This window comes from Gossypium raimondii, chromosome 2 (genome assembly GCF_025698545.1).
Source record: "Gossypium raimondii isolate GPD5lz chromosome 2, ASM2569854v1, whole genome shotgun sequence".
Taxonomy (NCBI): Eukaryota; Viridiplantae; Streptophyta; class Magnoliopsida; order Malvales; family Malvaceae; genus Gossypium; species Gossypium raimondii.
In genome coordinates, this window is record NC_068566.1 from 43,604,471 (window position 1) to 43,665,418 (window position 60,948).

The following is a 60,948-nucleotide window of genomic DNA, read 5'->3' on the forward strand; positions in this document are numbered from 1 at the left end:
TTAGAGAGTAATCCTCTATTTGTGCCTAAGTCAACTAAGAAAGACTCAAAACTCTTTTTATCGAATACCTCTTTTATTTAAGAGACATCGAGTTGTTTACTATTAGACCTAATAAATGTTGGTTAAAAATGGGGTTGTAATTATAAGTTAAAAATAATATTGATTTTTTTAATGAAGTACCGAGACGTGATTGAGTGTCAACGCAGATTCATATATGAAAATGCATAAAAACAAATTTTTATAAGAAAAATTGCTTTTAAATTATTTCAATCACATTGGTTGAAGCAATTTATTGTTTTATCATGTCCTATTTCTTGGGCTTGGGCTGTATTTGGGGTTTCACAGAAGTATTTTGAGCCCATCATATTTTATTAAATGGCCGAAAACTCCGGACCAAGAAATAAGAGAAAACTGAACTAATCTGTCCCACAATGTTAAAATATAGGGTTTAATCCCTCTATTTTAATAATATAAAATTGTTCTCTATAATTTATGAGTAGGTTTAAATAAAAAATCAACCTTAAGGATTCGATTGATATGTAACTTTATTAATATTTAAACATGATTAACTAGATTTCTACATGACTAGACTGTGAGCCAAATAGCAGTAAAAATATTTGGTGCCATCACTTTAATCATATAAAATAGAGGAATTAAATTTTATCAAATTAAAATAGATGGATTGCATCTTAAATTTTTGCACAATAGAGGACTAAAATCAAAATTAGACTTTTGTATATATATTTTAAGAAGGAAAATAGTTTTATCTTCGTAACATTTTAAAGTAGTCTTAATATACAATTTGATACCCGAGTTTGACTCTCTTTTTTAAAGTGGCACTTGTGTTATTTTTGGTTTAATCTGGACCTTGTATTTGATAAAATTATATATATTGGTACCCAAAGATAATAATGTTAACTTTTAGCGTTTAATTCGGATTTTAATGTTGATTTGACGAAAGATAATCGCTAATATTATGTTTGAATTTTTTATAATTTTGTTAATAGAATAAAGTTAATGCTAAATTGTTAGTTTATTTAATTTTGCATTTGATTTGTCAAATATAAATCAATGGGTGTTATTTAATTTGGGTTTTAAGGTATATTTGATCAATTTAATTTCTAATAATATTAGCTAATCATGAATTTTTATTAAATCAACTCTAAAACTCGAATTAAACAGTGTTACTTTAAGTACTAAAAATGCATGACTTTTGTCAAATACAATTACCACATTGGAACAAAAATAACATATGTATTAGAAAAATGTCAAACTCAAATACTAAATTATGCATTAAACCTTTAAAGTAAATTTAAAATTCACTTATCAAACTAAAAGTTACAATAACAATGTACAAAAAGCAAAAAACAAATGGACAAAGGGGAAAGAAAAAAAAAACTTAACTCTTTATTTAGCCCTTGAAAGTTTTTTTTTTTTTTTTAACTTTGGTATCTAAACCTTTTTGTTTCATTTTGTTACATGAACTATCATTTTCATCTCAATTTACTTCAAAATAAAAAAGGTCGCCAATAAGAATGCAACAAGTGGCACATTCTTTTTGGACACTAATAACATTAGGGTAAAATGGGGCGAAAATGATAGTTCAAGTATCAAAAAAAAAAAATTGTTTAAGTGCTGAAATAAGAAAAATAATATAATTCAAGGCTAACTCATTATTTAAGCAAAAGAAAAACATCGAAGACATTCTAACTTGTAAGCTTTTAGCTTTACACATTTCATATACATGAGAAGAATGATCCACTTATATTAGTATAAACGTAATATGATTTTACGCACTTTCATAATTATTTTTATGATTAATATATTAACAATTCAACTGCCGTATTTCACGTTCTGTTTATATAGATCATGTCCTATGCGAATAAATATTAGTAAAACACAGACTTACTTCGAGTGTGGGCTCGAACAATCACGAATCAAACATAGAATCAGAAACGATTTATTACTTTCAGTAGAAAAATAATTCTCCCTTACTAGAAATCAGAAAAACTATTATTCCTAGAAAATAGAATTTATACTTAAAAAATAAATTCTCTCTACTTTCTGGCAGAATAACAATATCTCAAAATTATGTAAAATTTATGTGTTGTAAATAGCTCTACCAGTACAATTTATTTAGTATATGTTCCATGGTGAATAAGAAGCTTGAAGCCTTAACCTATACCAAGAAAGCTCGGAGAGGGAAGGCCTTCGCTCCATCCAAAGTCTCTTAGAAAAGGAAAATAGTTAAGAGAGTTCCATGTGAAGAATCATTTATCTCATCTATAGGGTCAAAAACTGAGTTGAACCCTAGTTTTGTGTAGGACATAACTCTAAAGGACATTGTTCAAATGGATGTTAATGTGGGTCGTTAAGTCACTATTATTCAAATATATCTGGGTAAGCTATAGTGGCTACACCATTAGTCACCCAATTATTGGTAAGTTTTTATTTTGGTTACCCAACTATGAAAAGTAATAAAATGTTCACTAACGTTATGAAACCTTAAATCATAGGTTTAATAACAAATTTGGTCCCTAAACTATAACTAAAATATAATTTGGTACTTCAAAAGAAATTAGTGATAAATCCAAGAAAAATCTTAAAAAGTATGGAAATTCATAATTTATTTTTGAAATTATAAATAAATTAAAATTCATAAATTTTAAAAAGTTTTGACTTTTTAAAAAAATTCCTAAAACCTATTGTCCAGCTTCATGACTTTCTGTATGGTCTTTTCCTTCTCTTCACTTAATGATGAAAATGTAAATTCAAGTTCTTTTTTTGCTCAATTTTTTTGATGATTCTCATTTTGTGTGTAAGTTGAAGATGATCTACATGAGAAGAGCACTATTTATATTTTTGTGTTTAATAGAAACAAAGATAATTTGTGGAGTAAATTGTAACAATTAATAGAAATATATAAACTTTTCTAGTTTTTTTAATCTTTGGAAATTTTTTATATTTTAAAATTTTATGAATATTTTAAATTTAAATAATTTTTCGTATAATTATAAATTTAATTTTTATAATTTTAGAAAATAAAGTATGATTTTTCAAATTATTTAGGATTTTTATTATTTTTGTTTGTTTTAGATTTAAAAATCAATGAGATTTTAATTACAGTTCATGAACCAAATTAAGTCTATGAGCTAACATGCCATGACATTAGTGTATTACTAATTTAACAATGAGTGACTAAAGTGTAAATTTACTAATAGTTAAGTGACTATAAATGAAATTTACCCATTAATCTATAGAGAGCGTTTTAAGAGTTTACGAAAAAAAAGAGTTAATTATTTATTTAATTACCATTTCCCTTTTTTTGTTTTCCCCTCACTCTCCTTATATTATCATGGCAGATTCTCGTGGTTGATTCCCCTGCCACTAGCTAAGTCTCTTATTTTTGGGTTCTTCTCCAACAGTTTCTTATTTTTTCCCTGTATTTTCTTCTAGAAAATTTTTTCCCTTTTTCACGGTAAGCCACACTAACGTGCTTATTTCTTGAAATCCCATCCTGTTATTTTTAGCATAATTTTATTTGGTTATATATATATATATATATATATATATATATATTTCAGTGAATTCTGGGGGTTTAAATTGTTGGGTATTTTTCTGTTCTGCTAAGTTTTTCATGTGCTGGGTCAGATTTAACCTGGGTTTACTTTAGTTCTGCAGGTAAGCTTCAAAGCTTGGCGACATTGAAAAAATTATTCAACTATTTTAGTGTAAAGTTTGGGTATTTGTTATTGAAAAGGTGGGGAGTTTTGGTGATTCAGGTCTGTCTCCCTTTTTATTATTATTATTTAACAAATTAATTTCTTTGGCTTTAATGTTGCTATTAGTGCTTCTTGTATTTTCTGAATTTTAGGTTGTCTACTGGTTTTCCAATGCTTTTGTTGGGCTGAATTATTTTTGCTTCGAATAAGATATGGAGATTGTTAGAAGCTTTGCATTGTATGCTTTGAAGAAATTGATGTTTTCATCAGTCTTGTTATAAAGATTGGATATTATAGTGAACTGGAGAGTTGGCGGTGTTATTTATTAGAGAATGGTCTAAACGTGTAAAATTAGATTCATGAGTTTCTTAAGATTGATGCTTCATAGAATCGTAGATTTTCCTGAACATCATAATATGCAAATGAATAGGAAAAGTTCAATAGAATATATGAGTAGAACTATATATGTCCCACTTTGTGTGGTTTTGTTTGTTGATGCAATAGCTCCAACTGATGTTTTTGGTAAAAGAAATCTAACCTAAGTATAAAAAAGTACAGTTGAATTTTCTAACCATCCGAAATCTGTCAATGTCAATGTGATTATCACTCAATGCCAAGAGATATCTCTCTGGTTGCATAGAAATAAAAGTTTTTACAGAAGACCTAACTTATTGCTTGTGTATAACTCCTTCAAATAATTATGGAACTTTTCGTGCCACGTTTTGGACGATTCCAAGTTAGAAGTAATAATGGCTTACTTTTTTCCTGGAGAAAGGCTGGACTTCAATGAACCGACAGGCCTGTAAGATGCATTTGAATATCATCTATATGGGCATTTACTAAATATGCAATCCTTGTTATGTAAATGTTACCAATGGGCAAGAAAAATATGTTTCTCTAATACTCTCTAAAAGACTCTTCTTTGTATTTCTCAGACAACTTAAGATACTTTGGTGATTCTTGATGCTTAAGCTGAATGGCCTTTGCTAATGATAGTATTGAAGGCCTTATGGTTCTGTCCTACCCCTACTTGTTAGGTAGTTGAGACATACTGACATAGTCTAAGCTTTTTAGCATTTCTGCTGGTCTTAATGAACAACGCCTTCTTGTTTTCTCAAACATTTTCTTTGCATTCTGGTTTTGCAACTTTAGCCCATAGTCTCTGCATTCAACACACTAGACACTTTTACAAGGTTGCGGCATTGCGCTGCTGCATTTGCAGTCTTCTGGACTTGCCATTCATCATAGGACATTGTTTAATGTTTTGTTAATATGTAGTTAAAACGTGATCTTCATTTTCTGGCCGGCTTAACTACTAGTACTATTTATTCTTCTTGAAAAGTTAAACCCAGGTTGACTGGTCCTCAAAGAATATTGGTTCTCAGATTTAGATGTGATGACTCTTGTTTAGGAATCTATCTGTGAGTATTTGTAGTTGTCAGATTATGCACCATTAATGTGCTCTTCTTGGAAGACTTCGGGACACTACTATTTTGGATCTGAGTGTGTGGGAAACACAAATTTGTTAGATGTTACTCAGCTCCATAATTAACAACCATGCTAGTTTCGACTCAAAATAGCCCTGTTGGAGGTGTGATGTGTTTTCAAGTCTTCCCGAAAACAACTCAAAAGAGCTGATGAGCTTAGTGCCTCATCTTTTATGATGTGGATCTCTGTTGAACTCTCATTCAAAAAATAATGTTTTAGTACTGGTCATTCTAGTTCGAATGAGGCCTTATTGAATTCTATTTTTATTAAATTATATATTTCTCTTGTTGTTAAGTTTACATGTTGCTTAGTTACACTTTGAAATGCTCACATAGACATAATTGTTTTATTTCAGGCTCAGTTGGTGTTATAATATTGCTTTGTTTATAATTTAGCTGCTTTAGCATCTCGTGTCACCACTCAGTATGAACAACCAATATGGTGAAGATCAAGTAAGTCGTGGAATCTTAGTGATTATTTGCAGTGTTAAAAATTTGGGGGTTTAACCATGCAGTGTTTTGTTCAGGATGAAGCAACCGTCATTGGATTTGAAGTGCCAAGATCACCTGATTCAAGTTATAATAATGCCTACCCTGGGAATGAAGATGATGCACGTGACCCTCCAGTTGTCCCTCCACACCTGCACCATTCGTTGTTCAGTTACCCCACGAGTATGAATACTTCTGGGAATCTTCCTTTGCCAGAAAACGTGATTCTAAATCATCTTTACATTGAAAACCGAGAGGCACCAAGATCTGTAGTGGCACTAGGGTTTACTCACCGTTTCCGTTCAAAGTATGTTACTGTTGTGCTATACAAACCAGTTCCAAGAAGGGGTAGTTCTCATACTTAAAGTTATGAACATCGAATAGGCCTTCAGTTTGTTGGTTAGCCCTAGTGATCCAATTAGTTTCGATAGACTTGAATAGGGAATTAGCTGAAAGAATATTCATTGGTTTTGCTCGATGACTATAGGGGTCGTCCATTGAACCTCAAAATTTAACATTTTAACATGAAAATATCATCAGTTTATGTTGTGATACATATAAAGCTTTCTTGTAGCTCGGTATTTGCGGTCCTGTGAGCTTGTTTGCTGCGTAGGATGGCACTAAACTTAAAAGAACCTGTATTTGTGGGAATTGAATTGAATGGATTGGTTCATTTTGTTGGATATGTTAGCCATTTTGATAGCTTTTTGTTATATATTTAAACAGGTGCTTTATCTTCAATCTTCATTTGTCCCTTTTTATGGTGAGAGGTCAAAATATGTGAAACATGTTTGTTTATTTGGTGATGGGGAATTTAATTGCATAATGAATTTCTCTAAGAAATATTTAAACCTTTGTACCTGTGTACAATGTACTGGTGTACGGTTCCTACAGCGAAGGAAAGCTTTCGAACATTGATGTACATGCATAAGTCAATGCATATATTATATATATTCTTTCATTCTGGCCCCTGGAGAGTATCATGAGGTGTGCTTTATATAATCTTTCATTCTGGCCCCTGGAGATAATTTTTTTTTCTGGTCAAATATGATTTTGACCTTACATTTAGCTTTTAAGCTATTGTATAAATTATCGAATTGTATTTTTTAGATCAATGATAGATATGCTTGCTATCCTCACCACCCAAAAAAGCTCTCTCAGAGCCTAAGAAAGGGTAAGAATTATGACCAATATTATATATTTTAAAAAAGAAAAAGAAAATAATTGTACCACTTGACTTAGGTGGAAATATGAGGTTGAGGCCATTTTATAATGAAGAAAATTGAACGTTACAATTTTTTTTTAATATTTCAAGTTGGAAGTGACATGTAAGATTGAAAGAAAATTAACTATCCCCTTACCAATTGCAATGATTTTTTAAAAGTTTGCTGAAGCTAACCAGCGTTTGTGTTGCTAAGCAACCACAATTACTGCTTCACATTTCCTTTTTAACATTTGTGCTAACTTCAGTATTATTATTTATAACAACCATATTTAATAATACAAAAACATTACACATAATATAAACAATAAATAAATTAATGTACAAGTAATTTAAAAACAAAAATAAAGAGAGTAATTGCAACACTAGAATCATTTAGAAATAAACTAGGAATACATCAACTTGATCAAATTGTTGGAATTTGCATCCTAACCTCGCCATAATCAGATCAACCTGACAATGAACATCGATTAACCAAGAAAAGATGGTTAAAAACTTCAAGAGACTCACCGCATTAGTGATGTATAAAATGTTAAGTCTTAAATGGCATATCTTTCTCTCCATCATCTTAAATCTATCACCATCACTATGATTTAACCACATCTGCTTTCAAAGAAAATAGATTGCGCAAAACAAAAACCATGAAAAATGTGGAGAAAACTATGATAATGTGGACTGAAATTAAAAACAAAATAAAACTACAAAAAAAATGTTGGAGAAACCGCGACCAACAACCAACTCAAAGGCTAGCTCCACCACCGACAAAGCAAAGGTTTAGCCATTCACATGACTTGTTTGTGACAAAGAGAAAAAATTTTTTACAAGAGTTTTTATTCATCCTTCTAATTTCAAGTTTTAATTTGTACTAATTAATCTTTAATTTATATTTAGTTACTTTAAAACATGTGCTAAGTAAATATTTTCCTCATGATATTACACTAATAACCAAACGTAGCATTAGTTACAGATATATTAAGTTGAATGATAAAAATTTAATGTCTCATTAATAAAATTTAAAATTCAAATAATATATCTAAAAATAATAACACTTGAAGAACCTACGGCTATTTAGGGTCTACTCTGACTTGACTATATATTTAATTGAAATTTAATTTAGATGTCGAAGGTTAGAAGATCTAAAAAAGCATTTGGTTGCGTAATTTATTATTATTGCTTTTTTAAAAAATTAAGTAATTTATTTATCAACTAAATATTAGCTTGATGACATACATGTAATTTAAACTTTGCGAGCATTTTTCTAGTCATCTCTTTATATATATATATATATATATATATATATATAATTTTATACATTACTACAAAATCAAATAATGTTATTTTCGGTTTTTTAAAGAAAATATTGAAAGGAAGTTAAGTAAATTTAGTTTTTTTTAAAGATTTATTGACGTTATAAAAATTATTTATTATTAGTATTAATTCATTTATATAATACTATATACCTCAATAAGTGACTTATATGACATAGGTTAGAGGTTGAACTCTTTAAAGGTGAGGACACTCATGTCGCTTCTTAGGGCTTCTCGGGTGGCCGTACGTCCACATAAGGTTGAAATACTCTCGACTCTATGAACAAGGCCCTTAGGGCAATTACTCATGAAACACTGGTTGTCGATAAAGTATAGAAGACAAAATCTTTCCAGAAAAACAATACATTTAATTGTTGGGGGTTCAATCAACTATCCAACGGATAATACCTTAAAGACTTCTCTCAACAGGATCTCTTTCAACAAAAACTAAACTAACTTTATTTCTTATGTAATTTAGTGATAGTATATAAAATTATTAACCTACGTATATACGCACAAATTCAAGTAAAAACTTGTTAAAATCGTTTGAAGGATGCCAGGTAAAGACAGTGTACTTAATTTCTTTGTCGCCTTCTTTTCTTTACTGTTTTAGGGCTCTTATAGTAAGTTAGTCCCTTTGGGCCAAAAAGTCATCAATGTTTTAGTGTTGAAGTTTATCGTTTAAAATTTTACTTCTTCATTCCAAGATTAAAATTGTCACTAACGATTGGAAAATTTTTATTTAATGTATTCAATTGTTAAATTTTTATTTAAAATTCAATCAGTAAGCTTCAAGCAACGACTCAATGATTGGTACGATGGATCAATACTCATCGATGAGCAGAAGAAAATACCTTAGATATAAGTTAATCTGATGGTTAGTGTCAAAGATCGAGAAAAAAACTGTTTGGATTTTGGTTTGTAGATTCGTGACATTCAAAGCTATTTCACAGAAAAAACTGAAATATAGATGAGAAAGGGAAAAGAGCTTTTGATTGGTGCAGACGGTGAGAACAAAAAAGACCATACAATATTGATTTTAACAGCCTAGTGACTTATATTTCAAATAGTTCAATGGCCATTTTGTAACTTTTTAAAGTTGAGTGGCCAAAATATAAACTTATTAATAGTTTAGTGACCTTTTACTATTTTATTTAATTATAAATTAATATGATAATAAAATGACATTTTCACTCTTTAAAATTTATAATTCATTTATAACTTTGTAAATCAATTTTCTAACTTCGTATGTGAAATATTTAAAGCTGAGAGTTGAAAAAGTGCCAACTACCCTTTTAAAATGTAACCAAAAAAAAAAAAAAAGTAAAATTTCCATGCTTCATATACCGAAATTGAACCCATTTTTATTACTTGTGTTCTTCCAAACTTTATATATATATATATTAGTGATACCCTTTGAAGCCCTAAAAGTGAAGTGTTAACTTAGAAAATAGTAATAATCATTGATTATCGCAGTGACTGAAGTTAAAAAATGTTTTGGAGGTCAAAATTATACGGTGTATGTATATATTTTGAAAGGTAAATTTATTAATTTATTCAATGAATGGAATTATACAATTTAGAAAAAAAATAGTAAACACTCGTTGTAGATAGTGAAAGACAAGTTCCATTAACATAATAAAGGTTTTAGCTTCAGCATCAATAGAACATTATGACATGTTGACAATTGGTTTTGTCACAACTCAAGCACAACGTATATATCTGGAGTAATTGTAAGCACTTAATACGATAAGGAAATCAACCCCAGATGGTCCAAAGTGGCGAGCAAAAATCGACAAAAGAATCAAGCATTCACCAAACTAGAGAGGACGACAACAAAATCATCTTTAAAATCACTTGTAAAACTAAGATTACATTCATAAGCAAGACTAAAAAACGTGCTATAAGAGCAAACAAAAACTTCTAAAACTGAAGACTTATTAAACAATAGAAAAATAAACAAAAAAACATATAAAACTTAAGACAATACGGGTCCAAATCAACACGTGAAATCATCTATTATTCTAAAATACTCTCAAAACATGTACAAATTAAGAAGTTGACGAAGAGCCACCCACTTTCCAAGAAAAGCTACTGGTGGCCGGTAGAGTTTTAATGAATGATAAGCACCGTCATCTGTCTATCACAACTTGTGAAGACAACAAAGATACCCATAAAGTAGATATGCAAATTAAAAAGAGAGAAAATATGTGTAGTGAATGAGAAGAAAAAAGAAATAAAAGGTTAATGGGAGAGAAAAAAGGTAAGCGATAGCCAACCCGATGGTTGGCACCGCCGCTGAACAAAACAAAAGATAAAAAACAAATGGTATTTTTTAAAATCGTAAAAATGTAATTTTACTATTTTAAGAATTATACATTTATAATTTTTAAAAAAATTAAATTAAATTATTATTATTTTAAGTACATCAAAGTACAATTTTATTATCTCTAATTAAAAAAAGAGAGGGCCACCTGCGAAATCCCCTTACTCCGCCACTCATTATCGTTTCGAGGTTAGTGAGGTAATTAAGCAGCAGGTAGGGCATCGAAACAAAGTCTATTTGATCCTTTGGGATATATGGCGAGACATTTCCAGCTAGATGCGGCAAAGTGGATTCCTTTCTAGGTCTAAATTTGAGTTTAGTCCCTCTACTCTTTAGAATTTTAAAATTAATCCTTTGCTTTTAATTTCTAGATTGTTGTCTCTCTTATTTAAAAATTAAACTTCAATCGAAAAAAAGAACTGTTAATTCACTTCCTTTAAATTTGAACATATTTTTAAATCAAACATCTAAATACTAAAATGTCACATTTAAATTTGATCAAATTCTACTATTAGTCCTTGTACTATGTGTAATTTATAAATTTTGTCCTTATATTTTAATTTGATCAATTTCAGTTCAAATATTTTTAAATTTTAAAATTTCAATCTTGACCCAAATGGTAATACTCACTAATTTAACATATATAATGTCATATCAATTTCTCGCTTTTACGTAATATTTATAAAAAGCCACGGCATTTTAGTTAATGTAGATTTAACTACTACTGTTTGAGACAAAAATGAAATTCAAAATCCGAATAGTATAATGACTAAAATTGATCAAACTGTAGAATAGTGATTAAATTCATAATTTATGCATAGTATGAGACTGATAATAGATTTGACCTAACAAATTGAATTGCTATCGTTTTAGTTAGGATTGAAAAGTACATAGAGTAAACATAAGAAATCAAACAAACAAAAAGATTAAATTCCTGATCAATATAAAAATAGATGGACTTAATTCCAAAAATCCTAAAAATATAAAGACTAGAGACACAATTAAAGATTCTTCTCCATAAATTTTCCTTTAAAATAATCCTTGACCATTGGGAATCCGATTAGCTCTTTAAAAGCCTCCTGAAATGTCAACGACAATCACTACAAATACCAAACAACTCACCTCTACTCTAAAAACAACAATCGAAGTATTTCTTTGGTAATATTTTTGTGTGACTATGAGTGACATTGAGGGATCCCCAGGAAGCTCCATGCATGGAGTCACAGGCAGGGAACCGGCTTTCGCCTCATCAGTTGCTTCGCCGATGGTCCCGACCGACACAACGGCCAACTTCGACTTGCCGGTGGATTCCGAGCACAAAGCCAAAGTGTTCAAGCTTTTCTCCTTCGCCAATCCCCACATGCGAACGTTCCACTTATCGTGGATATCGTTCTTCACTTGCTTCGTCTCCACCTTCGCCGCCGCACCCCTCGTCCCCATCATCCGCGACAACCTCAACTTGAAGAAACAAGACGTCGGCAACGCCGGGGTCGCTTCCGTCTCGGGGAGTATATTCTCCAGGCTCGTGATGGGCGCGGTTTGCGACCTCTTGGGCCCCCGCTACGGGTGCGCATTCTTGATCATGTTGTCGGCACCGACCGTCTTCTGCATGTCGTTTGTTGCCGACGCGGGGGGTTACATTGCGGTCCGGTTCATGATCGGGTTCTCGCTCGCGACGTTTGTCTCGTGCCAGTATTGGATGAGTACGATGTTCAATAGTAAGATCATAGGGCTGGTTAACGGGACTGCAGCCGGGTGGGGTAACATGGGAGGTGGTGCAACCCAGCTTTTAATGCCATTAGTTTATGACATTATACGACGAGCTGGTGCTACTCCATTTACCGCATGGAGAATTGCTTTCTTCATTCCTGGATGGCTTCATGTCATTATGGGGATCTTGGTGTTAACCCTTGGTCAAGATTTGCCTGATGGGAACCTTAGCAGTTTGCAAAAGAAGGGTAATGTTGCTAAGGATAAATTCGGAAAGGTCAGTATCCAGATACGAATATAAAATTTTTCCTATTTCATCCAACGTAATCTAAATTTGTAATCACCTGATTGTCGACTCCGAAATGCGAATGCTACTACCATTTCAGGTGCTATGGTATGCTGTCACAAATTACAGGACCTGGATTTTCTTCCTTCTCTATGGCTACTCTATGGGAGTTGAATTGTCGACTGATAATGTCATTGCTGAATATTTCTACGACAGGTAAGTTTCCCTGATTTTAGTCCCTGCATTATATTCTTTGAGTATTTAATTTTTATATTTTAATTTGATATAATTTTATTTTCTTACTCCTTATCCGATTAATATGAGAACTAAAAAAATTTGAGTCTAAAATATTTTTCTAACGAATGAGATATGAGTGAAAATTAAATATTTTACTAATCATAATAAAATTGTTAATAGTTTGGATTATTCATTTAAGTTCGAAGGTCTTCCAAAATATGTGAGGGTTCGGATAAAAGCATGTGATTTAAGAAGTAGGTTTCGACAAAAAAAAAAAGGCAAATTTAAAATGTGGATCGGGTTTGGGCTTCAACATTGAAGGCCCGAGCTTGACCCATTTTATACTTTTGTAATATATTTTTATTTTATTTTATATATTATATAATTTATATCACATAAAATAAAATATATAATAAAATAAATACTGTGTAAATATTAAAAATATATTAAGTTGTTAATTTTAATGTTTTAATAAAAAAAATCATCTAAAAAAATCAAATATTAAATTAAAAATAATATAGACAAGTCTAAAACGAGTAAGTTAAGCCTTTACAAATATCATAGGACAGACTCGAACTCAATCCAGCCCATAAACACGTCTAAATCATAATAATTGAATGACATAAAAAATTGACGGATAATTTACATTTAGATCATTTAGTTTAACATTAATTTTCATGTAAGTCACAACCCTTATTATTATTTATCAAATTACCTCACTGAACTTCTATTATTACAAATTAATACATTTATATTAACTCAGTTAAGTGATTATTACGAAAAAATAGTTCTCTCAAAATGCCTACATGTCTCAACACGAAAATCTTGAAGTTGATTTTATTTAAAATAAATGTTTTACTTTAAAATTAATAACTAATCTATTTTGTTAATAATAGAAGTTAAATGATATAATTTGATCAAATAAAAGTTTGTGACTTCAACAAAAGTTAACGTTAAGTTCGGTGACTTAAAATGTAAATTACTCAAATTTGGCTAAACTATATATTTTTATATGGCATATAAGCGGAAAATAACTATTGTAATAATCTTAATTTAAAGGGATAAAAGAATATTTATCCCTAAACTTGACAGTATTTCTCAATTTGGTCCCTAGACCTTTTGATCTACATTAGTTCTAGAACTTGTCAAAATTTTCAATTTGATCTCTAAACTTAGGTTTCATTAATGTGTGGTGATGTATGTTAACACATGAAATTAAAAAATTACTTTTAAGAAAATTGCAAGTGATGATGTGACATAATATTTTAGTGCCACATCATCACTTAATCAAAATTTAAGTTTAAGAACCAAGTTGAAACATGGTTATCAAATTTCGAGATTAATATGGACTAGAAAAAAATTAGAGACCAAGTAAAAAAGTTGTCAAATTTAAACGTTAAATATTACTTTATCTCTAATTTAAATGACAAAAAAATTTGGGTTTAGAATTTTAACCGCATCAATGGACTAAATCCTCTGATTGAGTATGATGCAGGGACGAAAACCAGAATTTAACCTTGAAAATATGTTCATTTTTTTATTATTAAAAGAAAATAAAGAACAATAAAATATATTTCAATCAACAGGTTCAATCTCAAGCTCCACACAGCAGGTATCATTGCAGCCACCTTTGGTATGGCAAACCTCGTGGCTCGTCCCTTTGGTGGCTACGCATCCGACAAAGCTGCTCAGCTATTCGGCATGAGAGGCCGGCTATGGGTCCTATGGATCCTCCAAACATTCGGAGGTGCCTTTTGTATCTGGCTAGGCCGTGCTAATACACTCCCCATTGCTATCTTGGCAATGATCCTCTTCTCCATCGGAGCCCAAGCCGCATGCGGTGCCACATTCGGCATCATCCCCTTCGTCTCACGACGGTCCCTGGGGATCATCTCCGGCCTAACCGGCGCAGGTGGCAACTTCGGGTCCGGTTTGACGCAGTTGATTTTCTTCTCAACGTCGAGGTTCTCGACCGCCGCAGGTCTCACGTGGATGGGCGTCATGATCGTGGCTTGCACCTTGCCCGTCAGCTTGGTCCATTTCCCGCAATGGGGAAGCATGTTCCTTCCGCCGTCGAAAGACGTAGCGAGATCAACCGAGGAACATTATTACTCGTCGGAGTGGAACGAGGACGAAAAGAAAAAAGGCATGCACTCAGCGAGCCTGAAGTTCGCCGAGAATAGCCGGTCGGAGCGCGGGAAGCGCGTGGCTTCCGCACCGACACCGCCTAATACAACCCCGTCCTATGTTTAGTCTCCAACCCAAGATGAAATATTGCAAGTAAATATTCATCTTTCTTGTTCACTAATGAGAAACGTTGTATCTGTTTTCTTCCTATACATCTTTTGTTGGTTAAACCTAGTTGTTTATGTGCAACTACGTGCACCTAAACCATTGTATAATATATATATTAATAAATAAAATTAAGTGAATTTAATTTTAATATTTCTTTTGTAATGCATAAATTTATTTATTGAAATGCATCAAATAAAAAAATTATTTGAAAAAGTGATAGTGGAAAAGCCATAAAAGTTTTGTTTCATATCTTTTGTTTTGTCCAACGGTGTGCCAACCTCCAGGTTGGTTATTGCCCGCCTTTTTTCCCTCCCATCAACCATTTCTTTATTTATTACACATGTCTTTTCTTTTTTCAGTTTACAAATCTATTTTATAGGTATCTTTGTTGTCTTCACAAGTTGTGATGGACAAATGATGATGTTTATTGTTTGCTAAAACTTCACCGGTCACCACTAATTTTTCTTGGAAAGTGAGTGAGTTTTCGTAAACTTCTTAATATGTTTGAGAGTATTTTAAAATAATAAATGATTTCACAAATTGATTTGGACTCGTGTTGTCTTAAGTTTTTTGTTTATTTTTTCATTGTTTAATAAGTCTTCAGTTTTAGAAGTTTTTATCTGCCCTTGTAGCATGTTTTTTAGTCTTATTTATGCATGTAATCTTAGTTTTACAAGTGCTTTTCGGGATGATTTTGTTGTCATCCTCTCTATTTTGGTGAATGCTCGATTCTTTTGTCAATTTTTGCTTGCCGATTTGGACCATCCGAGGCTGATTTTCTTATCGTATTAGATGCTTGCAATCACTCCAGATATGTCATACTTGAGTTGTAGCAAAACCAATTGTCAACGTATCATTCACCATCTACGACGACTGTTTGTTTGTTTTTTTCCTTAAATTATATAGTTTCATTCATGGAATGAATCAATGAATTTATGTTTTAAAAAAACAAATCATTTGAATTGGATGACATCAAATTACCTTACTCATATGGGAAGCCCAAAGCTCATGGGATAGCCTGAGATCCAACTTCTTCCTCAAGGAGGCCCAATAGCTTAAGATTGCTAATCATTCAATTGCTTTTGCTTTTGCAGTATATTTCTAAATTATGATGAGATAAATTGAAAAATTAACTACTGAAAATTTTAATTTTTAATATTGAATTTTATCAGCACTGAATTTAAATTATAATATTTACTAAATAATTTTATTAATATTTATTATTTATTTTATTTTGATTAGTTTTGGATAAAATTAAAATAAAATTTGAATATTTGAATATTTTAATAAAATGATGAAATAATTTATTTCAAAAATAAGATTTTGAAAAATAAAATCAATTTAATATTTTCCACATTAGGTGATATGGTTATCAAACACAATTTAGAAAAATTAAATGATTGAAAATAAAATTTTCAATGATTTATCAAACATGCCCTAAGTTTTAAGGTGTTGTTTAAAATTTTCAAAATTTCAGAAAATGTCATTAAAATTTTCAAAATGTTAGGAACTTAATAAGATTTTTTAAGCGAAGAGTTTAATTAAAGTTTTCAAAAATTAGGAGGAATTGATGAGACCTTCAAAAAAAATTAGGGTCTAATTAAAAATTCTAAAACTTTTAGGGACTTAATTAATATTTTGAAAGATTCTAATTAAAATTTTCATAAAAAAATTAAAACACATAATGAAAAGTTTTCAAAATTTGAAGATGACCATTGGACGTAGGGGTGTGCATAATTAGGGTAAAACCGAAAAAATTCGGTTAACCGACCGAATTCGGTTAATCGGTCGGTTAACCGAATTTTTTCGGTCGGGGGTCGGTTAATTTTTTTATGATTTTTCGGTTAACGGTTAATTCGGTTCGAAACCGGTCGGTTAACCGAAAATTTTCGGTTAACCGAAAAAATTAATAAATAAAATTATCCAACCTAACCCAAACTCAATTACCCAACCCAATAAAACTAAAACTAAAGTTTACCCAATTACCCAATCCAATAAAACTAAAACTAAAAGACAACCCAATTTACTAAAGTCTAAAACCCAATTTACTTTAATAATTTATAATTTTTTAAATTTTAAAATAAAAATAAAAAATTCGGTAATTCGGGTATTTTTCGGTAATTCGGTTAATTCGGTTAATTCGGTAATTCGGTTAATTCGGTAATTCGGTAATTCGGGTAATTTTTAACCAAAAATAAAAAATACATAATTTTCGGTTAATTCGGTTAACCGACCTTATTAACCGAAAAATTTCGGTTCGGTTAAATTTTTTTTAAAAAAAATCGGTTCGGTTAACGGTTAAAATTTTTGGAAGGTCGGTTAATTCGGTTATAGTAATTTCGGGTCGGTTAACCGAATGAACACCCCTAATTGGACGTTGGTTTTATCTATAGCCGCTTTAAATTATATATTTATAAGGTTTAATTACATTGGATGTCCTTGAACTATGACCCATATTCTAAATTAGCCTACAAACTTCAAAACATTCAAATTGAATTCTCAAATTATCAATAGCATATCAATCTATTCCTCCCGTCAACCTAGTTGTTGGCTTGGGTATTAAGTAAATCAAATTTAAAACACAATCGCATGAGCAATTTGGATCTAACATGTTAAAAAAATCTCTTAAATTTTAATGATATTGTAATTTTTGAACACGTTAGATCTACACAGTCTATGCAAGAAGCATACACATGTATAAAAATTGAACCGCGTTATTTTAAATATGCTCCATATCATATCTAAGTTATCATTTAACACTCAAGTTAACGTTAGACTGGTGGAATAACCCGATTAACACAATAATGATATTTTAATAACTCAATTAAAATGTTTTGAAGTTTATACCAAGTTAAAATCTAAGTCCTAATTTAAAAACATTTAATACAATTAACCCTATTTAAATACAACATTGATAGAACAATTTAAAAATTCAGATCAAATTAAACCCAACTCACCCAAAATGTGATTAGAAGGAATCTATTTAAAATATGATGTAAAAGTCTAGAAAATATTTGTTTAATTTGGGTTCATTAATCCATGTTTGAGTGAGGAATTAAGGGATAGGATGCCATGTAGTTATCAACTTAGTCTGACTTCTAGAAAGTTGACCCCAAAACAAATGTTTTATAAGACAAAACATCAAAATTAATTAGCAATTGCATTAGGTTAGAGCATTACAATCTCTAATTTACTTAAATAAGGAAATAATAGATTGGAATGAGAAAATAATCGACAATAGTTTCTAAACAAATTTAACAACTATTAAACTGTTAGAGTTGTGTGATTCAAATTCCTGTTAAAATAAAATACAAGTGGCAAGATAGGGAATCCACTAGGGCAAGTGGAATCCGTATCGAAGTTTACTTCCTCTATTTGATATTTAATTAGAATAAGGTATTTTAACCTTACTGCATCACTTCTATTAGACTTTGATTAGAATATGGTTTTATAAAACTATAAATAGACATAGTCTATACTTCTCTTGTATCATTCGAATTCGACATAGTGAATTTTCTTTTACTGTTTTTTCCCGAAAGGGTTTTCATATAAAATTTTGTGTCTTCTCCTTCTATTTCTTTGTGATTCATTGTAATTATCGACGCTCAAATTTTACATAAACAAACTTAATAACTTCTACAATTAATTATTTTATTCATGGGAGATTTTTTCTTCTTCTTTTATGTTAAACATATTCACTGAAAATAACCATAGCAACTTGGCACATGAAAATATAGAGAGAAAGAAAAAAGTAAAATAATTCAACTTGGCCATGTTAAATTAATGATCTGCAAAATACATTATTAATTAAGTTGTTATTCTCATAAATTAGCAATTATCAGAAGGGTGATATGCTCCAAGTTTTGATGTTCCTTTGTAATTTTAAATTTAGTTTTCTTATTTTTATTGTAATTTGAATTTAAAATTCAAATTTAGTTGTTAATATAATTATCATAAAAGTTTATTTCTTTTATTACATGAATACTAAATATCACATTAATAAATTTAATAAAATAATTTAAATAATTAAATATGAGATTTTAAATTAAAAAGAAGAAGACAAAACACATAAATTGTCGAAAACTTAAATCACCTTTTCATATATATATATATATATATAGCATCAAATCACGTACCATAACATCAAAATTGACGTATGACAAAAGAAAAATCACGACAAATGTAGACAGCAACATGAGCAATATATATACCAAAAGCCATCAAACCACTGAGATTTTATTTATATATCCGTAGATTTGGGATATACCACAATCGATTTTATCATTAAAAACATAATCATAATTTATTTTAAAACTTTCACCATCTTTACTTTTTTACCGACAAACAGAGACAATAAATCATCAAATAATTTTAATATTAAATTATAATTTTGATATCTCTAATATGCTTAAATTTTAGAGTAGATCCCTATATTTTAATTTATCATAATTTGATGTTTCATTTTTAAAACAAATCAGAAACAATGTCAAACCCTAGGTGCGCCGCACCTAGGGGTTCCTAGCTCTGTCCCCGCACCTAGCCTCTGCCGACGTCGCCGACTTGCACCGCCACGGTCACATCCGTCCTCACCTGCCCACCTGCAAGAAATTAAGGCAGAAATGACAAGCATAAAATAGATTAAAAAAAATCATGTAAAAATGGCTATAAAGCCATAGCCAATCACTTGTACCGGGGTTCTTCCCCCTCTTTCACGATTTAAAGAAATAAAAGCAAAGAAAACAGATTCAAAAAAACCTCTTTTTTTTTGTATAAGCTCTATTTTCCCTTTTACTTCTTTTATTTTTCCCTTTATTTTTCTTCCTTTCAAAACTGTTTGTTTTCTTTATTTTTATTTTTCTTTTATTTTTAAAATATATGTATATATATAACGTATAAACTATAAACGTAAGAAAAAAAGCAAAAAATACCTCTTTTGGATTTTTTCGGCCACCGTGTACGGTGTACGGTGGCCGGTACGGCGGCGCGGCGGCGGGGCAGCTCGCCGGGTCTCTGGCCGGCTTCTAGAAAATGGGGAGAGGGTGTGAGAGAATTTCTGGTTTTTTTTTTTGGAAGAAGAGGAGAAATGAAAATTTGAGAAAAAAATTTCTTTTTATAGAGGGTTGAAACGGCGCCGTTTTGAGCCTTAACCCCAGTGGCCAAAACGACGCCGTTTTGGCCTTAATGCCCTTTTACCCGCGTGTCGACCCGGAGGATCCGCGTGTTTTTGAGCTTCGGGTTATTTATCCCTTTAGCCCCTCCTCTTTTAAATAGTTTTACAATCAATTGCCTTCTATTTTTTTAATTCGCCCAGTAATTTGTTTCGATTTGCAATTTGGTCCTCCGAAGCTACGTCGTTTTAAAGGCCTGGATAAATTTACTGTTTTGGTCCCTCCTTTGTTGCGCGTGTCGCAATTTGATCCTTGTCGCCTTTTTATTTTCGAATCAGCCCTGTTTTTTTTATTTTATTTCGATTTAGTCAGTATTTTTAGCATTTTTATTATTTAACCTTATTATTATTATTATTATTATTATTATTTCTATTATTTCCTCTTTTAGTCTTATTTAATATATAAATACCTTTTTTATATGTATATCTATATAACTTTTTCTTTCTGTTTCTCACGAATATATGTGTACATATTTATATATTTTTTTATATGGTTTCTTTTATATCTATATCTATATCTATATTTATCTTATTTTATTTTATTTTTACATCTCACGTATACATATTTTATTTTTATAAGTATATATATTTATATGTATGTATTTATATATTTTTGTATATCTTAATTTGCATAGACATATACATACATATTTTCAATATATTTTAAATATATATATAAATTAACGTATTTATTTGTATACATATGTATTTATTTGTATACATATTTTCTTTACAATGTATATTTGCACCTACTTTTTGTATGTATTTCATTATTTTCATATTCCATAATTTTATACACCTATATATATATACATATTTATTTATTTTTTCTTTATATTTTAAAATATACTTTATATATCCCTTTACATTTTAATTGTATTCACTATTTATTTATTTCATTTTCATTATTATTTTGAGCGAATGTTTCAATCTATTCGCTTATATATTGTTATTTTATATGATTGTTGGTTTGACTTTTATTTATTTTATATTGTTGCTATTGCTCGTATCATTTTATACTTTTGTATTCATTATAATTTTGCCATGTATAACAATAATGCAATTTGTTTTCACATTTTTACAACGATTACATGTTTTATTTTACTCGATATAACAATATTTGTTTTGAATAAATAATATTTCGTGTTTAGATTAGAGAGGATCATACCCTAACTTACTGGGTCTCGATTTTCACTATAAATCTAAATGCACGAATATTTTTAAATTCAAATTTTAAATGATCGCGGGATTTGAAAAAATCGCGTCCTAACTTACTGGTCGTGATTTCATTTTTAAATCCGAGATGGCTAAAATATCTTATAAATAAGTATTTTTTTATTCGCGTATCGGGAATTTGAGACATTATATTATAACTTACTGGATATGATTCTTTTTCTCGAATAACGTGAAATATGCTTCTTTTCCTGAAAATTTCTCAACGTTTTAATACAATGATCGTATTTTTAAAATTCTTCAAAGGTCTCAGTTTTTGACATTAAGACATTAAGTAATCAACTAGGTACCAATTTTGGGCGTATCGAGGGTGCTAATCTTTCCTCGTGCGTAACCGACTCCCGAACCCGTTTTTTTGAATTTCGTGGACCAAACTTGTTGTTTTAATAAAATTAAACTATTTATTTAAAACAACCACTTTTCGAGGTGATCCAATCACACCTCATTAAAAAGGATTGGTGGCGACTCTCATTTCTTTCAAAACACAAGTCGACCCCGTTTTCATCCAAAAAATGGTGTCAACAGATGTCATTAAAATTTCTTCTCAATATGTCTTCTTTAGATTATATGAGTCCACTAAATATGATATTTAGACGAACGCGTGAGGCGGAATTCTTTTAACGAAATACTAATAAAGTTTTGTCGTTAGGCCTCAAGGGTGATGAATTGTCCTATCAAAGGGACTGCAAGAATTCAAGTATATATAATTAAATAATCCCAAAATTTTTCAAGTCAAGAAAATTAAGTCCTATCAAAGGGTGATGAATATGCATGGAAGCTAAGAGTAATCTTGATAAAACAGAGAACTAATGTGCTCAAAGTAGCTGACACTTTACCTTAATTTGAAGAGACGTCCGGTTATAACTTATAATATAAGGGTAGAAAAGAGTTAGTTTTATTTCAATAAGTGAAGGAATTAGAAAGGGCCAAATTGTAATAAATGATTAAATCCATAAAAAAAACGTATAGTATAGGGACTGTATGTAAAATTTGGCCAATATTAAAAGTTTTCAATTGTCAAAGTCATTGGCACGTAGGCTTGCTTGCTTTTGCTTTATAAGGAAGACAATGGACCGCCATTATTAGAAAAGGAAAATATTAAAAATACATAAAAGTCGTGATTAGTACGGTTTGTTACATAAATAAATGTACGGTCCATATAATGATAATTTGTTATCATTTTCATATTATTTTATATATTAATTGATAAAAAGGTTTTAAAATAGACAACTTATTAGACCACGGCGGGTGTCCGCGATGCTAGGCGTTATCCAGGGCTAAGTCAGCTGGTAGTACGGCCGCCACCATCACCGTGAGATGCGCCATAACTGTAAGCAGTAACCACCATGGTTTTATATTATTTTGAGTTTGATTTAATTTTAAATTTAAATATTTTAATTAATTGTTTAAGATTGGATTATTCAAATTTAACAATCATATTATTTATTTCTGAAGTTAGGATTAGGATCATATTATTATATTAATTCAACTTAAATCGGCCGATTTTCCTATTGTTAAAAATGGTTTTACCTTAATCTTTCCGCGTAAAATGCGTGTACTAGAAGTTATATTATATATATTTACAGCAAGGAAAGATCTAGGAAATTTGCTTGAGTTGGTGAGATGATTAAATCTTATAGATAGTCCCTGCATTATGTGTTTTTGACTAATCTAGTCCTTTTATTATAGTTTCATCATTTCTTAGTCTTTTACTTCTCGAGATGTATATTTTCAATCACGATGTCAACTTTTACGTACTATAAAAAATATTAAAATGCATACGTCATATTACCATATTAAGATGTATTTTCTCAAGAATTAGGACAAATTTGAGAAATTTAGGATGGAGATTAAGGAACGGGGTTCCATGGCCAACCTTCTTTAGGGTGTTAGTATGGCGAATATGGAAGAATAGAAATCTCTTTATTTTTCAGGGACTTTCTTGAACTTTTTAGAAACCATTAAAATCTCTTTATGCTGGGTAGCACAATATAGCTTAGCACAAAGTTGGGATTATAGGAAATTATAGGAATAGTAGGATTGATGAATGATTGTATTAGGAAGTTAGATCAGTTAGGTTTTTTTCACAAAAAGGAAATTAAATGTGAAACTACCAATTATATGAAGGAAGGAAGATAAAACAAAAAATTTGAGAGGTGAAAGTTAAACATTTTGTATTAAAAATAATTTAAATCAAAATTTTAACTTTTGGAAGGACCAAAATTGTAATGTTTTCATCTAAAAATAGACAAATGATTAAATTAAACTATTTATATCATAGACTCACCAAAGTGAAATTATACCATTCAACCAAGGATTCTGTCCTGATTTTCAGGGATGAAGCTAGAAATTTTCTTTAGGGGCGAAATTAAATTAAAATTTTATCATTTTTAAGGGGTTAAAGTATAATTTTATCTTTATTAATTTAAAATTTTAAAAGATCAAAATAAAAAAATTTTATTTTAGGAGGGCCGGCCACTGCTAGTCCCCTAAATTCGCGTCTGCTAATTATGCCCTTACATACATATACAAAGGTAGTGTAACCTCTCTAAAACATTTAAATTTTGATAAATTTTATGTTAATATATTAGTAAAATTGCGTTTAGACCCTTGTAATAGAATTATGCCAAAATGGAGGAAGGGTGGCACATCATGACACCAACTGCTGATGTAAATTGGAGTCTGTACAAAAATGATTGCATGATCAAAGATGTTTGGAAGAAACACGATGAAGCCTCCCCGAAGTTGATGATGAAATCAAAGGGTACACATGAAAGTACACATTCAACACTTGCAGATGTATTCAAAGCCGTACATATCTCTTTAATTATTACCCACCATTTTAAAAATTAATAGAAAGAAAAGCAGTGTAAGAGAGTCCATGGTAGTTGGGAATAATCCAAGTTTTTCAAAAGTCTAACCTCACAGTTGTTTTTACATTAATATTTTTGTTGCAATATTATTAGAAAATGCTTTATTGTTTGACTTTTCAATTATCTCACATGTCTGCTTAGTTTCTTCATTTTCATCACATTTTATTTTATTACTTCACATTTATCTCGCAATTTTTCTTTTAACTTATTGTTTTGTTTTTATCTGACCATTGACTTGTTTTTTTATGACTATATAATGACGTGTACTATCATTTTCTTTTTGGTATAATATATATGCACATTTTTTGTGCAAGAAAAATAGACAACGATGACAACCTCAAAAGATTTCGAATCGAGTTCATGTTTCGTTTTTTTAGAAAAATTAGGTTGATGAATTGAGTTTTAATTCGATTGGCATGGATATTGTTGTTAATGCAGGAAGATGTGGGTTCGCGTGTGCTAAAACGCATTATCCTCCTATGCATGAGTAGTTCTAGGTATTGTGTCAAAAAGAATAGATATGATCATAACCTATAATAGATTATAAAAAAAAATAATTTTGAGACCAAAATTGAAAGATAAATATTTTCAAAAGCCTAATATTTTTATAAAACAACAAATAAATTTGAGGATATTTTTATCCTTTTACATACAATTTAAAAATACATACACGTTATAGAATTTAAACTTAAGACCTCAAAATTTTCTTTCGATTTTATGATTTCAATCAAAGTCACATTTAAGTTTTAAAATCATTTTTTAGAACTTTGTTACATAATATTTTCACTCCGGTTATAAATGTGTTGATAGCAGTTATTAATACTCTCGTTGTGGGTGCTGTCCAAAGAGGTAAACAACTGGCACTTGAAATATGCTTTATTCTCATGGGTAGACTAGAGACCGAACCCCTAATCTCATAGTTAAGGGATGAAGTAAACAACTATCACTGTACCACACCACATCTCACGGCTATTTAATTTTATTGTGTTTGTGAAAATTATGGCCGTGTATGAAGAAATTAAAATAAACACAAGAAAAAAACAAAAAAAAATTATTTATAAATTAAAAAAAGTATTAACAAAATATTAAGCAAGTTTTACTAGTTTGTGAAAATAAAATTACATAACTAATTAACTATGAATGGTAAAAAAAAACTTACAATTAATAAACATAGTAACCCTATAAAATGAAAATGGTAGTTTGATATTAGTAACCAAAACTAATATATATATATATATATATATATATATATATAGTTAGAGTAATAAAATTTTATTCTCTTATTTTGACAAAATAATGGGATAAATTTAAAATATATATATAATCCTATCGTATAAAATAATAATATTTTATTCTAATAATGGGTAACATAATAAACAAGGTCGGTAGTCTTTATTAAAATAATTAAATATATAAAATATTATAAAATAAAATAATTTCAATTTTGTTATCTCGATTATTACAATAATTAAGAGAACATAGATTCGATCACGCTTAAACCCTTACTTTCCTCTAATTTAAAGACAAAAAGATTTTAGATAAAAGTAAGCTTTATATAAAAAATATAAAATTTAAAATCATAATTAAACTAATTGTACAATATTAAATTTTTTGTTTGTACAATGTTTAAAAGATAGACATGTTGAAGATCCATACTTTCTACTCTTCGATCTTAATTGTTTTGATTTTTCAAAATTGATGTAAATAAATTAAATATATTATCAATGCATTAAATATTAATACTATTTTTAGTTTAATATGCACTATGATTGAAAAATCGAACCGAAAATTAGATCGGTTTCTTATAACTAATAATAATTTAAGGAAATTTCAAAAAAATGAAAAGTAAATATAAATTTAAAATATAGATATTATAATAGTATCTCATCATCTATTAAATAATTTTTACTTTTTTTCGGTGAATTATAATAACAGGGCAAAGCCCGAACAACAAACACGACTAGTGCGACTCAAACTTAGGCCACACATGGGGTGGTGAACACCCTTAACCATCAAAGCCATCACATGAGGTTCAAATAATTTTCACTTTCTCACTTAGTCCCTTATCAATGTTAATAATCTATATTTAATCTATAATCATTAGTTGATAGACATAACATTTCAAAACATCGTGAGAAAAAAATATTCACAATTGCGTAAATATTATTAAATATCAAATAATAATAAAAGTATCACCACAATTTGGAGAAATTCTTTATCAGATAATTAGGTTCACTTGCATATTAATAGGATAGTTAATTTGAATCTAGGTTTTGCGTTCGGAGAGAGAGTGGTGAGAAATCATCTAGGGGAATGGATTATGGATTTTAATCATTCATTGGGGAAATGTTCAATCTTTGGCGCTGAGTTATAGGGTATCTTGGATGACCTGACACTTTTACAAGAACGAGGTGTTGCAGATCGGATTGCCAAGATGGTTGCTACTGATATGGAGGAGGTAAACGTGTTGGCGGCAGCTCCTATAGAAATAATTGAAACTCTTGATAGTGACAGGTTTGGATTTGCACCCCCTTTGCACGCAAAGAAGCGCATTAGTTTAGTTATTCCATAACCACCAAGTTGGTTTATATATATAAACATATTCCACAATTGATATCTAACCAATGTGGGACTAAGCTTTCCATTTTCCTCAGCATAATTCATAAGTGGCTTACTTTGAGCATCAATTTCTCATTCATCACTCAACCATTTTGAGCATATGATGTACCATTGTAAAGGTCTCATAGGGTGGAATATAAAACCATAATTTTATGATTCAAATCTCCACCTTTACTAATCGAGAATATGCCTCAAAGCTTCCAAAAATCTATTTTTTTTCCAACAGCTGCCACTATCTCGACGAAATCAAGTAGCTCTTCAATCCAAAACTTGTTCTCATTAAATTGAAACCCTCTTGTAGCTAGTTGATGGGTAACTTAGTATTACTTAAACATTAGGTATTCAGTAAGTCAATATTTGTTTACATTTTATTTTGCATGCAAAAACTGTTGAAGATAAATACAAACGATATTAATGTGAATAATGAAATTTTATTTAAACCAATTTGTTCGAAAAATCACAAGTACAAATGAAAAATAAACTAATTAAACTTAGGGTGCTAGATCCTAATAGTTCCACTATTATAGGTGAAGCTATGTCATTCGTAAGTATTATACCCAATGTACCGGCTTTCAGCTCTATTATCAATTAAACTCAAGATTTTAATACATTAAAGTATGCGAGTCACACACACATAGTCTGTCACTTACTCAGGATTGAGGTAAGCCACACCATGAACATTACAAGTGAATAAATCTATAAACGGATTTAGGATTTATTTTACTTAGATTATGTCTGATATACTGTCAGTTCACATCTATGTCTCTATGTAAGTCATCTACTTTGATACTCAAGACAAAGTATCTCCCGAACTAGACTTGATAGACAATATAATATTTTTTTAATTGATTTGCTCAATTTTGATTAGACTCAGGATCATTTAAATTATCTAGTAATATAAGTTGTCTTCTTGCATTATTATCCAACCATACAATGCAACTTAATATTAGTTAAATGTTAGATAATCGAAGCTAATATTTAATTCACATTTTGTTTTGCGTGGAAAAATCATTGAGAAAATTATACAAATTAATTTAATGTAAATGAAAATTTTATTTACGCCAATTTGTTCGAAAAATTACAAGTACATTTGACGATATTACTACGCTAAGGGCACTAGATCCCAACAACACCATATTCCAGAAAATGACCAATGAAATTGCCAAATTGTGTGGCCATCACTTCCGACATCAGAGCATTTGATAAATCATGAATTTGATTCCAAAAATTCACATAAAATAAGGGTACTTGTAATGGATCTTTGTTGTCCAATAACTGATCTGGAAAGCAAACTAATGATTGTTAAAAGCCCATGGCCAAGCTATTAGCTAGGTGGATAGAAAGACATGATTGATACAATATTGATACTTTGATAACTTGTAGATACTTAATTTTGGTTACTATTTCAGGAAATTATACTACCAAGCTTAAAGTAAGTAGCATCGTTGCTTCACTTAATATCAATTCCAAAATAACAACTATTGTTAAAAATAGATTTTGTTCAGAACAACTGTTATTTGAGAATAGCTATGCCAGAAATAACTATGCTCAATCCAAGGCTTCAGTTTAGAACAACTATCATTTAGTGTTGTTGTCATTTGAGAATAGCTTATGTTGAGACTAAGATTTAGAATAGCTCTTGTTTAAAACAATTATGTTTCAAGAATAACCATGTTCAAAACAATTATTGTTTGGAACAACTTCTATTTTTTTTGAAAAAAATGTGTTTTAAAGAAGAACCATTATTTCAAAACAAGCTCTTCAAAAAAGCATTATCATAGAACAACTCGTGTTCAGAATAACTCACATTTGGAATAAATTAGAATAACCCTTATTCAGAAACAATCTTCACCTTGCATTTCAAGAGATGTTTTGTGGAAGATGTTTTATAAGGTATCATTTCACCAAAGTAGAGGCAGAAATAGCCCTAGAATATGGCCAGGTTCTTGGATTGTCTTCACTCTTGAGACGTTCTAGAGAGCTCAGCTTAGTGGATTAGATATAAAGGTAGTTAAGAAGTTTCCTATTAACTTTTTCCGGTAACATTGAGTGATTCTCCCTTTTTCTTTCAGAAAAATAGTGAACTTTTACTCACTATTCATCATTCCCATTATCATTATAACTTAAACTCTTTATGATAAAAAAATATCAATGCCTTTGTAATTGAAATCTCACTCTTTATTCCTATTTAATGTTAACTTTGTTACTCTCATTCTTTAGACGCTATAAATAAGAGTCTTTCACAATTAGTGAAAGGATTTTTGGCACTCTTGGCATTTGGATTCTCCAAATTCTCTCTAACGTCTCTCAATTTATTTCATTGCTCAACCTTTTCTTCAACCACACATAGCTTTCTTCCACCTTACAAATCACCACTTGTTGTGTTCAGTGATACATGGTCTGTTTCAATCTTCCTCTCTGCCTTCTCTCGGTACATTCTGTTCACTCATCTATAACACTTATTCTTTATACAAAAAGAACTCTTCACATGATTAAAACACTTTGTAATTTGAAAACTAATTTAGAATATGAATAGTAGTTTGAATACATCGTAATTAACCCATAAAATCACTTAAATAACACAAACCCAAAAGGAATATCTTAAGAAATTAATAATATAAAATCAGCTGAAAAAAATAAGAGAAAGCAAAACACCTCCACATAATATGAATAAATGATCCTAAGTCTGACTCTAAAAACTTTAACTTATTTAAGTTTTGATTTGATAAAAATTAAAAGGTTTAATCCTAAACTTGATAAAACTTAAATTCAAAAATTAGAATCGAGATTGACTTTAACTCAAATTTAATAATAAAAATAATTAAATATTTATAAAAGTTTTACCAACAATTGTTTGATGCAGTAGTAAGGTACATGTATATAGAAGATACAAAATAATTTATAAAAGCCTTAATTGTAAACTTTATTATATAATTTTAGTAATTTAATTATGTATTTTGTGTATTATAAAATAGTAATTTTTGAATAAATGAGATTTACCATGATCACATTTAAATACAAAAGTCTTAGTACCTAATTTTGTGTTCTTTTTATCTTTACCATTTTCTCATTGTCTTCAATTTTTGAAAAAATTATGTTAAATTATTCGATTGAAATCGAAAAAATCCTTTTAACTTTCATTACTTTTAAACCCTAAATTAATTAAATTAAAAAATATTATATATTTATGTGCGCTGGAATTTATAACTTCTAAATTATTATAATCCTATCATCCAGCTAATATTTACGTAGCGATGTTGCAAGGTCACCTATAATTATCTGATTTTAATAGCTAAAAGAATCAGAATTAAACTCGATATTTGACTTTTCATAGCAAAAATGGATGCTCAAGTAAGCCATTCGCAAGTTGATTTGAAAGTCGATCAACGACAAAATAATTGAAAGAACCAATATTTTTAAGAATTAATGTATGATGCATTCACGGTTTATAGGTTTCCTTCATCCTCAGTTATATTATTAATAATGTAGAATAAAAAAATTTATTAAAGGATTTACAAATAAATATTTTTAAATATCTTTTTAATCTCAGTTTCAAATTTCGAATTTTTTAAGTTTAAGAATTTAATGTTTTCATATTTATTTATGTTTAATAATTGTAATTAATTTTATTTTAAATTATCTAATATTTTTTATTTTGTATATTATCTTATTATTAAATATTTTTAATATATTTTAATATCTAAATTAAAAATAAATTCAGTCCATTCAATCTTAAAAAAATTTGTCCAAACTTGAGTTTTTAATTTTACTCCTCGAGCAACCAATTACTTCAAGGTAAAAACTTGGATGGTTGGTCATGGTTACGAGTACGAAGGAGACCAATAATTCTCCTCTAATACCTTATAATATTTCAATTTTCAAGCATTATTTATTTTCTATAGAAAAAAAAAATATGATTTATATAGTCACTTTTATTCAAAAGTTTTTTTTTTTAAATTTATTTAATTGTTTTTTTCTTTCAAGTGCATTTTTATAATCAACCAATACCATACCCTGTGCAAGTTCCTTGCCTTAGCTCAATTATAAATACCCATATCTTCTCCTCCCCCGAGACATTAAACCAAGCAACTTTCTTGTTTTCTTTACATAACAGAGAATCAAGAAAAAAAATGGCTGAAAATGAAGGTTCCATGGGGACTTCAATGCATGGAGTAACGGGTAGAGAGCAAACATTTGCCTTCTCAGTTGCAGCATCACCAAGTGCCCCAACTGATAGCACCATGGCGAAATTTGCTTTGCCCGTTGATTCAGAGCATAGAGCCACAACTTTCAAAGTCTTTTCATTTGCTAAGCCTCACATGAGAACGTTTCACCTTGCTTGGATCTCTTTTTTCACTTGTTTCATCTCCACTTTCGCTGCAGCACCCTTGGTTCCCATCATCCGAGATAACCTGGATTTGAAACAAGCAGATATTGGGAATGCTGGGGTTGCTTCAGTTTCTGGGAGCATACTTTCTAGGCTGGTTATGGGTGCTGTTTGTGACCTAATTGGTGCAAGATACGGTACTGCCTTTCTCCTATTGTTATCGGCCCCCACCGTTTTCTGCATGTCCTTCGTTGCCGATGCGCAGGGGTACTTGGCGGTCCGATTCATGATCGGTTTCGCCCTCGCCACGTTCGTGTCGTGTCAGTACTGGACCACCATAATGTTCAATGGGAAGATCATAGGGCTTGTGAATGGGTGTGCTGGTGGATGGGGTGACATGGGCGGTGGTGTGACTCAACTGTTGATGCCCTTAGCTTTTCAATTAATCCAGCTAGCTGGTGCAACCCCTTTCACTGCCTGGAGGATTGCCTTTTTCATTCCTGGCTGGTTCCATGTCATTATGGGCATCTTGGTTCTAACCCTTGGCCAAGACTTGCCTGATGGTAACCTTGCTGCCCTTCAAAAGAGTGGTGAAGTTTCCAAAGACAAGTTCTCCAAGGTAAAGTCCTTGATCCAACAAAATTTAAACCCGTACTCGTTATTCTTACATATGGTGCTGACCTGTTTTTCGTTTTTTCTTTTTAGGTTTTTCGACATGCCGTCACCAACTATAGAACATGGATCTTTTTCCTCCTTTATGGCTTCTCAATGGGCATTGAATTGACTATTAATAATGTCATCTCAGGATATTTTTACGACAGATTTAACCTTAAAATCCACACGGCCGGGACTATAGCAGCAAGCTTCGGCATGGCCAACTTCTTTGCTCGTCCCTTCGGTGGCTACGCCTCCGATAAAGCCGCAAGATTGTTCGGTATGAGAGGCAGGCTATGGACCCTCTGGTTCTTCCAAACCCTAGGAGCTGCCTTCTGTATCTGGCTCGGCCGAGCCGACTCACTCCCCATTGCCATCTTAGCAATGATCCTTTTCTCGCTCGGGACCCAAGCCGCATGCGGTGCGACCTTCGGTGTCGTCCCATTCGTCTCGCGGCGGTCCTTGGGACTCATATCGGGCCTCACCGGCGCCGGCGGGAACTTTGGTTCGGGTTTGACGCAGCTAGTGTTTTTCTCCAGCTCCAGATTCTCCACGGCCACCGGCCTTTCGTTGATGGGTGCAACGGCTGTCATTTGCACCATACCCGTAGCGTTCTTGCATTTCCCACAATGGGGAAGCATGTTCCTTCCGCCATCAAAAGACCCTGTAAAATCAACCGAAGAATATTACTACATGAAAGAATGGAGTGAAGATGAGAAAACGAAGGGTTTGCATGAAGGAAGCGTAAAGTTTGCTGAAAATAGCAGATCCGAACGTGGAAAACGGGTCGGTAATGTGGTTTTATCGGCACCGACTCCGCCGAATTCTACGCCGGTCCATGTTTAATATGCATATGATCAGTTTAAATCGAAGTATAATTAGCTACTAAAAACTGAGGTTATTTCAGAGCTGCTGTCTTAATTTCCTCTCCTATTAGTTTTTTCACCTTGTAAAATTATCCATAGCATGAGATGATTTATTAGGTATGAAAATTGGCTTTTTCAGTTTTTTTTTTCATTTATTTGTGCTTTAATTGCTAAAGAAGGATGTAGAGGTTAGAGTGGTTCTACCTGGATTCAAACCTGATTTATTCATAAATAGTCTGTGTGGGATTGGTAGTGTTAAAAATAACGGTGGTAGTGAGATTAAATACTATAACGTAAGACAAAAAGTAAACTAAATTCACCGCATTTGTCCATTTAAATCTAAATATGAATTTAAACCGAAAATAAACTCGATCCATACCATACAAGTTAATTAGCTTGTAAGCTATGCAAAGCATGAGATGACTTACTAGGTGTGGAAATTTGGCTTTTTCAAGTTTTTTTCTTAATTTGTACTTTGATTTCTAATGAAGAATATAGATTCATATCTGCGTTGAAAATCTGGTTCCTTTGCGTTATCATTCATGCAATAGTTAGACTGATGGGATACGGTCTAATTATGATTTTAGTCGCTTTATTTTTATAATACTTTTAAAGGTCTTTTTTTTTTTAAAGTTATTCGATATGTTGTTGAAGGATTGTTAGGAGAAGATTGTGACATATCATTTGTCACTCTCTCAAAAGTTCAAAACTTGAAGAGACAGTAGGTTAACAAAGTAAGAGTGCCTCATGAGGGTGCTTGAGAACAAAAAAACCATGCAAAATTGGACTCAAACCCTTGCCTTATAGCTTGTAGGGCATTTTTGGAGAGAATGCTTCTTAGACTTTTTCTAATGAACCCTTCCCTTATTACAAGTAAATTTATTATTGGTTGAACATAGTTGACTAAATTACCACGTGGCATTAATTATGTGTCCGAATAACAATAGAAAAAAAATCTATTTCATCACTTTAACAACAAGAATTAATAGTGTCATCAATTTAAACCTATTAGAAAAAATAAAAGGACTTGATTATGCTAAATTAAAGTTTGCTTAAAAATAAAAATAAATTAAATTCTCAAAATTTTGCATGACTAAAGCCAGAATTAGGCCCATGAAAAAGGAAAGATAACTTGAGAAACGAAAACCACTATTTTTAATTGTATTATTATATTAGGTATTGAAATTAATTGATCTTCCCAAAATTGCAGGAGAAGTTGACCAAAACATATGATAAGCTATAACAGTTTGTTTAAATGAAAGGTACACTTTCTTTTTTGCTGTACACATACTCTTCCGTTTTGCACAATAATTATACCTCAGAGCATATAAATATGATTTAAAAGATTAAATCAAATTTTTATCAAAAGGTCAAAATGTGATTTTATCTTTATTAATTTAAAGAATTTAAAAATTCTAAATAGAGAATGGTGACTGCCCCTAAGAAATAAATATGAAAATGAATCGGATGGTATATGCAGGGTGTACTCTACCAGTGCCATAATGCAAGTTTCATGCAGCTAATTAGTGTGGGAATATTTTTATTTAAAATTAGCAAATGCCAAATTATGTTAGAGGTCACTCAATTATGGTCTTTTCTTTTTTAGTCATCCAACTATGAAAAGTTATAAAAATGACTATCCAACTATTAGTAAATTTCTCTTTTAATCATCTAACTATGAAAGGTTACAAAATGGTCACCCACATATTCAATTTTATCTTTTTTATTCACCTACTAGTTAGGGTAAAAATAGAAACACCAAAAACTCAAGATAGTTAGATGACCAACAACATTGAGTGACCATTTTTAAACAATATCAAATTAATTTTCACAATATTATAAAAAAATTGTGTAATGTAATTTTTCCACGAATTACCAAATATGTTTAAAAAATAAATAATTGAAAATATTAATTTTAAGTTGTTTTATTTTTTAACGGATTATTAAACGAGACCCTGTTATCTTGATTCAATTTTTAAATAAATAAATAAATTCTTATTAAATAGATATAAAAAAATTAAGAATAAATCAATTTAACGTGTGAATGTAACGTGTAAGCTTTAAATTTTGCTTAGAAACTAAAATTATTTGCTTCATATGGAAAGGGCATTGAAAAAATTATAAGAGTAGGTGAGCAACTCAGTAGATTCTCAATCCCAGTAATCTTTGAATAAAGCAATCCAATGGTTACAATATTTCAAAAAGTCAAGTACTTCCACTCTATCTACCACCCTCTTTTGAATTTTTAAATAGAGGATTTAGACTAAATGTTAATAAAGTTAGAGTCTAAACTACGTTATTTGCATTCAACTGTCAATATCTTCCTCTAAAAGGTTTTTACATGTGACGGTGGATTAACGACTACAACCAATTGATTCATTTTACCTCCTGTTGCATTTGCTAAGCAATCAACAACATTGTTACTTTCCCTCAAGATATGTCGAAGCTCAACTTGACATTCTCTATTGCACCGCTCATGAATCAGTTGAACTTCCACTGTATTACTGTTTGTTGCAAAGCCATTCCTAATAATATCAATCAACAGTACATTGTTGCTTTCCCCCTCAACCATGCTAGCTTCAAGCCTTCAAGGATAGCTCAAACTTCAATTTGAAAGATATCAGCCATACTTGTTACCATTTCAAAACCCACCAAACACCCTCTGCTTAGTCCCCTCAATGCTCCTCCTATTGCTACCCTCTGTCTGCTTGTCAACGTCGAGCCATCAATATTAATCTTGACCCATCTCGGTTCAAGCCTTTGCCAACTATTTTCTGTCCTTGACTTGCATACAATTTGCTCTATGCTGCCATTGTTTCCAAACGATCTTGCCCATGTCGTAGCCGAAGCTATTAACTTCTGACTACTCCGGCTAGCAATGTAATAAAATTCTCTCTTTTTAACTTCAAATGTAATAAAATTCAAATCATACAATCATTTCAACTGGTATTTATAAATCTTTACCTAAATTCGGGTTGAGTTAAGTTGGGCGAGTCATTCCGTTCATGAACAAAGTTATATGTATTTTGAGACTTAATGGAATTTTGGCAATATTGATCAAATTTAAAGTCTTAAAATTTAAGCACTTAAGTTAGCTCGAGTGTCATATATGTATTATTTTATATCTAAGTTTAGATATTTTACTGTTTCTCTAATTCTTATTAAAGTCGAATGTGCAACACTAATAAATAAGTATTATAATAGAAGTAGATATTTCAATTATAATTGAAAATTTAATTGGGATAACTTGAATAAAGATACTTAAACTCAAATGATCCAGACCAAAGATAAATTGAATAAATAATCTAACTTAATCTGAAATTGAAATGATTCGATAAAAAGAAAACCGAATATCTCAAACTCAAAATAATTTAAACTTAAAATATTCAAACTTGAAATAATCCTAACTCAAAAATTTTAAAATTTAAACCAACCCAGATTTATAATAACTTGAATCAAAATCAATCCGATAGGTTTACATAAAAGTGAAGGAAATGGGCAATAGCAGGTGAGATTATTATCTTGAGAACTTTGAATTATAGTGTGGACTACGTATTTGATGAACCCAAGTTCGCAGGAAGAGAAGAACGAAAGAAAAACTACTTTCTACTTGCAATTTCCAACTTTTCCACGATGGTGTGTCAGATGAAGTTGAATAAGTGTTACAAATTTTAATATTTTTAAATAAGATCTCGAATTTCAATATTGCAAATGGAAAAAGCAGTTTTGAAAATGCTTCGCTTCCTCCGACTCAACTCGAAATTTAATGTAGTTACACAATATTTTTTAAAAAATTACAGAATTCAACCTTAAGAAAATCTTTATTTTAGGACTTCAGTTTTCTCAACATTTTCAGTTAAGTTGTTACATTGGCAGGCGTTGCCAAATTTGAATAATAATCGTAACACAGTATTTTTAATCTCAAATCGTGATCTATCGATTGAGTGTTTATCTTTTTCAAGAATAATTTTGATTCGAATCATTATTGTACTATAAAGACTCATCAAATTTTTATCTTTTGCTTGTTCATAATATGAGTGATTCATTTAAAGATTAAGCATAAAACATATTAGAGAAAATATATCATAAAAGGTTAAAATATGTCATAAGTCCATATACTTTTCAAAATTTGAAATTTAGTTTCTCTACTCTTTTAGATTTCAAATTTCGAGTCCAACTGCTAATATTGTTATTTTTTTGTTGTTGCTAAATTTAAGTTCATTACAACATCTTTTTTTAATTACATGGCTATGAAGTGAGTAGATCTTTTTAATTCCAAAATGTCACACCAACAAATTTAACAGTTGAACCTGAAAAGTAAAAAAAATAAATTTCAAATTTATGAAAAATACAAGAAACTTGCGGGTATTTTAAGCTCATAAAAAAAATATAAGTTGAAATATCATACGCCAAGCATGATCAACATTGAGGTTAAGCAAATTAAGAACATGATTGATAAGATGAGGATGTTATTGCAAGTAGAATGAATAGAACTTTGGCCTGTAATAATATGTATGCCAGGTTTTACTTAGAATTAGGTGTTAAATTGCTGATTTGAGTCTTAACTTGATTGGTACCGGTATTATTATCAGTGCAAGAGGTTGTGGATTCGAGTGCGCTGAAGCGTATTATTCTTCTATTTAAGAATCAGGGAGAGACTATGGATAGTTCTAGATATTGTATAAAAAAAGGCACAAATATAATAAGAAAATCCATAATGAGATTTAAAAAGAAAAAAAAAAGATTTAAGTGCTAAGAAATAAGAAAAACTTGTATAATCATATTAATAAATCAATGATACAAAAGCCCATAGGGTCACACCATCCTCAAAAACCATGTCATGTAGTTAGCAATTTAATGGCCCAAATCTATAAAAACTAGTACTAGTAAATAAATCCTAAGAGAAAATATAAGCTGGGTAACATAATCCTAGTTATACAAATCGTCTTGGTCACCCCCAGCAGCAGTTGCGGATGTTGAAAACTTGAATTCGGATCCGAAACCTCTCGACTGCAACAATGCCTGAGCAAATGACAGGTATTTTTGGATATCGGCATCGCTAACACTCCTTCGAGCGGACTTCATGGACTCCTCGAAATGTGCAGCCTTGATTTTTGCAACCTCTTCCTCATCGATTGCCTCACGATCCTCTCTTCTTCTCCTTTCCTTCTCTATGTCCTGCAAATAGTTCCATTTTGATTTAATGTTTAGTTACGAAGTTATTGACATCCCCCGAGCATCTTAAAACATGCATATCAAATACAGCTCGAGCTTTCTATAACCATTTATAATGAAACTACAGGCAGCAAAGTGTACCTTCTCAATGTTCTCTCTGATGGCATATTTGCATGCTCGTTGGCAAATCTCAGTAATATCAGCCCCGCTAAAACCTTGGGTGTAAGTAGCCAGTGCACTCAAATCAACATCTTTAGAGACGGGTGATTTTCTCAAACAAGCCTTGAAGATTTGATGACGTGATTCCTCGTCAGGGAGAGGAATATAGATTAACTGGTCAAGCCTTCCAGGCCGCAAAAGTGCCGGGTCTATAATGTCGGGTCTGTTGGTGGCGCGGATGATAAATACAGTCTTTTTGGCTGACATGCCATCCATTTCAGATGAGTTAAAATACCCCCAACACTGCTTCCTCTCTGCACCGATTACATAATGTCATCAGATGAGTTAAAATACCCCCAAAACATATGCATATAAGATTGAAGTCATTGATGGAGCAAATAAAATAACTGTATAGCAATTGAATCGAGCTCATAAAAGAAAAGGACACAAGGTGCAGACTGACTGGCCTTGTCGAATATTTCTCGAACATTGGCTTCGCTCTCACCGAACCACATGGTGAGCAGTTCAGGGCCTTTGACATTGATGAAGTTTGCTTGGCATTCATTCGCAATAGCCTTTGCGAGGAGAGTTATACCACATCCGGGAGGACCGTAGAAAAGGACCCCTTTTGAAGGTGACATACCGAATTTCTCAAACTTCTCCGGGTGCTCCACTGGATATTGCACCGTCTGCCACAACAAACAGAAACACACAAATACAAGTGTTAGCAACAAGCTTGAAAGCAAATTTTATAAAAAAAAAAATAGTTAAGGCTACAAAGTGATGAAATAATGATAAACACCTCTTGAAGTTCTCGTTTAACATTCTCAAAGCCTCCAATATCCTCCCAGCTCACATTAGGCACTTCAACGACCTGAGTCACCAAATCAAGCACCCAATTTAATTTCAAATGAAAGTAAATCACTCACTGTTTCACGCAGAGCAGAGGGATTGCTAGGTCCATGGGCAGTTTGGAAATGCTTGTTTGTAACCGCCATTGAGTTAAGTATGTCGGCATCAATGGAATCATCCTACAAGTCAATCACATCCATCTTCTCTCTGATGCATTGCAGCGCAGCTTCCGTGCATAAAGCAGCAAGGTCGGACCGACATTAGCATGAGTGTCTTTTGCAATCCGTTCTAGATCAACCTCATCGGAAAGCTTCATGTTCTTGGTATGGATGCGAAGCACTTCAAGACGACCGACTTCATCCGGAACACCAATCTCTATCTCCTTATCAAACCTGCCCAATCTTCTCAAAGCAGGATCGATGCTATTTGGACGATTAGTAGCCCCAATAACAATCACATGAGCCCTTGATTTCAATCCACCCATGAGAGTCAAAAGCTGCGAAACGGTCCTTCTCTCGACTTCACATTGGTCTTCTCACGCTTAGGAGCAATCGAATCAATCTCATCCATAAACATGATAGATGGAGCATTCTTCTCAGCTTCTTCAAAAGCCTTCCTAAGGTTGCTGTCACTCTCTCCAGCTATTTTGGACATAATTTCTGGTCCATTAATGCAGAAGAAGAAAGCTCCGGTTTCATTAGCCCTGCTCTGGCTATTAAGGTCTTGCCAGAACCCGGAGGACAGTAAAGCAGAATCCCTTTAGGTGGCTTAACACCGATTGATTTGAAAAGTTGAGGATGCCTTAATGGCAATTCCACCAACTCACGAATCTGAGTCATTTGCTTCCTAATGCCACCTACATCATCATAACTAACTTCATCCAATCTATCCTCATCTTCTCTTCTAACAGGTTCCCCCTCGCAAAAAAATTCGGTACCTGCTGCAACAACACAATACTCTGCTGGGTCGGTCTCCATAACCTTAAACTCGACACTCCTCATCCCTCCTCGAACCTGGAATAGGTCTCCTTTCCAAACAGGACGGTAACAATCCGACAAATAAGCTGCAAACAACAAACTAATGATACAAATATATAATACAAGAACGGCAATCATATGTGCAGGGAGCAGATTTAAAACTTACGCTTCAAGTACGTATGAAATAGATTCCCCGAAACCCTTCAACAGTATCGTCGATGGGAAGGATGTGAATACGGCTTGCGTACGGAATATCAGCGCATAGATGTACAGATACGACATCTCCAAGTCGAACTCTCAGATTCGACCGAACAATTTTGTTCATTCGAATTTTTTATAAATCGCGTGCCTCATCACCATGAGCAATGCAAAATGGTATCCTTTTGTTTCTTTCCCTACAAGAAACCAAATCCCATCATCAACCAGAGATAACATTCAAACTTTTCAACTAACATCACTTTATTCCATAAAATCTAACTATTACCGCAATATTCTAAAACTACAAAGCAGGCTTGATGTAAAATTAATTAAAAAGCTTTGAAACTTAATAATTTAAATAAATATATATATATATATATATAATAGTAACTCATTGTACCTTGATGAGAATAGTGTCCCCATGGAAAAACTGCAAGTTGTCTATGGTGTCGTGGTGGAAACAAATAACGGAGTTATCGTCGTCGACTGCTTCATCAACTACCTGTCGCTTCGTCGACCTTTTCCTTTCTAAAATTGCTGTCGAGTAATCTTTCGTCATGGAGTTGTAGCTATGTTAGGGAGATTCCAACCAAGTCATTAATACCTCCAAGCTATTTGAGTTTAATTGAAAAAAAGATAAATTTGACTCTGCAATTACCAAATTAAGCTTAAGCTATAGGTGGAGTCAAATTTAAGCTTAGTAATACTCGGTCCAATGTCTTACCAGCCTTATCAAGCTTTCCATTTTTAGTGTATATATGTTAAATATTTTATATTATTAAATTACTTTATTACCTTTAATATATCTTATTAACTCAACTTGTTTATTAAATCAAGCTCGATCTTGAATATGTACAGCTTAACTGAATTTGAACTTAAAATAGATATTTGATTTCCAAATTTCTAGTCGAACTCGAATGAGCTAAATGATGGTTATAAAGAGACTTGCAATTGTTTTAATCTTTCAATTCATCAAGTTGGTTCGATAAAGTGTTAGTAAATAATAAAATAACTAAAATAAACAATTAAAATTTGGATGAAAGAATTAAAAGAGTTGCCTTCAAAATAATTTCTTAAGATAAATCAATTAATAAATAAAATTATAATTTAATTTTTGGAAATTTAATTGGTAGAAGAGTGATTCTTATTTGATATGCACCAAACTATTAACTTTTTGGGAGTGTGACATTTTTCACCATAAAATTATAAAATTATTTAATTTTATTTATTTAAAATAAATAAATAATATTAAAATAGATATATTAAATTACTTGTTTGCTAATAATAAATGTCACTAAAATGTTAACAATAACCTAACTTTTGTTAATAATAAACATCATTAAAAATGTTAAAATTAAAAAAAATTATTTGATGGGACAATTTCAAAATTGAGTATCATATTTCTAGTAAAGTGCTTAATTAATACTTTTCTAATATACTAAATACTGAAATCTTATGAGACAAATGTACTAAACAGCACTATAATTTTTACTTCATGTAATCAAATATAAATGCATGCAATCTTAACTCCTTTTTAACTAACATCTTAACCTTTCTCAACAAAACGTCTTAAATTTCATCCCTTTCCCGCACCAATTTTCTCAACAGCAGAATAATGTAATTAAAACCTCTAGCCGCCACTCCTTTCTCCATCATCCTCGTCGTTTATTGTTTTGTCTCCGGCGACGTAACACACCAAAATACCCCCTTTATCTCATCTTTTCTTCTCCTATATAGCTTCTTTTGAAATGAACGTGAATCCCTTTAAATCTATCATTTAAACTTGAACTAAGTACTCACTTGATTTACACACATTGCAATAAATTTGACATTTCACGAAATTTTTTTCGTGATTTTAAACGTAAAGGTAGATATTTTCAATGACTTTTTTTTGTGCGAAAAGATGAAATAAAAAAATTGTCACGATAAATGACACTTTTAGTGACGTTTTGGGTAATTGTCAGTGACATTTTTAAAACGTGACAGTTGAGCATATTTCGTCACGCCTTAAAATCTCACAAATGTAAAATTTTTTATGATGTTCATTTTTATATCATGACAAGTAAAACCACAACTATATAAATAGTTTTTATGTGATTTTTTTTTGGTATATATTGACATTTTGCATTTTTTGTGATATTTTTGAAGACTCACAAAATTTTATTTATTTAAATCGATATTAAATTTATTGTTTTCCTACTTGTTTTTGGACTATTGATTTATAATTATATATACTTTTTTATAATAAGCATGTGGTTGTAAAACTAGAGTTTTATATGGTATAAAAATATTATAATATATAGTTCTAGTCAATGATGTTTGAACAAGATCAGTTAGTTGAAACAAGAATCAATTGGGGTACCGATCTGGAGAATGATATCAGTCTAGGTTTTTTGTTTTTAATATTTTTATGAGTTTTTTTTATGATTTTTTCAATCGAATTGGTTGGACAAGCAAATCGACGATTTGATTGATTCGTTTATTGGACTAATTCTAAAAACATTTATTATAATTCAGAATAATAATAATAATAATAATAATAATAATAATAATAATAATAATGCTTTTAAAAAAATTGAACCTTGACTTTTTTTATTAATAATCTAATTCTTTAACCACCTCACTAATTTTCAAAATTTTAAAATATATATTAGTTATTATAATAGATATAATATTAAAAAGTTTTAAAATGCCCAAAATGGTTTAAAACCTTGCACTCTTACTTAAAGACTAATACACTAACCATCACACCAAGTTCTTAATTCTATCATTAGTTACACTAAAAATTATAAAATTAGACTTTGGGTTGCCTCCTTAATAGATCCTTCAATTTTTTTTTCTTTCACTTCAACCTTTCATTTCATTTCTTTCATCTTAATTTTTTTTCTCAAAACCCTAGCTATACTATAACAGTCTGAACTTTAGTGGTGCAAGAAAAGGTGATTTCGAAGCCCTATTTTCGTAAACCAGATTCGTAAATATTTACGAAACTGGTATAATAGAATATTAAAGCTTGATCCAGTAATTTTGTTGAATTAATAGTTAATTTTGGTGCAAGGACTAAATTGTAAACATATTGTCGCTATAGGTTTTAATTGGCCAAATACTTAGGGACTTAAATTGCAATTAACTAAAGGTTCAAAATGGTAACTAAACCATTTTGTAACATGAATTAGTGGCTTATGATGACATCTTTCAGGGCTTAGTATCTTGATCTCAAAGGCAGTAGCCAAACCTCCCAACTTGAGGACCAAATTGTAAAGTTTATAAAATAATTCAAGGCTAATATCGTGATATCCAAGGTGTGATATCGCGATACTGAAAATAGTCCATTAAGTCCTTATTTTAGGTAAAATACCATTTGGTACCTATTTCGAAGCTTTTCTCAACCCTACACATTCAACTCAACAATTCACCATTTTTACTTGAATCAACCATACCAAAAACATGTCACAACAAACCATTAAATCATTTCTAATCAAACAATTCATTATAGCTTCATTTTAGCACAAATCATACCATTTTAAATTGTTCAACTATAAACATTCATTTAACCAACTAATCATTCAAGAATCAACTTCTCATCTTTGCAATTTATGTTCAACCATGCTAATTTCAGTGCCATACATAACTTAATCACATTACCAAAAACATACCATTTCATGTAGGCTTTATCCTTACCAAAATCAAGCATTATAAAGATTGCAAGCTAGAATTTATCATTTAACATTAACATATACAAACACCTATGTACATGCAACAAAACCGAATTTTAAAATGATTGAAAAGCTACCGAATCAGTAATGGGATAGTGTGAGCTTCTCGACGATTAGATAGACAAGTTTTGCAAGTTGGCAATCTACAAGGAAAAATGGAGGAGATGGAGTAATAATACTGAATGCTTAGTAAGCCCATATGAAACTTACTCAACTTACCTTAACAATTTAATAAGCTAAGCATTTAACACAATAACAATCAAATGGAATTCTTTAGCATATCTTGAAATAGCTAACACATAACATCATATACAACCAATAGGTTAGCCCATTTGCATATCAAGAACTTATAACACAAATCATATACAACAATTCAATTTAGTAACATGTACAAACCAATTCATATTCAATTTGAAAGCATATGTAATTCAATCCATTTCAATAATTCCATTTCCATTAGGTTACATTTTCGCCCGAAAGAACTTTAGTAAATCGAACGCAGATACACGAGGCTATAGTTCTCACACAAGCTGAAGGTGATCAAGGTTGCTTATACAAGTTGACATTGCTCACACAAGCTAACATTTATGAATTTGCTCACACAAGCTAACATCGTATCGAGGTTATCAGTCCAGGCTAAACCAATGATACATATAATCCGAGAATCTGCAACAAATGTTAGATCTCATATAACCATGTAAATTCCTGATTATTTCCATATTTGTCCCTAATGACATGCCATACGTATCCTAATCTTTTACTAAATTCGCACGAGCATTATTACTATAATCATATCATTTTAATTCCTATAACAATATATACATGTCATATCAATCTTATAAACATTCCATTTCCATTTTGGTACCTTCTACCTATACATAAATACCATATTTTTCATACTTTGCAATTGAGTCCAATTGATGCCAAAATCACCAAGTTCACATTTATATAAACTAATAAGAAAAATAATTACAATTTAATTATAACATGAAATAAAACATCAAGTTCCATATGAACTTACTTGGCAAAACAACAAACGAACAAGCCTTTAAGGACTAATCAACAATTTTACCCTTTTCCTCGATTATCTTCGATTTGGTTCAATTTTGAATTTATAAAAACATTCAGTTCAATTTATAAATTCCAACATATTATAACATCTTATTAAATGCATGAATGAGTCCAATTTCATATTTTGAATACCCTAAGATTTTTATTTTATTTAATTTAGTCCCTAAAAGCGAAATTGTCATAACTTACAGTTTTGAGCGTGGGTTTTAAAAACGATCTTAATCACATCCTTATCTGACCCTTTATTATCTAGTATTACAGAAATTTCACGTCAATTTCAAAATTTATAAATTTTAGTCTTTATGTTCAAAAACTAGTAATTAAACATTACAAATTAATCCTTTTTCACATATAAGTTTAAAATCTATCCGTTTAACACCTATTTCTTCAAGAGCTTATCAATGGAAACTTTCAAAAACTTTAACAGTTTTACAAATTGGTACATGAGCTAGCTAAATCAAGTTTCTATGACCTCAAAAACATAAAAATTACAAGAAAAAGACTTAAAATTACCTATTAATTAAAGGGTCGAATGCCATAAAGCTTCAACAATGGCTTCTTGATTTCCTTTAGGTTAATTTCGGTGAAGGAAGAAAGATAAAAGATGACAAAAAAGCACTACCAATCCTTTATATACTTGTTTTAACCTTAAGCATAACTAATTAATTAAAACATAATCACTTAAACTTTAAGCATGCTTAACCAAAAATAAGTCGAATTCCTTGTCGTCCACCACTGTACCAAAAATAAGTGGAATTCCTTATCCTCCACCACCGTTTGACTATTTAAAATGATTAAATTACTCATTCGTCTTTTGATCGATAAATTTTTACAATTTAGTTCTTATGTCTTAATTAACTATTAATTTTACAAAATTATTGTACCAAATTTTAATAAAATTTAATACTAATCTCATAAATATTAAATATTAATATTTACGGACTCGGGTATCAAAAATGAGGTTTCAAAATCGTCGTTTCCGATACTACTGAAAATCGAGTTGTTATAATAGTATTGTTAATTAAAAATATATTTTTATCCAATATATTTTAAAATTATAGAAAATAGAAATAAATATATAAAAGTAGAAAATATATTATAAAATATAATATTAAAATAGAAAATTTTCAAAATTATAAAATAAAAATTCATTAATTTCATTAAATAGTTAAATGTTTTAACCTTAAAATTAAACAATATATAGGTAATTTGTGTTCGTGTTCTTCCAAAATTATTTTTTTCTATTTGTTCTTCATCTACAAATTTAAAACCAATATGCTAAAATTTATAAAATTTGCCTAAAGTCTAATTAGAAAAAACTCAATGTAAACAAAGACAGCCCAAAATTGTTTATAGTAATCTAAGAGTTCTTTTGTACAAAGTCAAAAATTTTCTAGAAAATATATCAGTGTGATAGACCCAAATAAATTTAAACTAAATTAAGGGTGAGTTTGGATAGGCGGTGCATTTACCTGCGGTTAGTGTAAAAACAGTGGTGGCGTGAGATTAGACACTGTAACGATACTATAGCGTGAAACAAAAAGTAAGCTAAACGCACCGCACCGCACCTAACCCACCCTAAGTAACATAGTGAAAGAGCTGCAAAAAGTGGAGACCCCTTCAACAATAAGAGATTATTGCTTGCAAGTAAATGGTCAACAAGGTCCAAGAAACCATCTTTCTAATCATAGCAAAACCCCAATTATTTTCTTCCATGGTGAGAGATAATTAGCAGAGGCAATGGCGATGATGCAATGGTCAACAAAATCTATCAGTTTTTCTTATCTTTTTGTTGTTGTTCTTTCTGCAATGGTGTTTTAAGGATTAAATGAAGGGGGCATGAGTGAGGTAGAGAAATGGGTTAGGGGTGAGTTTAGGTTAGGCTTTTTAATAATATAATATGTTTTTTTTTTGGTTTTTTTTAATAAATTTATTTTATGAATTAAATAGTCTAACACACGTGGCATGATTGGGTGATTTTTTTTACGTTAGTTAAGTTTTGGATTTTTTTTTCTTTTTGCAAATAAGTTTTGGATTAAAATTCATATCAGAACAATAGTTTAGTTATTAAATTGAGATAAAAAATTTAGGTATCAAAGTGTAAAAATAAATATACCTTAAGGGTAAATCATGAATTAAGCCAATTTAAAATGAAGATACATAATTAATTGTCATTTATTTTAAAAAAATTAATTTACAAATAAAATAATAAAATAAAAGATACATAATTAAGTTTTCATAAACATTCTCAATAGATTTTTTAAATTTATAAATAAATTAATAAGATAAAAGATACATATTTTAGATATAATATAATAAATTAAAAGTTAATTTTAATAAATTAATAGGATAAAAGATAGATACTTTTAAATTTAATTTAAGAAATTAAAAAATTAATTTTAATTTTACATTAACTAAGACAACACTCACATATCTTATAATTATCTTATAAGTAAGTGATAATTTTCATTATTTTCATTAAAAGTTAATTTTAATCCCACATTTACTAATGAATACTCTCATCATTTCTTCACTATTTTTATTAAAATTAATTTTAATCCTTAAAAGTTAAATTTATCCAACACCTCCATGTTCACACTTACCCTATAAATAAGTGCTAATTTCTTCCCTATTTTTATTAAAATTTAATTTTAATCCCAGATTGACAAAAGAATACTCTCACATCTCACTTTTCACTATTTTTATTAAAAATAATTTCAATCCCTAAAATTTTAATTTCAATCCCACATTGACTTACCCTATTTTTTAATTTCGAAAATATTAATGTTTAAATTTGAATATTCAAAAAATTTATTTTAAAAATATTGAAAACTTTTAATATTTATTTTAAATAGTTGTAATTGGTAGATGATATTTTATAGTATTTCACATTTGTATTTAATATTTGATCCTTCATGTCCAAATTAATGTTAAAATTTATAAATTTAATTAAAAATATTTTTGTAAATAAAATTAAAATATAATATAATACACATTTTACAAAAGTTATGAATTTTGAACTTATACAAAATTTAAGTATCTTTTGTTTTTAAAATTGTAAATATTGTTAAAATTTTAATTACTACTGCTACCAATTTGTCGAGGAAAAAAACTCAACATTATGATTCTCTATTCTTTTTTACCTAAAATCTATCCTTTGAAAGACAAAGATAAAGAGAATGGAAAAAGTAAATATAATATTAGTACTTAAACTTGTCAAATCTGCAATCACATCTCTAATTACAACTTCTTTTCTTTTTAGGACATTTTCTCCATCAAGTACTGGAGCATTATTGGGTAAGAGAAAAAGGTCTCACCTGTTTCATACATGTGTCCCACACGTTTCCACCTTTATTTGATGGTTAAGGATTTTAGTGTTTTTATTTTTCAAAATTTTAAATTCAGGTCTAACTGTTGACATTGTTAAATTTATTGTTGTGATATTTTTGAAATAAAAAAAACTCACGTGATAACTATGTACTTCAAAAATGACTTCGTAATTAACTTGAATTTAACAAAAAGGATCTAACAGTGTTAACAGTTGGACCTAAATTTTAAAATTTAAAAAGTAAATGGACTAAATTCGTAATCTTTGAAAAGTACATGGACTTCTAGCACAATTTTAACCTTATTTTGATATATGATAGTGCTATTTTTATGCGTTCCAATAATAGTACTATTTTACACTAAAGAAAAAAGGTAAAAGCAAGTTTCTAAAATGATTGATATGAAAAACAACAAAATAGAAGAGTGGCAAATGTTGTAGACACAATTTCTTTCAAAGGGCTTACAAAAATTTGTCTATAACCCAATAATTCCAATGTATGATTGTTCCTTTAAAGGGAAGTTATAGTAGTTTATGATTTTTTTTTGGGTGAATTATAAGATGAGGGTAAAGTCTTAACAGTAACCGATCAGTGTCACTCGAACTTAGACTACACTTGAGACTGTGAACACCTTGATTATCAGGCCAACACACTGGATTTTAGTATATAATTTTAGTAATAGTCGCGTTTATTATTCGAGTTTTATTTTATTATTGAAATTCAAAAAAAAAAAAGAAAAAGCAATACAATTGCATAAATTTTTTCTTTATTTGGGGATGAATATAATAATGCTGAAAAGGAGTTAGGGAATTAAACACATACTTTTGGAATTAGTTGAGTGGTCCAATTGGTGGTGTTATTAATTAACGGTTTGACCGGTTTGAATATCAATTCAACTAGTTAATTTTTAAATCTCGATTCAGAATGATTTACAATTTAGGTAATTCAATTTTTATATTTAAACTAATTTATAGACTAATTATCGATTCAATTCGTCAAATCGATCTAGTTCTAACAATTACGCTCATAAGCTTTTTTTTTAATCAAGCATATGATATTTCCAATTTTGGACAATGTTAGCAAGATGTAATTTTTCCATTTTAAGAAACTTAAAATTACAAGTTCAAAAATTTTAAAAAATGATAATAATGGAAAGATGGATTATTTAATTTATGGAGAGGTTGTGGTTGGGTTTTAAGATATTTTAAGTATGGATTTGAGTTTGGTCTAACTCAACTCATCAAAATGAAATATTTTATTGTTTGAAAATAATAAAAATAATATTTTAATATTATATTAATAATTATATATTTTTTAATTAGTTTTGAATATAATTTTTGGGAATTAAAATGAAAGAGAAGAGAGGAGCGCTTTTTCATATCCTGCGTTGGCAAAATAAACATCATTATGTTCTTCCACAACAAAAAGAAATTAAAGGCCGCCCCTTTAAAAAAAGAAAAGAAGAGAAATCTCAAAGACTATTCGTGGTCTAATTGCATAAAAAATCACTAGATTATGACCTAGGTTCTAAATTAGTCCCTAAATTTCAAAATATTTTAATCCAATCATCCAAGTATTATCAGTCTTAGCTCAAATTTGAATTGAAACATTTGAAAACTTAGTCAATTTTCAAACACGTGTATACTTACGGTATAGATAGCTCGGATTTGATGTGTTAAAAAATCAATTAAAATATGTTCCAAGTTCTTGTATTCTTTGTACATTTGAAATTTAGTCCTTCTACTTTTTGGATTCCGGAATATAAGTCTAATTGTTAACTTTGGCTAAATTATTCTATTAAATTGATTAGTGTGGCATTTTAAAATAAAATAAAACTCACTTGATAATCATGGGGCAAAAAAAAAGAAAAACGTTGCAATGAACTTATATTTAACAAAGAGAATTGTAACGGTGTTGATAATTGGACTTATATTTTAAATCCTAAAAATTAAGGATTAATTTTCTTGAAATAAAAGTAGGATCAAATTTCAAATTTACGAAGAATGCAAGAATTTGGAGCAGATGTTAATCTAAAAATCGAACATTGTGGCTAAAATTTAAGAAAATTAATACTTTTCTTTAACACATCGACTTTAAGTAATCCATGCAATATTTATAATTCCAACTGAAATTTAATGTATAAATTGATTTTTTAGATTAACAAAGGAATTTGAATGATACTGCTAAATTAGAACGACCTGATGTTAGGGATGAATTTAAAAACTAAATCATAGTTGAAGTATGCGGGATGGAATTAACCATATATAAATGTTTATATATGAAGAATTTAGTGAAGTACTGTCTCAGTAGACATAGAGATGCCAGCAGTAGTATCAAAAAAGAGACCCGACAAAAGCGGGTCAAGTAATCCAGGAAATATTTACCGAGTTTTTAGATTCTTTATTTGTTTCATTTAACTCAGTGACTCACTCGTCACCCTACACTCTTTTCTTTTTCCACATCCAACTCTTTCTTTCTCTCTCTACCATTGAAGTTCTTTCTTACTCAGATCCAGGTTTGTCTCTTGCACTTCTTTTTTACTTCTTAATTCTTCTTCTTATTTTTTTTTAGTTTATTGTTTTGTCTGCAATGGGTACTTGAGATACTATTAGAACACCAAAACATTCAAGGTTTGGGGTTGTTTGTTGGTTGGTTGGTTGGTTGTATGTAACTCAGCATCTTGACCTGAATAAATTATTGGGCTCGTCTCAACAATCTGTTGTTTGTAAAAAGAAATAGTGGTTTATGTTTTAGTTACTAAGTTGCTTATTTTCTTTTGTTGAAGCTTTCAATTTTAGAGGATTTTCCTGCATTATTTTGTTTTAGTTATGAAATTTAGTACTGGGTACTTTGAGTTGTATCAAATAGATGGATAATATGTGGTCAAGGGGAAGGTCCAATGCATTAGTATTTTGCTTTCATATGCTGGCAAACATGTTATGTTGTTGTGTGGATTGGTGGATTATTTTAATATTAAGCTATTAGTTTCATTTTTAATTTTGTGCTCCATTGTTGGTGTTCATTCTCTCCATGGAAGTTGAGAGCTTTTTGTTTAATTAATTCCTTCCATTGAATGCAGGCTATGCTTTTCTAACACCTAATGGTAGACTTTAAGCTTTTGATCTCCTACAGTACCTTGGTATGAATTCTGTAATTGTTGCTTAATATTTTGTTTTCGTTTAACAGGTGGCATAATGTTTTAATTAGGGTTGTGAAAGTGTGGATGGTACAACAACTCAGTGTGCAGTTATCAGCCAGTCTCGTCCCTTAATTATTAAAGTGGGGGCACTAGGAAGTTTCCCATAGCATTTGCCAGGGCTATTTCTACAATTGGAATTCAGAAGGTTTAGAAATCAGGAGTGAGCAATGGAAGAAATACAGTCTCAATCGGACAATTATAGGTCTTCTTCCTCCTCAGCCAGTAGTCCTGCAAGTAGGGTGCCCTCTAGTAACTTTTTCTATCTACGGAAACCTGGTTCTCTTCGACAACCCATCTCATTTGAGGATTCGCCTGAGTGGGAAGATACAGATGCCGATGTCAGGGTGGAGGAAGGAGGTGACTCTATCAATGCTGCAACTACACCAGTCTCACCATCTCTCTCAAAACTCAATAGTGGGTCCTTGCCGTCACCGCCGATGCCAGAAGCTGCAGCTGTTACAAGAAAAACTGCCGGTGCATCAGTTGTGTGGAAAGACTTGGCTGTTACCATAAAGGGAAAGCGGAAGTATTCTGATAAAGTTGTGAAGAGTTCCAATGGTTATGCATTACCTGGCACGATGACAGTAATCATGGGTCCTGCAAAATCCGGGAAGTCCACGCTACTGAGGGCTATAGCAGGTCTTTTAGTGTGACACTTGAATTGGCTACTTATCAAACAACAAATTTTTTTATGCTTTTATGTTGTTTCATTTCAGATTTTTAAGACTGAAAATTTCTTTTCTTGAATTTAGGAAGATTACACCCTTCAGCTAAAATGTATGGTGAAGTATTCATTAATGGGGCGAAAACACGCTTGCTTTATGGTTCATATGTGAGTTTCAGTTACATTTTCATGGGTGGTGAAGTTTCTAGATGTTACTTTTGATGCTTCATATGATTCTTGCCTTGACAGAGTGATTTCTCTTGGTGAAAGTGATTACTCTTGATTGTCTCTTTTTTTTTTGGTCCAAATTGATACATAAGCATTTTCTCATTTAAAGCCTTTTGGATTTGGTATTTTGCAATTATAATATGTCCAACTGACTTTAGAGAAGTTGAAATATACAAGCTCAAATCTCATTTCAGTTTTGAACTGTAGATTATAGGAAAATTTCTGATGAGCAGTCATCTTATGTAGTACATAGATCCTTCTTTTTTTTTTTCGGTTTTACTTGTCTCATATTGTGAATCCGTTTAGGTGATACATCTTTAATGCTCAGTCCCACTTAGGTTCGCAATTTTACTAGCATCATGAGTATGGCTTCTGTGAATTCCCTTATTTAAACCGATATTTGATTTTTCTTTCCTTATACCTTTTATCATTTGTGTTGAAAGCAGTCTACTTATTCTCATTGTGAAAGTGGTAGTTTTAAATCCTTTCCTTATCAAAATTATTTCTCTTTTAGTTGAGCAGAAACTGCAAGGAAGCATTGAGTTTCAAGGTTGTTTTATATTTTTACTTTGTAACGTCCAATTTGCAGGGATTTGTTGACAGGGAAACCACTCTAATTTGTTCACTCACAGTCCGGGAGTATCTATACTACTCAGCTTTGCTCCAACTTCCTGGTTTTTTCTGTCAGAAAAAGAGTGTGGTAGAGGAAGCCATCCAAGCCATGTCCTTGGGTGACTATGCAAACAAACTAATTGGTGGCCATTGTTATATGAAAGGCCTTGCTAGGGGTGAAAGAAGGCGTGTTAGTATTGCTCGGGAACTTGTGATGAGGCCTCGTATCTTATTCATAGATGAGCCTCTTTATCATCTTGACAGGTAGACTTTTTTTTTTAATTCATTTTCCTTAATTTAATTCTTTAAATTGTTTTATTGTCTCTTGTTCCCTATCTCCTGCATGCTTTACAATGCTGACCGTATGATTGGTGTGCTATCTACTTTCCGTAGAATCAAGATTATTTATAATGTTTCAGCTAAAATTTAAGGCTGTATGTTTTTCAGTGTCTCTGCCCTTTTGATGATGGTAACACTGAAGAAACTTGCAAGCACAGGATGCACTCTCATTTTCACCATTTACCAGAGCAGTACAGAAGTTTTTGGTCTCTTTGATCGTATCTGTCTACTCTCAAATGGAAACACCCTGTTTTTTGGGGAAACATTAGCTTGCTTGCAGGTAAGTGATAATATGAATATAATTACTTTTTATCTTGTCTTTGTTTTGATTTTCTATTAGCAGTGACTCCATCATGTAAGCATAATTTGGTATGGAAGATTAAAAGATGTCTATTTAAAGGTTATGTTGTATGTGCACTTGGTTCCTATAATGTGGAGTGAGGAGAAGAAGACAGAATCCATTTTAAGTATCCTAATTGTTTTTCTCTTAGTGTTCCTTAAGAGTACCTATTTTGCCTCCTTTTATTCTAATTTATCTCCCTTTTCTTGATGAAGCACTTCTCAAATGCTGGATTTCCTTGCCCGATTATGCAAAGTCCTTCCGATCACTTTCTACGTGCCATAAATACAGATTTCGACAGGATCATTGCGATGTGCAAAAATTGGCAGGTATTCAACGATTCTCATTCTGTAAGTTGTAGTTTAAAACCTGAATGGTACTTACAGAAACAAGTAAAACCCAAAAAAATAAACAAGAAAAGAGTATAAAACTTGTGAGTTGGATCTCAAAACCTGTTAGATGTTGTACACTTGATGGTAAATTAAGAGGATTAGAAATACTCGTATGGTATGTTATATTATTTGGTATGAAACATTTCTTTTTACTGTTTTACCTTTGAATAATGGCTTCTAGAGTTTGCTATTGCTACTTGTGAACTTTATTTTGTATGAACTGGTACACTGTGCAGGATGACAATGGGGACTTCTCGTCTGTGAACATGGATACTGCTGTTGCAATTCGCACTCTTGAGGCAACATATAAATCATCAGCTGATGCCGCTGCAGTTGAAACTATGATGCTGAGACTCACCGAGAAGGTGCAACATGTATTCTTTTTTGTGTTGAACCATAACTATTTATCATTTATTGGCCCTTACTAATTGGATAATAGGAAGCTTTAGTTACATGTGTCATCATGTATGACTGGTTCTTGTTTGGGGTGTGTGTTAGATTCTAACCTAATGGTGCTCTCATATCCTTAAATTGTTTTATCATACACAAGGAATAGTTGTTTTTGGTGCAAAGGAGGCCAATGCCTATGGGAAATTAGGAAAAGGAATCTTCAAGTGCTGAGGGTCAAACCCCGTCCTTGTGGGATCCCCCTAATGGAGGTGGGTGAACCATTTGGGTTAAGCCTGGGGTTCAATAAATAGTTTAACATACCTCACTTGTATTCTTTAAAGGTTAAAATGAGCAAAGGTAAGTGAATGGTGGAGTATAGCTGGCTGACATCTGTTGACAATGTATATTAAATTATTAAGCATTTTTCTTGTATGCTTTCCTGGAGCCTAATTAATGGTGGGCCCGGTGACTGTAAGTCACCCCTTTTAATTTTTGTTCACTTCATTGCATTCTACAGGAGGGTCCTCTTCTCAAAAGCAAAGGAAAGGCTAGCAATGCCACACGAATTGCAGTATTGACTTGGAGGTCGTTATTAATCATGTCAAGGGAGTGGAAATACTACTGGCTTCGCCTTATCCTTTATATGATCCTTACACTGTGCATTGGAACAGTATTTTCAGGCTTGGGGCATTCTTTGTCTTCAGTTGTGGTGAGTAAACCATTTGTGCTCAAGTCAAAATATCTCTGCTCTTATGTTTAAGTGAATTGGACTTAATTTAATCTAAACATGTTCGATAAGCATTTATACCAGTCTGATGCAAACATTTGTATTTATTAAAGTTGCATCTTGTTTATTTTCTGTAGAATATTTTTCTTATGTTTATGCCTTCTAAAGATGGTTTGTCATAATCAGCATGTGCTGCATGCTTTTATTGCAAGTCTCCGATGTTTTTGAGCTGCAAAAATCTACTTCTAGCTTTCTTTTGTGAATGTGGAGTTTTCTCAAGTAACTTCAATTTAAAAATCATCATTGGTGTATTTCCGAATTTTCTTTTTCTCAATACTCCGCTTTATCCAGTTGATGAAGCAATAGTCCTATAGATGCATTTCTTGGGAATGTTTTCAGTAAATTATATTATGAAACCTTGTTGTGATAAGCAAATAGAAGTAGTTTGATTAACACGCATGTGATATTCATCATTAATTATTACTGCCTCTCGGATGCATGGTGTAAGTTCTTCTCTGTCCTGCTTTTGAAGTTCAACTTATTTTTTGAACTTCTTGTTTCTGATTAATATAATTGATTCACTCATGAAGCATGGCCGTTTTTCTGACTTTTATCTTTTCTCATCTCAGAAAAGAGTCGCTGCAATTTTTGTATTTGTGTCATTTACTTCACTTTTAAGCATCGCTGGAGTACCTGCACTACTGAAAGAAGTCAAGGTGACCCCCTCATTTTCTGAATTTTGATTGATCAATTCTTTTCATTTCCGTCCCCCCAATTTTGAAAGTAGCATAATCGCTGCTATTTGGTTTGCAGATTTATGCGAGTGAGGAGTCAAACCAGCATTCAGGAGCTTTAGTCTTTTTGTTCGGCCAACTTCTGTCCAGCATCCCATTCCTGTTCCTCATCTCCATATCATCGAGTCTCGTCTTCTATTTCTTGATAGGATTGCGAGATGGATTCAGCTTGCTGATGTACTTCGTGCTGAATTTCTTTATGTGCCTCTTTGTTAATGAAGGATTGCTGCTGGCAGTTACTTCTTTGTGGCAAAATATTTTCTGGAGTATCTTAACACTTGTAACCATACATGTGAGTTTTCACTTATTCATTCGCCATTCATTTACCTTCTTATAATCATTTTGCTTTCCACTCTTTACCTTTTTACGTAAGCATTCACTAATCTTACGACCAAAATGCATGATGTTTTCAGGTAGTAATGATGCTTTCTGCAGGCTATTTGAGAATCCGCAATGAGCTGCCCAGACCCATGTGGAAGTATCCATTATCATATATTGCTTTCCACACTTATTCTATCCAGGTGTGTGCAGATTCGTTACTTCATCTATTTCTTATCACAAACCATATCAGTCACTTCATGCTTCACAGAAACCATTCGGGCCTGTTTAATATTTTCCGTATGGATCATTAATTACCTATGTTTTTGCCATAGGGACTTTTGGAGAACGAGTACCTCGGGACCAATTTTGCCGTTGGGCAGGTGAGGACGATATCGGGGTTTCAGGCACTCCATAGTGCTTATGACATCTCTCAAAGCAGCAACTCCAAGTGGGAGAATTTACTGGTATTGTTCCTTATGGCTATTGGATATAGAATCCTTGTGTTTGTTTTGCTACATTTTCATGTTAGGAAAAATGTATCCCTACATAGAATTTGGCAGTGCCGCAAATCAACAACCTGAGATGAATGAAAAAGGTAGAATCGATCTTTAATCTTTGTCGGCTTTTCGAATCGTATAATCCCTTTTTTTTGTAAGTTATATATGTCATTCATATATTAGACTGTGAAAAGTGATGTTAAATGGTATGCCCATTGATGACATTGATGCTACTCTTCATGATGACAGTGATAATCCTTCTAATCCAGTCATGGATTTAGTATGGTCTAATTATGGTCTTCATCCCTCTAGTATGCTATAATTTGAGATTTAATCTCTTTAATTGGTATAATTTGGTCCCTCTACTTTTATAATATTTTTAGTTGTTGAAGTTGTGAAGTGAAATTTAATTTTGTTAATTTTGACCTACTAATAACATTATAAAAGTTCAGGGACTAAAGTTTGTCAAATTAAAGGGATTAAATTTCAAATTTCAGCATAGTAGTGCTAGGATCTAATGCCTTTAGTGTAGTGATTACGTCTATATATTTGTATTTTTCGAACAATTTGGTTTAATAAAATTTCATCGTTATCATTAATATTCTTTTATATTGTCCTGTTTTTGTGTACAAAGCAAAATGAAAGCAAATATTAGCTCATTGATTATCTAACATTTAACTAATAATAATTTATATTATGCGGTTGGATTATGATGCAAAAGATAACTTATATTAATAGATAATCTAAATGAAATTGAACAAGTTGATTAAAAACTAATATGTTGTCTATTAAGTTCAATTAATGAAATTTTTTATTTTGGTATCAAAGTGGATGACTTCAGATAATAGAGATATAGATGTGATTGTCTAGATTGACAATACATTGAATAAGATCTAAATAAAATAAATTTAAGATTTGTTTATGATTTATTCATTTGTGACATTTATAGTATGATTTACTTCAATCTTGGGTAAATGACAAATTATATGTTGTGATTTGTATATTTTGATATATTGATAGCTTGAGTTTAATTGATAATAGAACCGAAAAATGGTACATTGGGTATCGATTTCTCTATAACATAATTTTACTTACAATAGTGAAATTTATAGCCTAATAAAGTGTAAATAATATCTTTTATCAATATTACATGATAGATGGAAAAATAACGTGGTCAAGGGTCATTTGTTTTAAGACGAATGATTTAACTACTATCTGTTAATAATTGACTTTTTAAGAAGGAAGATGTAATGATTATCATAATATAAAATATGATCATTTATTGAGAACGTATTTTATCCCAAAAGATTAATGATTCTATTTTATAATATTGTAATAGAGAAAATTCAATAAAAGTACTTTAGTGAAATGATTTCATGACTATATAATGTTGTAGTTAATAAATGAAGAGTCGCAACTTAATTACAAATTAATTGAGCCCTAATTATATATGTTCAATTGATCTCTTTATTAGCTCGGTATAATCTTAATAGTTTGTATTAATCGATGATATGGAAATGTGAAACAACAAATTAGAAAAATAGATTGGATAATATCCATAATAAAAGTAATGAAAATGTGGAATGACTTGATAATTAATTATTTTTTTGAATTATTATTTAATAGATTTATAATTAAATAATTCAAGTTTGGAAATTAAATTTATTAAGTCATTATAGTTTCATAAGAACAAGCTAATTAAATTTATTAAAATCGTCATTATTTTAATGGAATTAAAATTGAGTTGAGAAAATAATTTAAATAGTTTAATTAATTTAATTAATTAATAATTTAGGCATAGAAAATATATTTATTGAGTTGGATAAATTATAAGTTGGTTTAAAAATTAAAAAACACATATAATTGATCTAGTACATGACGAAATCCAATAAAGCCTGGTTTAATAGAAAGGAGCGACAAACCTTAGTCCTTGAGTGGGTGTGCTATTGCCTCTTCATGTACTCTCCTAATGGAAGTCGATTTTCCTATTAAAGTACTATTATATTATTGTTTACACCTTTTTCTACTAGGCACCATTAGTTTGACTGAAAATGGCTTTTGGAAAATGATTTCTGGAAAATGACTTATTTTTTTAAAAAATTAATATTTTTTGGTGTTTGGATGAATCTATATAAAATATTTCTGTTATTTGACAAATTTCCTGAAAATATTTCAAAAAGCTATTTTAAATGAAACAAGTATACATTTGAAATTTTCTTAACTTTTCATTGTTTAGCTAAATTCACTAAACAAAATGTGCAAACCAGACTACAACATTATGATTGAGTTCACAATTTTTTTTTACATGTACATATACATATATAAATATAAACATGTTACACAAGGCACTTTCACAATAAAAAGGAAAAAAATTACAAAAATCCATTAATACACAGGTTGTGTCCACAAGCAAAGGAGCATTCCCATATTATCATCATCGTCTTGCTGTAAGGGACCAATGAAAGATGGCATACTTAAAATCCCAACTTCAATGACCTTATTATCTCCTATGCTTCTTTGGTAATGGCTCTGTTTGTGCTTCATTCTAAAAACACACAATAAAAGATTCCATGTCAATTAGAGAACAAAAAAAAAGGGTTGAAAAAGGGTCTAATGATGCATCGAGAAGTGGAAGTAGACCTATCAATTTTTGGATTTGGATCATTCTAGTTTGGGCCATTTAGTGTTTTTCGGGTCTAGTCATTACGTGTTCGGATCATTTCAAGTTCAAGTTAGTTCCAAGTTCCAGTCAGTTCGGATTTGTATTGTTGACTTTTTATGATCATAAGTGAATTAGAAGGCGAGATCTTATGAGGAAACGGTAGCGGATAGAAAGCTTAGAGGGAAATTGAGGATAATACCGCATTCGGTTATGTCAAATGACGCGCATTGAATGATAGATAACTGTAGTTAGTAAAGGAAGAGTATGCTTACAACATTTGAAAGTTGCTCCTGAATGTAGGCTATCGATCTCAACATTGTACCTAATGTATCCCTCGATACCAGGAATTTAACCTCTGATTCTCCGGTAGTAGCCTCAGCGTCTTGAATCTATAATAGAGATGATAAAAGAAATCTAATAAGCAAATGACTGATAGTTGTTTAAAAGGTATTAAAAAAGAACTACAGAAGCCCTACTTTGTTGTCTAATGGAAAGCAAAAAATCATTCAACCACCACTGCATCATCGATTATAGGTGTTAAAGCAAGAGCCAAATCATAAAAAATTTAGAATCGACACGATTCCATTAGAAAACCAATCTTACAAGTCGACTTCTACACGATAAAACACACATGAAAATGTTATACAATCACAATTGGTCAGAAAATATCATAGGTTTATTTGCTCAAATATCGTATTCATTTTGGAAGGGACTATTGTAACACCCCTTACTCGGTTCGATCGCTTGATTTGATTTATGGAGTGCTACAATAGTTAACAAAACATATTACATACAAAACCAACTTCACACATTCAAATAAACAATAAAACATTTCATAATCCAAATATAATATTCAATTCACATCGATTATTTCAAATAAATATAAAATTACTTCATAATCAAATCAATGCATAACCACCAAATATAATTTTTTTCTCGACTTTATACGAGCTTACATATGCTCTATTATCGACCTAGAATTTAACTAGACGCGAACAGTCAGATTAAAGTAGTGGTCAAATCTTTAACTAAGGAGTTTGCTAGTTTTAGGGCCGCTTACAACTTGGAGAACAAGGCGCTTAGCTTGGCTTAGCTCATGAAAGAATTACAATCCTAAGAATTGATGCGGGTTTTTTACCTATATATTATAAAATAAAATAAAAATTACTAAAATGACATGTTTAAAAAATTATGTACCAAAATGATACATTCAAACAGGTGGAGGGTGGTGCATAGGCGACACCACCCTAGAATGCTGACAAAATTTGACTGAAAACAAAAATAAAAATAAAAAACTGGTGAATGCAACTTAATAGGCGGCACCTAAAGAAAATACGGGTCAAATACGACTCGTATACGGCCAAAGCACAACCCGCTGTCATAGATGAGACAGCACAACTGAGTGGCAGGGCTCATGCCTGCTAGAGAGGCAGCACCCCCGGTCACGCCTTCTCCACAGGCTACACCGGCCTGCGGTTGTCAGGCGATG

General features: G+C 30.9%; 4 protein-coding genes, 2 long non-coding RNA genes and 1 pseudogene across 12 annotated transcripts; 4 read left to right on the forward strand and 3 right to left on the reverse strand.

The window, feature by feature from the left end:
- Positions 1-3,311: 3,311 nt before the first annotated feature.
- Positions 3,312-6,381, forward strand: LOC105788972 (SNF1-related protein kinase regulatory subunit beta-3). 6 transcript variants are annotated; one of them, XM_012616124.2, is made up of 4 exons: positions 3,312-3,478; positions 3,682-3,782; positions 5,566-5,662; positions 5,737-6,381. In XM_012616124.2, exons 3-4 carry the CDS (start codon positions 5,636-5,638, stop codon positions 6,061-6,063), a joined length of 354 nt encoding a protein of 117 aa, XP_012471578.1. In that variant the 5' UTR covers positions 3,312-3,478; positions 3,682-3,782; positions 5,566-5,635; the 3' UTR covers positions 6,064-6,381. The 6 variants fall into 6 exon arrangements, with proteins under 6 accessions (XP_012471578.1, XP_052483541.1, XP_052483540.1 ...); XM_052627581.1 differs by having other exon boundaries at positions 3,682-3,760; XM_052627580.1 differs by having other exon boundaries at positions 3,314-3,478; positions 3,674-3,760.
- A 5,300-nt stretch (positions 6,382-11,681) lies between these two features.
- Positions 11,682-15,229, forward strand: LOC105788973 (high-affinity nitrate transporter 2.1). Its single transcript, XM_012616128.2, has 3 exons — positions 11,682-12,540; positions 12,650-12,765; positions 14,373-15,229. The coding sequence occupies exons 1-3, from the start codon at positions 11,731-11,733 to the stop codon at positions 15,037-15,039; spliced, it is 1,593 nt and encodes a 530-aa protein (XP_012471582.1). The 5' UTR covers positions 11,682-11,730; the 3' UTR covers positions 15,040-15,229.
- A 4,058-nt stretch (positions 15,230-19,287) lies between these two features.
- Positions 19,288-20,147, reverse strand: LOC128039252 (uncharacterized). Its single transcript, XR_008193750.1, has 2 exons — positions 20,010-20,147; positions 19,288-19,679 (listed from the first exon to the last, which is right to left on the reverse strand). It is a non-coding gene; the product is annotated as an uncharacterized LOC128039252 (long non-coding RNA).
- Positions 20,148-31,062: 10,915 nt separating this feature from the next.
- LOC105788975 (high affinity nitrate transporter 2.3) lies at positions 31,063-33,021 on the forward strand. The gene is made up of 2 exons (XM_012616129.2): positions 31,063-31,919; positions 32,006-33,021. Exons 1-2 carry the CDS (start codon positions 31,104-31,106, stop codon positions 32,798-32,800), a joined length of 1,611 nt encoding a protein of 536 aa, XP_012471583.1. The 5' UTR covers positions 31,063-31,103; the 3' UTR covers positions 32,801-33,021.
- Positions 33,022-37,600: 4,579 nt separating this feature from the next.
- Positions 37,601-40,740, reverse strand: LOC105789714 (cell division cycle protein 48 homolog; annotated as a pseudogene).
- Positions 40,741-44,302: 3,562 nt separating this feature from the next.
- Positions 44,303-45,615, reverse strand: LOC128034846 (uncharacterized). Its single transcript, XR_008190889.1, has 2 exons — positions 45,482-45,615; positions 44,303-44,563 (listed from the first exon to the last, which is right to left on the reverse strand). It is a non-coding gene; the product is annotated as an uncharacterized LOC128034846 (long non-coding RNA).
- A 5,021-nt stretch (positions 45,616-50,636) lies between these two features.
- On the forward strand, positions 50,637-57,030 carry LOC105788976 (ABC transporter G family member 3). 2 transcript variants are annotated; one of them, XM_012616131.2, is made up of 13 exons: positions 50,637-50,809; positions 51,374-51,397; positions 51,481-52,132; positions 52,246-52,325; positions 52,975-53,261; positions 53,445-53,616; positions 53,892-54,005; positions 54,305-54,433; positions 54,976-55,167; positions 55,815-55,901; positions 55,999-56,271; positions 56,393-56,500; positions 56,633-57,030. In XM_012616131.2, the coding sequence occupies exons 3-13, from the start codon at positions 51,661-51,663 to the stop codon at positions 56,879-56,881; spliced, it is 2,163 nt and encodes a 720-aa protein (XP_012471585.1). In that variant the 5' UTR covers positions 50,637-50,809; positions 51,374-51,397; positions 51,481-51,660; the 3' UTR covers positions 56,882-57,030. The 2 variants fall into 2 exon arrangements, with proteins under 2 accessions (XP_012471585.1, XP_012471584.1); XM_012616130.2 differs by lacking the exon at positions 51,374-51,397.
- Positions 57,031-60,948: the final 3,918 nt, after the last annotated feature.

Excerpts from the sequence above, each read along its gene's own strand:
- LOC105788972 (XM_012616124.2), top strand. The coding sequence starts at position 5,636 with ATGAACAACCAATATGGTGAAGATCAA. Across the intron at positions 5,663-5,736 it reads ACCAATATGGTGAAGATCAA|GATGAAGCAACCGTCATTGG; the intron begins GTAAGTCGTGGA and ends TGTTTTGTTCAG.
- LOC105788973 (XM_012616128.2), top strand. The coding sequence starts at position 11,731 with ATGAGTGACATTGAGGGATCCCCAGGAAGCTCCATGCATGGAGTCACA. Across the intron at positions 12,541-12,649 it reads CTAAGGATAAATTCGGAAAG|GTGCTATGGTATGCTGTCAC; the intron begins GTCAGTATCCAG and ends CTACCATTTCAG. Across the intron at positions 12,766-14,372 it reads GCTGAATATTTCTACGACAG|GTTCAATCTCAAGCTCCACA; the intron begins GTAAGTTTCCCT and ends TTCAATCAACAG.
- LOC105788976 (XM_012616131.2), top strand. The coding sequence starts at position 51,661 with ATGGAAGAAATACAGTCTCAATCGGACAATTATAGGTCTTCTTCCTCC. Across the intron at positions 54,434-54,975 it reads TGCTGAGACTCACCGAGAAG|GAGGGTCCTCTTCTCAAAAG; the intron begins GTGCAACATGTA and ends TGCATTCTACAG. Across the intron at positions 55,902-55,998 it reads CACTACTGAAAGAAGTCAAG|ATTTATGCGAGTGAGGAGTC; the intron begins GTGACCCCCTCA and ends TTTGGTTTGCAG.
- LOC105788975 (XM_012616129.2), top strand. The coding sequence starts at position 31,104 with ATGGCTGAAAATGAAGGTTCCATGGGGACTTCAATGCATGGAGTAACG. Across the intron at positions 31,920-32,005 it reads CCAAAGACAAGTTCTCCAAG|GTTTTTCGACATGCCGTCAC; the intron begins GTAAAGTCCTTG and ends TTTTCTTTTTAG.